This window comes from Lepisma saccharinum, chromosome 5 (assembly GCF_977018435.1).
Source record: "Lepisma saccharinum chromosome 5, izLepSacc3.1, whole genome shotgun sequence".
Taxonomy (NCBI): domain Eukaryota; kingdom Metazoa; phylum Arthropoda; class Insecta; order Zygentoma; family Lepismatidae; genus Lepisma; species Lepisma saccharinum.
Genome location: NC_139233.1, coordinates 43,565,709 through 43,637,797, shown reverse-complemented (window position 1 = coordinate 43,637,797; position 72,089 = coordinate 43,565,709).

Sequence of the window (72,089 nt, the reverse complement as noted above, 5' to 3'; positions counted from 1 at the left end):
CCCCTCGCCCCCTCTCTGTTTCTCTGCAGATTCGTTAATACGAATTACATTCCATCAATGTTATCAATAAATTGCTTCGTTTCTGAATAAATCCATTCATAACGGAAAACTGCACGACATTTGACCGAACCGAATATTTTTGTATTTCTGTACTTGTCTCATCTCCATTGCTTTTATGCCATTTTTCGCTAATAAGGAGGATAAACGACGATTAGATGAATTTGTTTGAATTGGTGTTTTTAAGTTCACTTTATGCACAGATAGCCTAATTGGGAGTGGACCTACAGCTTAAAGTGCGATCCGAACCACTCTTCAATATGCCTCCACTGGGTATCAAACCTGGGACTCCTTGATTCGATGCCGACGACGGTACCACTATGCCATCGGCGAGGTCTCAGATTAGATGAAACGAGGAATGGACAATCACAAACATGCATCGACAAGAGACAGAGTTAAACATATCATGTTTATTGTAACTTAATCAAAATTAGTGTTCATTCTAGGTGGTTTTTAGTAAAGAAAGACGCCCTACATAGTTCACACATGCAACATGCTCTATGAATTATACGTTATTTATAACAAAGTAACTGTAAAAATAATCTAGTTACTATTTTTACTATGACAACTGTAAGTACGAGGGGGTGCTGATAAGTTCCTGGTTTTGCTCTCTTCCAATAGTTTCCCATTCGCGATTCATATCTCATTTGAAATTGTGTAATATGAGTCTGTTATGGTGAAAAAATAATATTTCTCCCGTAATAGCTTCATTCTATTGTTCAGGTTTGAAGTAGTCTTGGCTGAGGCACAAGTCAGTTTCACGGAGGTTCGGGGTGTGATCAAGTTTCTGTTCCTCCAAGGAAAGTCTGCGAACGACATTGAAGGTGAAATGTCACAAACACTGGGAGATAAGTGTCCTTCATACAGCACCATAAAGACCTGGAGAGCTCGATTCACGCCTGGACATTTCAGCGTCGAAGACGAGGTCCACAGTGGGTGCCCTTCATCGGTGACGAATCCGGCAACATGTGATGCTGTGCATGACATGATTCTTATGGATCGGCGAATATCGGCCAAGAAGATTCCAGAGATAATGAACATCTCCCGGGAACGTGTAGGATTAATCATACATAATGTACTGGACATGAGGAAACTTTCTGCCAAATAGGTTCCAAAATGCTTGAACAGTGATCAGAAACGGCAGAGAGTGAAGTCATCGGAGTCCATTTTGGCTCGGTTTCGTGCTGGTAAAGAGGATTTTTAGGCAGATTAGCGACTGAGGATGAAACGTGGCTACATATATATGATCTCGAGACCAAGGATCAGTCCATGGAATCGCGCCACAAGGGGTCACTCCGTCCGTCGTGAAACTGACTTGTGCCTCCACCATGACTACTTCAAACCTGAAAAATAGAAAGACGCTGTTACGGGAGGAATATTATTTTTGCACCATAAGATACTCATATTATACACTTTCAAATGAGATATGAATCGTGAATGGGAAACTATGGGAAAATAGCAAAGCCAGGAACTTATGAGCAACCCCTCGTATATATAAAATAGAATAAGTGTAACGAGTTATTTTTTTGAGTAAAGTAACTCCAAGTAAGTTATTTAAAAAAAATACCTTTCCGAAGGCTGACTTAATATGACATCTCAATTAAAATGTAACGATATTTATGAACTTAAGTGTATGTAATTGTACTTTAAGAAGTTGCAGTGACGTTGTAACACATGTCTGTTTTGTGGTTTGTAGATAATTTGTCTTGAAGAAAACTTAAAAGTTCCCTGAATTGCTAAACATCTGAAAGTTTCTAATGAACACACATTAGACTGACAACACGTTTTTAGACGAGGTTCGACAGCTAAATCTAAAGTTCTCTCCGTAACTTTTTTTCGAAAAGGAAATGACTTGTTTAACTGGATACCAAAAGCAATTACAATTTCCTGAGAGTTTAAGAAAAGAGAAGCAGAAAAAAAATCCCTGATTAACAATTACGAAACGTGTTAAATGAGAAATACGGTAAGGAAGAGAGGGAGTGCAGAAAGAGATTTTTTCTGGAAACTTTTCTCATAGAGATTCGACGTTATCTTCGTTATCCGTTTTTCTCTCTGCCTAACAGCTAATCCAATTCGACGTTCGATCCCATGCTATTCCCTGGTGTAAAGGATTCACGGTGACAAGAAAAAAGTTATCCCATTTTCTCCCTCTCTCTCTCACACACCCACCAGCTCGCTTTCTGTGATATAACTAGGTAGCTTCAAAAGACAATGTACGCCTTTCTGATTTAGTTCAGGGAAAAGATTAGCCGTGGAGAGGCCATTACTCTTTCACAATATAATAGCGCGTACGGATGTATCAATGTTTCGAATGAGCTGGAAATTTATATTCTATATCGCCATTGTTTCAAAGTTCTTCTTTCAGCGTTTATTCCATGGCAAGTTTGTTCCTCTCATGCACATTTCCGAGCTCAGATGTGTTATTCTTCCTCTATCTTAGCTTCTTTCTCTGTGTCCATACCTCTTTCTTTTCTACTATCTCTTTTTGCCTCAGTTCTTCGTTTGTTCTATCACTTTTCGTCTGCTGTATTTTTATTCTATTCTTTATCTTTGTCTTGATATGTTTTTCATTATGTTTATTTCATTCCTTATATCTTCCTCTGATTCTCCATGTCTCTTACTTTCGCTGTCCATGTTCATCTATCTCCTTCTCTCATCTGCTGTATCTCTTTCTATTTACCTCTCTCTTTTATTTTGACTTTTCCACGCTGTACTTCTATTTTTGTTGCTTTCTCTCTTTCTTGCTTTGGTTAATATTTTCGTTTTTCCTCTTTGTATCTCCTTCTGCTTCTATATTTCTCTTTATTTCCCTGTCCGTGTTCATATATCTTCTTCTATCACCTACTCTCTTTCACTATTTCACTCTCTCTCTCTCTTTATGTTTGCTTCTGCTCTTCTTTTCCCCTCATTTTCCTGTCACAATATTTGTATTTCTGTCTTTCTTTCTCTGCTTATCATTTTCTTTCTTTCCTTCTTTATACCTTCCTCTGCTTTTCTATTACTTTTCCTGTCCGTGTTTATCTATATCCTTCTATTACCTGCTCTCTCTTAATATTTTTCTCTCTGTTCCTTCTTGACTCTGTTCTAGTTCCTGCCTCTGCATTTCTTTTTTTTTATTTTGTCTATTCTTATCATTTTCTTTCTTTCCCTTTTTATATTTCTCTTTCACCCCAAGCCTATGTTAATCTAGTCCTTATATCATCTGCTCTCTCTCTCCTTACATCTATCCATCATTTATTCTATTTCTCTCTCTATGTACTTATTATCTCACTGTATGTGACTTATGCCCTAAATGATGCTCTAAACTTCTTATTTCTTCTTCTTATCTAAACTTTTTTATTTCCTTTCTCTGTTTGTTTCTCCTGTTCGGTGACCGGGTACGTCAAATGTTCGACTTTCGATCTCGCCATGGGCATGGGTGTTTTTCGTGAATGTCTCCATCGATTTAATCTAATCTTTACTCATCCTCATCGTCGCTATTATCTAAAAGTGTCAGAAAGGATTCATAAAGTACAAAGAACTACAACACAATTTTATATTTCTTTGTTTTTCTATTTTCAATTTTCGTTTTCTCAATACACTTTCTGTCTGTGTTCTCTCTCTTTCTCTCTGTTTTTCCTTTCTTTATCTTTCTCTAACTTTCTCGCCAACTCTCTCTTTACTATAAATTGCTCTCGTGCTAAAATGATTATGGTGCTTATTTGAATATTTTTCATATCTATTTTGTTTGGATGGTCTAAGGGTGGCTAAGGCAATGTCTTGGCTCCATTATAAGCACACCCTCGACCATCCGGTGGCGACATCTGGCCGTGATTACTTACTGCCAACGGAAAATGTGGCAACCAATACTTACCTATTCTACATACGTAGTGTTCTAGTACTTCTTATCGTATGAAACAGAACTCTGGTACTATTTATTCTTGTGAAAAGGAGCTTCAATACTGTTTATTCTCGTCGAACAAAGTTCCAGTACTATTTTTTCTGCAGATGAAATGCTCTAGTACTTTTTCATCATGGTGAAAGGGAACGTAGGTGCTATTTATTGTTATGAATAGAAGCTCCAGCACTAATTGTTCCACAGCCGAAGTGTTTTCGTACTTGTCACAGTGAAGGAAAGTAACTCTTGTACTTCTTAGTGTATTGAAAATTTCATCCAGTATTAGCTGCAGACGTAACACTCCAATACTTTCGACGTGGTGAAAAGGACTTGGATACTATTTATTCTTAGGGAAACGAACTTCAATTACTATTTATTTTGGAAAGATGCTCAAAGAAAGAATCGAAAAGTTTCGTTATAGACCATCGTAGCATAAACAAGCGTTACACAGGGGCAATTAATTTACTAATTGAGGCCACAGATGCAGTCATCGACAGAAAATTTATGCGAATGTATCTGCATAGTAATGGAGTTCGGCACTGATGGCGGAGAGCCGGAGTTGCAAATTGAAAATTGGCTTTATCAATTTACGCCTTTATATCACATGGGCGGGCCAGTATAAAACGGACATTTTTAATGGATTATTGCGCTTTCAGAACGCAACAATTAGCTGCGTTCATTAGTTCTGGTATATCACTTGACTTCTTGACGTGTTGCGGTGGTTTCGTTTGAGAGGGGTAATGGTTTTGCCTTGCTTCCTACCTTGTAGAACACGTATCGTCTCGCAAAATGAGGTGAATTGACTCAAAAAGATTATATCAGTTTGCAGCTCAGAGATCAGCGGCGTTACTATTGGACTTCTAGCCTACCGTAAAGCCCACCCGCATGAGAAATTTACACTTTCTTTTTATTTCAGACTCCATCACACAGACGCTGTGAAAGTAGAGACAAAGAGAGAGAAATAGATACAATTAAACAAGTAGAGTAACAGAGGAAGATAAAAATAACAGAAGGAAAGGGAGGAGGAAAAGGAAACAAAAAGGACGAATAAAAAGGTAAAAAGAGGCAATACAGAGAGACAAAGTAATGAAAGAGTTAAATGAATAAAGGAAGAAAGAAAGAAAGAAAACAAAGGAAAGAATGTGAGAAATAACCAAAGGGAGGTAGAGGAAAAGAGATGAAAAGGAAGATAGAAAGTAAGAGAACAGAAAGAGATGACGAAAGAAAGAGAGGACGAATGTAGAGAAACATGGAAGAAAGAATATAAAGAGACAAAACGGAAAACAGAGAGAGAGAGAGTTGAAGGAGAGAGAGGAACAACGGAAGAAAGAAATAGAGAAACAGAAGAGAAAAGAGAGAATGAAAAATAAGAGGGAGGTGTAGGAGCAGAGTAAGAAAGAAAGAGGGAGAGAACGAGAGAAAGCAAAAAATAAAGAAACAAAGAAGATAGAAACAGTGATAGGACTAGAGGAAGAACGATAGAAACAAATATATATAGGGAGGTAAAGAAAAAGTGAGAGAGAGGACATTAGAAGACATGACAGCCGAAGCAGAAGCCAGCTGAAAATATTTCGTCCACCTTTAAGTCAACCGAAATAAATTTTTATGGCGATGCCATTGATGGGGATTAGACGTGTTTGAAAGTTCATGCAATAGCATGTTGGGTTTTCTTTTCTCCCATCACCTTGTAGCATTGTACAGGTGTCAGAGTTGTATCTCTTCCAGTACGTGGTTCATACACCCTGTTCCATATACTGAACGTGTGCGTCACTCCGTAGCAGCGGCGGCGCCAGGATTAACCATCTAGGGCTGCTGAGGGGTGCGGAATGGAAAAATGAAACATGCATGTATGCTTTAGCCACTAAATCAAATACCAATCATTTTTTTGTAAGCTTTCATGAAAATGTGTCAGTGACTTGATTCATTTTTGCTTGCTTGGTTTAACCACAACATGTATACAAAGAAGTAACTTGCTTTCCTTTCAGATGTGTATCACTGTTTTGCCTGTAGTATACAATAATATGTTCTCCCTTCAATATTTAATATTATACCCTAATGACGACATGGTTTTCTTATAGCGTAAATGGCACAGAAAAGAACCAAAATTAACAAAACACGTTTATTGAAGCTATTTGGTAACTGTAAACAATGACCATAGGTCTAATACAATTTACTAAAGTTGATAATTTTGAACAAATTCTTTGATAACTGTACTAAGCGCATGTGCTTCATTACTAAAGATCATTTAGTACTGGTGAATAATTATTTGTATGTCGCATCTTTAAGTAAGTTGCCAGAAACAATTTTTGGATATTCCAAACTTTTTCCTCTGTGAAGAGTTAACGTTATTTTTGGTTAAAAATAGTTTTGAAAAGGGACTGGTTGCGCACCCCTCTCGCACCGTCCCTGCTGCGTAGCCATGTTCGTAAACCATTGGCTTGGGCCTCGTCTGCTGTTCACGCTACTCTGTGCTGCGTGAGGGTAGTCTGGTATCTACCGTTATGGTAGGCCAGAGCATTACGGGTCAATTTTTGTTTACAACCGTTTTATCTCGTATCGAATAATGCTAGCAATACAAAACTTTACGAAATAAATTATTGTAGTTTCTAGTACAACCTGTAAGATCAGGTTCTATTGTTTCCATGCTTGGTATGATGAATACTATACTTAACATTGGAATAAATGTTAAAGTTTGTACTGCTCTTGGCAATTTTTGTGGCGATAGACGATTTGGTCTTGAAAGCTATAAAAGATTTTTACAAATGTATGGAGCAACAGCATTATCCATACAAAGCGATTTTTTTTAACAAATTTACGAAAACCATAAGATTCAAGCCGATATTTATCGGAATAGTGATATTACACCGAAATTGCTAGAAACAATTATTGAAGACTTTAAAAAATTTCCCACCGGGCAAAATCATCAAAAATTAAAACCCTGTAATCTAAATTACATTAAAGTAAACAACTAAAATTTAGCCCTCAGACCACTTAAGCCCCAGAAGTTAGCGGAATAGTTTTACCTCTCTTTAATAAATACATGTAAAATTTAATTAAGGAGATTTAAGCTAGAATAAAACTTTTACATAAGATGAATTATAATTAGAAATTATATCACGAAAATTTCCTCCCCAATAATTTTTCTCATATTATATAGAACACTTTTTTTTTTCCTCTAAAGTTGTGTTCTTATATAATATATTCACTTCTTCTTTCTCTGCACTAAGTATTAGATTACAAATTATGTTAGGCAATTACTTAAGTTGGAGACAAGTACTTCCAAAATTAAATAAGATTAAAGATAATGTTGAAATATTTTATATTATTTAATAAATAGATTCTACTTATTAAACACAACACAAATATAATAAATATTTTTAGCCCACTGTTATAATTAACATATAAATAAGATGCCTGAAAAAGGATTACCATAATAGAGTAAAATGTTCATGAAACTTAACATGTTCTTATTATGTTATAGTTGAAAGAATTTAACTCTCCCCAATGATATCAAACCCCATAGTGCATCATACACCAAAATATAATAAAAAGTAAGCTATTAAAGCTAGAGGGCTCATATCCCACATATGAAGGTTTATAATTAATCCTTCCGTTTTGAATGCTCACAACCCTCCAAAAAATAATATTCCTATTGACCCTCACAATAGGAACTCTCCTTTCTATCTCTTCCACCTCATGATATGGAGCCTGAATGGGCCTAGAAATTAATCTAATATAATTTATTCCATTAATTTCCGCACCAAATAATCAACGAAATACAGAAGCATCACTTAAGTATTTCTTAATTGAAGTATTAGCATCATCAATAATTTTAACAGCAGCACTAATTATAATTAACCCAATAAATATTAACCTACAAATTCAACTTCTAATGATAGCACTATTAATAAAAATACGGGCTGCTCCATTTCACATTTTAATACCAGAAGTTATTGAATGAATAACATGTGTTAATTTGCTTAATAATGAGCCAGATGTTATTGACACAATTTATGAAAAAATATTTATTAGACATTGATGTTGATCCATTTTCTCCCAAAAACATGGGTAAAGAGATCACTTACGAGGCAATAGAGATCAGTGTAATTATAAGTATAATAACATAAAAATACTACAAAATATTACAATAAAACAAGTGCTGGATTAAAGTGGTGGAGCTTGACATATGCAACACACAAATTATTTTCTCGCAACAGCATTTACACAACGCTCGAGATACCATTTACTGCAGGACTGACACTGAATCCAGTCTCCAATATGTGTATTTCTATGGTGATCGTATGAAATGTGACAAAATCTGCAAGAATTGCTAGGAAATGTCTAGGCTAGATAATCAAATTTCTTCTTGTGTCCTGTCCTTTGAAACTTTCTGCTATATTCTTGGCTTTGGATTTATTAGATGCCATTGTTGCGTTTTGTTTTGCCTATATTACTGCAATGTGTTGTGGCGAAGTGACGTGTAATGTTGTTGACCACTTCGCTTTCTGAAGTGATGGCAATAATTGTTGTACTTGTTCTTGTGCGTCATCGCCGCTTTCTCTACTGCTACTTGGTGCAGGCTGTTCATTCGATGAGGTGTTTCTCTCTAAGATGTCAAGCTGTTCCTCAATTCCTACTATACCTACTATTCTATCTGTATTGTCATCACTATAGCTCTCGCCACGAAAACAGCCAGTCAAGGTCGGAGCTTCCCCTTGCCTCCTCCATACCCCTGGCCCTCCAGGGTTGCCACACTTCTTCGAAGCTGTTCAGCCAACACTTCGCGCGTTGTATGTGTATGGTTGATTCCTTCGGTTAAAATTGTAGGTTATTGGCAACACTGTAGGTGGGTGGCGTGACCTTGACTGGACTGTTTTCGTGACGAGAGATTTAGTAATTAAACTTAACGTATGTGCAGGAAATGCACGCCGGTTTACTGGGAAGATCCCAGTGATCTCAGTTAGAAGAGACACTGTTAAGTAACACTACGTTAAACGCTCTAAAAGAGGGAGATCCGGTTTTGGTAATCCCTAATGCTCCGATTTGCTTAGTTTTAAAATATGCCAAATTAAGTTGGAACAAGTTGAGTTAGCTCTACTAACACAACCGAATGACACATTCTACCTTTTGACATGTAAATAATTGAACAGTTACACCACTACATTCTAAATTGAAACGTTACCAAATGTCGCAGAACTCTTACAATTCCTCCTTTTTTCACATAGTCTTCATCAACATGCTTAGCAACAATCACTTCTCACAGACGCATGCCAACTGCCACAGCGAACATAGGCAGTTCACTGAAAAGAAGATAGATGACAGTATGATATGCAGTTTTTGCACGTTCATAACTGCAACAGTTTTAGAGTTACATCCCGATAACCTTAGATCGATCCGTAATGCACTGTGATCCGTAATATCGTGGTCTCCCCTACCAATTACCATTTACTTACAAATAATACACGCTTAAGCACGTTATATTATGCACATTTGCATATAAATTTTAATATGCTGTGAAGTCCAACATTAGAACAAACCTACATTATAACCAAGGACCAAGGACCATGCATGCTCCAAGCATCACTAAATATTAATTATGCGCAAACTATTTATGAAAATGATAAATACAATAGACGCGGTAATGTTGAAGTATAGATGGCGTATATCTGTGTAAATTAGAAGAAGCCCATGCTTTTAAAAAAAGGATATCAAATTTTCAACTAAACATTCAAGTATTAGACATTTATATTTATTTGGATCACTAAACTTGGATTGTAATTAGAACGTTAAGTAGTGCAATTAACTGGAAGCCTTTAAACAGTACTTGTCATTGATACAACGATATTTGAATCTTACTTAAGAGTTCTTAAAATTCTTGCAAGGAACAAAGAGAAGCCCATGAACTCTGGAAGCAGGAGAGGAAGAAAATAAGAAACAGAGAGAAGGAGGAAGCGAGAAGAAGAGAAACAACGTCAAGAGAAGGAACAGGCACAATCAACACCACGTCCTGGCCAGCCTACCAGAGGGAAGGAAGAAAACTTCACGTCACAGTCTAAGAAAGAACAGCTAAAACCAGAAACTCCAAGCGAGATGCAAACCAAGAAAAGGGAATACCCCTGCAATTCTTCCGACGACGAAGAAGACATGGACGAACCATTTATTCATCCTAAAAAGCCAGTACGTGCTAGAACACCACCGATAGTCAAGCCAATTGACACATCAAACACGTACCAAATGTTCTCAGATCATGACGAAGAGACAATTCATCGACTGACTGCCAAGTTACCAGCAGTCTACATCTACAACGCAGATAGAAGCCATCAATTTGTCACTTCGGTGACAAAGCTAATAGATACAAGCCAACACCAGACCAGCTTACAACAAGCTCATCAATTACTGCAAAGAGCACTCGCTCAGCTACGCCACCGACAAACCACGTCGAGAGAGGCCGGATAAAGTAGTACTCCGACATCTGACAATCGACCTATCAACGAAAGAAATACAGACAGAGCTAGCAGCGCAAAACTACAAAGTACAACAAGTTCAGCAGATGAAGAGACGAGACCCGAAGATCTTCATCAAGACACCGATGCCACTGTACCTAGTTTCATTGAGCAAAGGAGAGACAACACGAAACATCTACAGTCAAGATCACATCCTGAATTATGAGATGAAAGTGTTGCCATACCGCTCTCCAGGAATACTGCAATGCCATAGATGCCTGAGGATAGGGCATTCCCAGAGCCAATGCATGGCCCAACCTACATGTGTGAAATGTGCAAATAATCATTTCACAGCAGAATGCCAAAAGAAAGACCGAAAACTCCCTGCAAAATTCTGCAATTGTGGAGGAAACCATCCGGCCAACTACAGGGGCTGTAAAATGTTCCAATCAGTACATCAGACGAAACCAAAATCAAAGTCAGATGATGGGAAGGAACAACAGAAACAACTACCATTCAGCTTACCACAAGAGAAGCCACCTGCGAAGACCACACCACCGACTACCATGAATTATAGCCAGACACTTCAGACTCCAACTGAAGAGAGAGAAGAGACAAATGTAATCATCAAATGGTTACTGGCAAAACTGCAAGACAAGAAAATAAGAACGCTCATCAAAACGGCGAAAGACAAGATAGAAAAGACAACGAACGAATCAGATAGAACCGTTGCAGTCCTACAGGCACTCGTCGAGTTCGTCACAGAAATGTTCTAAACAAACAACCAACAACAACTCAGATATAACACGAAATGTCATAGGAAAACGGCCCTTTTAGGACCAAAATTTAGTTCGGCCCTTCTTAGGACCAAAATTCTGTCGGCCCTTGTAAGGACCACAACACTCAGTTCGTAATGAACTGCCATCACAGACCGAACCTCGAGCGACAGTTGCAGAGGTAACAGAAGCCAATTCATCGCACTACGCCATTACCACAACTTTAAAACAGATGGGAGTCAAGGAAACGGTACTTCTACAAGAAAACTTCAAGAAAATTCAACCTTGTATTAAATCTTTAATTTAACAGTACCTTACTAAGGTTTTTCCATAGGTGAAAATAAAGCTAATGATCCTTCGTGTTAACGAAAGAGATACACATAGAACAATACAAGCGTAAGATTCTGTATGAATATACCGGAATATTTTTCAGCATATCTTATGACAACTTGTCTCACCACAGCAAACAGACTTATGAAGATTCCCGGAAAATTGTTTCCAGAACAAAAGAAGAGCACTGCTTCTAACTTTCTCGCTAGCCATAGAAAGCGACAAGTTACAATCCATGCTTTCATAATTTACTTTGCGGGAAAGTAAATTTTTTGTTCTCGAAAAAGCCGAAGGCAAACTGAAGCTTCTGTTTGAACACTGGACACCCACAATTAACCACAGAGAGAAGCAAGTTTAAATCCCGCCGCAATCTTTGTGACATTTGTGACACGTTTCTTTATATATGTATGCTTTCCAGCGCGGTGACTCATTCCTGCAATGCAACGGTGTGTGACGCATATCTCGGTCATCATGTGTATGTGTGTGTGTTAGAGGGAAATCAAAATTTCATAAGATCTTTTCATTTATTTCTTGCACATAAGCAGGAATGTACGGGATTCCGAATTTTAGGAAACGAGATCGAAAAACATTTCACTCTCGTACATATATTTCCATACACCCACAAACACATATGGTAACAACAATAATATATCAGCGCTTATCTCTCTCTCATATATATACAGGGTGTCTCAAAAGTAATAGCACAAACTAACACAGGTGAAAGTACACGATAATAGAAGCAAAAAAAGTCTCAGTAAACATGGGTCTGCAAACGAGCCGTTTTCGAGATAATCGCGAATGTGTGATTACAAGCCACCACTGACTTCATTGTTTGTAAACGTCGTGCTACTTGGTAAAATGCTAATAATGTGTGCGAATGTGTGGGTACAAGACGGTTGTAATGTTAGATTGCAACGCCACCTCTTGGAAATGTTCTGTTTTGTAAACAAAGAGCAAACCTCGGACCGGGCAATAAGTAAAGCACTTGGTGTTTACAAAATACAATCAATGACGGCTTGTAACCACACATTCGCACACATTATTAGCATTTTACCAACTAGTTGCGCTTATCTCGAAAACGGCTCGTTTGCACACCCACGTTTACTGAGACTTTTTTGCTTTTATTATCGTGTACTTTCACCTGTGTCAGTTTGAGCTATTACTTTTGAGACACCCAGTATATATATGAGAGAGCGATAAGCGCTGATATATTATTGTGTGTGTGTGTGTGTGTGTGTGTGTGTGTGTGTGTGTGTGTGTGTTGCATGGAAGCAGCATATGGGTGGTGTGGAGGTAGGGTCCTACACATATACGATCTCGGACAGGAGTAGAAAAGTACATGGCGCCTGAAAAGTTTCAGCTGGCTACTGAATTTTTAAGTCCAGTTCTAAATTATTATTTTTTTAATATTTAGTTTGATTACGGAAATCTCCCTTGCGTTTTTTTTAAAACGCGTACAGTAAGTGTTTTTCATGTTTGTATGTTTTCTGTATCACGTGTGTCATTAAATCAGAATAATAAACATTTCATTATTTTTTTTTTACACTGTTGCTAGTTGAATTTTAACATTTGTACCAATTGGGTGGATACGGCCATATATTAGAATGCATCGCATATTTTTTTTCATTCTGTTACCATTTTAGTAGGGAAGCCATTTTCTTCCAAGAATTAATTTCTTTTAATCCAATCTTGTGTTAATTAATAAATTAAATGTTGTAAGATCGCGCCTCCCCGATGGCGCAGTGATAGCGTCGTCGCCTTGTAATTAAGGGGTCCCGGGTTCGATACCCGGTGGAGGCACATAGTGGTTCGGATTCCACTTTAAACTGTGGGTCCAGTCCCGATTAGCCTTACTGTGAATAAAGTGGACTTAAAACACTAAATCAACAAACCAAATGTTGTAAGATCGCATTTCGTAAATTATCTTAGATTCATGACTTTCTTAGCCCCTATTTGTTGGGGGAAAAAGTGGCTTCTGAGAAAATGAAGCTGGCGCCTGTATTATTTTTAGATTTGTCTACCCCCTGATCCCGATTAGTGGAGGTAATGTGGTCAGCATCACGCTCTGATCGCACGGTCTGTCTGGTGATTCGTCATACGTAAAACGAGCATGTTGACCTGGGTTATCGCCTCAGACTGTGGACTGCGTTAGAGTAAGATTACGAAATTGACTTCTGTCAAGTCACCTATACTCCGTCCCATTTAACTGGGGAGCAGGCACACTAAAACAAGTTTCTGCGTAAGTAGTGACGGCTTCACCAATGAAGATGTGAGAGGAAGTGAATTGCGTGGAGTGCGGGGAAAGCGACTGAAGTTACCCCAGCCTTCCCTCAGCGTGCACTGCTTCTCTCTGGCCAATAGATTCCCCTCGCTTCTCTGACGCTATTCGCGGCTTTGATCCACAGTTAGCTGGGACAGGGTATAGGGAGTACATATTGAACATTTGTAAGGTGGGTTAAAAACTTAGATAATTACTCTTCTCACTGACCTGCTCTCATCCCCGTGTGTGAGTTAGCCTTTAAGAACCGACTTCCGAAATCCTGGAGGGAATTATGAAACACCCTGTATTTTTCACACAGGAATAAAGTTTGGTACATCATTTTGAACCTGAAAGTAAAAGGTACGAGTGTTGCTCAGAATGTATTACCCACATTTATTTTCTCGGAATCTATTCATTCAAACTGTCTGAAAATCACTCACAGTATAACTGAATGTTTCCTTTACAAATTATTTTTTTCTACAAAATCTCCATGCACGTCTACTGCCGTACGCCAGTGCAAAACAAGGGCATGAATTTCTTCCCTGTACCAGCTCGTGTGACCCTAGCCAAACATGCAGCTCCATTCCTTCACTTCCTGAAGCCTTAACTCTCTGCACCCAGCGTCCAACGGTGCTCCTATCGACCGCAGAACTTCCATACACGGCCACAACAGTTTGTGAATGTTTCCATCAGTTTCTTTCTGCGCCACTAAGAATTCAATTACAGCTCGTTGTTTGTAATGTGTGTCACTCACAGACGCCATTTTCACGTACCACTACCACGACGCTATCTGTCAGACGGCCACGTACTTACACACATGTGGGCATTAAACTTCAATGTTGCTACCCTCCCATTTTCACACTGCTATCTTCATTCAGGAATGAGAAAAAAATGTGGAACATTACTTTCTGAGCAACCCTCGCAGTTGAAGGATGGCAACATCTGAGGTCTCCATCCTCCAGGAAGGCGAAGTTAGCTATTTCGGAAGGTGAATATGATTTTGTGCTGGGCTAGAGTCCACACACGGCCCCCCTGACAACCACACCGATATAATTGAGTCAAATGGAAGGTTTGAACTAGAAGAACACTCCCTCTCTTTAACATTCATCTAATTCATTGAGTGTTTCCAAGTAGATTTTGGAAATTACGCCTAATGGATATACACATGTAATATGGAGCATGAAATACCGAGATACGAAATGAACCTGAAAAAAGAGAGCTCGTAAAAAATCGCAATAATAAAATATTGGAAATTATTCTCTGATCACGACCGTACGTCGCTTCCTCAGACCTCCGAGGTTATAAAAATTAATCTACCCGGAAGTTCCTACATCTGCGTTAGTCTTTATTGTTTTCCGTCATGGCCGTAGGACCTGACGTGGCATAGGATGCCGGCGGCCGTAAACTTTGAGTTATGACCAACCTTTATGCACCGTAATGAAACGCAAACAAGGGAATGTTTAATTGCTCTCTCTGGTCGGCCGAATGCATTGGAGATGACTTGTTTCGGTGTCCAAGGGGTGAGGTACATCAAGGCAGGGTGTGCGGCTGAATATTCAGGGATTGGGATGTTACTGTGTCGGTGCTATAAGTTTGGAGGGTGACTTATGCGCTGAAGAAATTCTTTGTCGCAAAAGGAGGAGGGAGAGAATGGCACGTACTAGGAGAAAGAAGAGAAAGAGAGAGAAAGAGAGAGAGAGAGAGAGAGAGAGAGAGAGAGAGAGAGAGAGAGAGGGAGAGAAGGATGGACAGTGCGGGGAAGGAGAGACTCAGACAGAAGGAGTAGAAAGTGTGGAACGAAAAAGAAAGACAGAGTAAGGTGAGGGAGGGACAGATAAGAGACAGAGAGATGAGGCAAAAATAGACGAAAGAGGGAGAGAGTGGTAGTGAGAGTGAGGAGAGGAGACAGACACTCAGAAAGAACAGGTAGAGAGAGAGAGAAGGATACGGAGTGAGGAGAGGAAGGAAGAGATACTCAGAAAGATAGGTAGGAGGAAACGAGAGCGGGAGAGAGATAGTGAGGAGAGTGAGCGACGGATACTCAGAAAACAGAAGAAACATGAGTGAAGAGAAACTCACACAAAAGATGGAAAGACAAAGACAGAAGAGATGGATAGACATACAATGGACTAAAAGTAAGACGAAAGAATGTGTAGAGACATGCAGGAAGATGGAGAGTGAATGGGAGAGAGAGAGAGATAGATATATGGAGGGGGAGAGAGATAAAAGAGGAAGAGTCAAAACACACACCAAGCGACAGATGGAGATACAGATAGAAACAAAGAAAGAATCGAGAGATGCAGAGGTATGGTAAGAAGACGTAACAAATAGGGATAATGGAAAGAGGAGAAACAGGCAGAAATAAAGAAAGAAGAGAAGAGAGAGAGAAAGAGAAATGTAGAGGTAGAGTAATAAGGCGTAACAAATATAATTCAAAGAGGGAGAGACGGACAGAGAGGCAGGGGTAGCAGAGATGGAAGAGACTCAAAGATAGAGGAAGAAAATTATCTACGATCTCAATAGAACATGACGAAAAGAGACAACCTTTATAAAATATGAATACTGATTATGTTCTTTGATGTTTTTTTGGACTGTTGATCGTTTGAGAAGTAATTCGCCTACAAGCATCTATATTTGCTGATGTTAATGCTTCCACGTCTTTTTTCGAAAATATCTGTGGTTGTGGTTCGAAATAAGCCGGTTTATTTATGCTGTGGTGAACGAGGTGAAGCGCACTGAACTCTGTGTAGGAGCTTGTAGAGATTTCATTCACAGCGAGACAAACGAGATTTTTTGTGCGTGAAGCAGAGAGAAAAAAAATTACGCGATATTGGACAACGAGAGAGAGAGAGAGAGAGAGAGAGAGAGAGAGAGAGAGAGAGAGAGAGAGAGAGAGATATTAGAAGAAATATAGTCAAGGGAGGAGGAGGAAGTATGATGGTGCACAATACAACTACACCCACTTACAGAGTGGGGGAGAGAGGAGAGGAGAGAAGGAAAGATAGTCAATGCCAGAGAATGAGACAGCCAAAACACTCACATGGATACACATAATTAAACATATACAGAGACAGAAAGAGGTAATATATATAGTCAAAGAGAAAGGCAGAGTATCAAAGAGGAGAGGCCAAAGAGCGAGAGAGAGAGAGAAAGATAGAGAGAGTTAATGAAAGAGAAATAAAGAGAGAAGGGAGGATGAGAGGGAAACGGAGAGAGAATGGAATATAGCTAGTTACATATGGAGAGAGGGTAGTAGAGAGAGATATGATTTTGATGGGCAAGCCAGAAAAAAATAATTTTAGAGAGAGAGAGAGAGGGAGAGAGAGAGAGAGAGAGAGAGAGAGATGATCATGATGAGAAAGCTAGTAAACAGGAATTGAATAGAGAGAGAGAATTAAAGGTTTTTCAAGAGAAATAGAGGATTAGAGAAGCATTCAAAACAAGAAATTGGGTCACACACACACACACAGAAACAAACACGCACGCACACATGCACGCACGCACGCACAAACACCGAGCAGGGGATGAAAAAGGTAAAAACAGGAGGTGGGAAGAGAGCAAGTTAGAGAGAGGGATAGTATAAAAATCGCTGTGCGGTTGGCGGATGCCAGATCGCATCAGAGTACGAGCAAGAACATAAATCTCCACCCTCTACCTGCATTTGCTATTCGGGGTCGGCCCAGGTTGCCTCTTTTCTCCTCGAAACTCCATCAGAGCTGTTCTGCCCTTTGAAACTCCAGCTCGCGGGCTTCCGGTATTGTTCCCACATCTGGCCCTTCGAGCGAAGGTTTAAAACGTGAATTTAGTGTTTAATAACACGCACACATGCATATATTAAATCCTCCAAATTCCAGAATTGCTGGCCTCGCGCTTGCGGCGTAATGCTGGAATGAATGGAAGTTCGAATAATGCTGGAAGTTCTGCTGGTAGCTTTACGATTTGAATGTGAAATTGAATGTTGCTGTCCTTGGATTACATAGGGTCACTGAAGTCTCTACACTGACTCTGTAATCTTAGTAATCCCCGCCTTTAGTCTCGATTTTTATCCTATTTTTTCATCCTTTCCTCTTCTCTTCCTTTTTCTCTTTGCTGTTCTAAATTCCTTCCTTCCATCCTTTTCCCTCTCTTTATCTCTACAATTTTGTTCTCCATTTTCACCCAGTCTTCTTTTCGTATCCTCCGTTCCATATCTTATCCCTTCTTCTTATCTTATCGTTCAATGTCTCCTTCATCTCTCAGTACATTTGCTTTCTTTTTAATTATCTCTGTTTCATAATCCATTCTCCCTTTCCCTCATTAGTTTTATTTCATTGCCTTTCCCTTTTCTCATTTCTCTTCATTTCCTTGTTTTTCTCTATCAATTTTTAATCTCTTTCCTCTATCTTTTATTTTTAATTTCCTTCTTACATTATTCTATTTTTACCCCTCTCACTCTTGCTCCTTCATCCTTATTTATCTTTTATCTGTATTTCTGTAATTTGGTCTTTCATCCTACTTTTCCCCCTCTTTCTCTTTACTTCTTCGTTTATTCCTCCATCCTTCTTTTTCGCTTCCCTATTTTCATGTATTTCTTTCTTTTGCTCTTTCATCCTTCTTTCTGTGTCTCTGTATTGGTTTTTCCCCTATATTGCATCCTTAGTGAAAGATTGCTTGCGTCTATTAATCTCATTACCCCTTATTCTCAATTTCCAGATGGCATAACGTCGTCGCCTTGTAATCAAAGGGTTCCGGGTTCGATAGGCGGTGGAGGCACATGGCACAGAGCTTCGTATCGCACTTCAAACTGTAGGTCCAGTCCCGATTAGCCTTTCTGTGCAGCGTCTTCATTGCTGTTCTTGAGAAAGTTTGGTTGTGTTTTCCTAAGTAACCAAGGACGTACCTTTGCACTGACGCAAAGGCCGAGTATCTATGCTTCGTAACATGGACTATATGTTTTATCAAATTTATGGTGAAATTTTGGAGCTCGCTAAATTGTCGCGATTTTCAACTATTATGAATTTCTGCAGGCAAAACTATTGAGAGAGTTTCCAATACATGGGGGTACCCCAGATAGGTGGGAACATCCTGTAGAAGCTCATTTATTTTGGTCACATCACCCCCAGCTCGGCCAAGATCAAGAAAGTGTGGGGCCCTAACCCCACACCCCGTATACTCCTTCATGGCGTGGTGCAAAGCACAGGGGAACACTTTAATTTACTTTTTACTGTAGCAAAAAGTATACATAATTATAGTGCCGACACATTTTTCATTCTCCATGGGTCCCTGGTTCGAATCCCTGATTGGAAATGGGTGTTCTTTGTGAGCGTCCCTTCATCAATTTCATCATATCGTCACTCATCCTCATCTTCGCGATTATCCAAAAGTGGCAGGAAAGCGAGGTAAAATAAAGTAAATCAAATCAAAACATTTTGGTTCTGATTAAATGGTTAGCATAGCAAGCTACGACACTAGGGATAACGGGTTCGAATCCGGGCATGGACATGGGTGTTCTATTTCGTCGTATCATCACGTATCCTCATCTTATTTATTTATTTATATATTTATTCATTCTTGTTTTGGATGGCTAAGTTAAGGCACAAGCCTTTCCTTCCACTCGCCATCTCTACTTTACATTTTATAAATTTATTTTTATAGCTAACTGTTTGTGAAATATATAAAAACTAAGAACATTAAGATACCAAAAAGAAGAAAAACACAAGAAAAATAAAATAAAAACACGCAAAGAAACCACATAAAAAATAAAAACAGAAAAATGCATACGCACTAAGAAAAATTAAAAAATACACGTAAAACATAAACACACACACAACAAACATACTCAAATTACATAAAAAATCGGTGGGTGTTGGTCCTACATGTTTACACGAAGGTTTAATTTTGTTTCCCTGTTCTCAGTACTCGTAAGTTGACTCCAGAAGATGATTAACCAAAATTAGCAGAAATTCGAAATAAAATAAACCAAATAATATCAAACCAAACCAAATATTTTGGATTCTTTGCGTAATTCTTCTTCTTCTGAAGCGCTACAGTTCTTTATGGGCTTTGGCCTGCTCAATTACATTCTTCCATTCTTCTCTATTCAACACATTTTTTTTCCAGTTCTGGATCTTCATGCATCTTGTGTCGTTTCTAACGTCGTCTACCCATCTGGTCTTGGTCCTTCCTAGGGATTTTGTAGCAATAGGTCTCCAGTTGTAGATTTGCTTTACAATTCTTTCTTCAGCCATTCTTTCAATGTGACCCAACCAGCTCAGTCTTTGAGCTTTGATGTATCTTCTTATATTCTTATATTGTATTAATATATCAAGCTGTTCATTTGTTTTTATTCGCCATATGTCATTAGACTGTCTTGTTGGGCCATATATATTTTCCTTCATATTTTTCTTTCAAATATCATCAGTTTCTGAATTATATCCTCTTTGAGCACCCAGGTTTCACAGCCATATGTAACAACAGGTCTTATTATGGATTGGTACAGTTTTAATTTTGGTTTCCTGGAAACTAGTTTAGATGGGAATATATTTTTATTGGAATAGTATGCTCTGTTTCCAGCTGCAATCCTTTCTTTAATTTTGTGAGACCAGGGTGCCGGCCTAGTACTCAACCCCCATTTCTATGGAGGACCAGGATTTTCTGTTGGGGTTTACTCCCTTAGCTGGTATCACCCAGTTTAGGCGCTGGATACTTGCCCTCACCCTCCTCCGTTTGCTACAGCTTTCGCTGGATTGCCCACGGGTCACGCGGCTAAACAGCCTTCGAGGACGTGCAGCTAGGATTTGTATTGGCAGATGTTATAACAAACAGTGTTTCTCAGTATTTACAGTGTGCCCATATCACTATTTGAACTCTCCCTGAGACCATACCAACCTTTGACCCTCTGTAAATCGCATCATAGCCCAAGATTTACAACTTGTGCGGAAGCACAAGGCTCAAGTTCATAAGTTACGTGCCTCACATGTCCAAGAGAGGAAGACCAACAGTCGGAAGCTCTACGAACGCCATCTGGCTGGGGACCCCTGGAAGTATGTGGTGTCCCTGGATGAAGCATTGGTGTATCTGTCGGGATGTGGTAAAAAAAAAGGACCATCTACTATCGTCCACGTGAGCAAGAGGTCGATCTGAGTGGGTACGTGAATGTGCTGAAAGTTTTCCACGCGGGTTCATGGTTGTTGATGGTTACTGCCATAACGGCAAACTTCCACTGCGCAGAGTGGAAAAAAAGGCTAAAATAAATGCAGCCTATTACCAGGCGAATATTTTGGAGCCACTTTACAGATATGATATTCCTTCTCTCTATGGCAGCGACACATCTCGTGTTGTCATCCACCAGGACAAGGCTTCCAGTCATACGGCAAAGTCCACGCAGGCATACATGAATCGGATGGCACGTGAAACGGGCATTCATGCAATCCCCTTTACAGACATCCCTGTGAAATCCCCCGATGCCTCTTCCATGGATTTTTGTGGGTTTCTGTTGTTGAAACGAGTCTTGGGAAGAAGACGGTCCCGTACAATTGAGGGTCTTTGGAAAGCTTGTCAGGAGGAATATGATCGTTTGGACCAATGTGTTCTTCAACGCAGTCTCCTCCAATGGAAACTCCGCTGCAGGGCTATTGCTGCAAGACAGGGGTATCACGTGGAGCACCACCGCTCGTGGCGTCATGGTTTTTCTTAAGGTGAGGTGGGTTCTAACTTTGTTACCATGAACATGAAACGACCTTCTGTATAATATCTATGGATATACAATATGACGTAAACTGTTTGGGTTGAAGAAAGGTTTGCTGATTTTTTCAGTGTTAATGGACACAGAACTCGGGAATACACCAAATAAAAGCTGATTCAATTGTGGTGCATCCGTTGACAAAGTCAATCGTGTAATTTTGGATTATGTAAAATGATCGTGTTTGATCTGATGAATTGATGCATATCGCACTGACAAGTTGACGTCGTTGATTAATTATGCGTGTACTGTTATTAACTGAATAATATCTTTCAGAATTCGTAAAGGCGAAGCCAAACTTCTATGGGCTGATTACGACCGAAATTACCTGAATATTTGCGTGAATCAAAACGCAGCAAATCACTTTTCGATAGAAACTTTTATCACAAAATTTCAAAACTCTTATCTCTGTTACCATAGCAACGACTATGTTGCCAAGCACATTACGCAATACAACTTATCATAAAGATAAAATAAACGTTATTAAACATCAACCTTATCATTAACATCTGAAGTTAAAAATAAATAAAATCATAATTGTACATTAAAAAAAATACAAGAACAAAATGAACTCGTGCTGTCAGATAGAGAGCATTCACAACAGCAGCTGATAAAATATACCCTTTGATACATTTCTCTGTAACGCACGAAAAGTGCATGATTAGCATTTTAATGTGGGAAAAACACAGGATGCACTAAAGGGGTCGACTTCCTATCCACCTGGGTGAAAAGTGCACAAAAAAGCGCCATCTGTAGCCTCCAGGGCGCCATTTTGGAAAACTCAAAAAAAGAAGATGGCGGTCAATTTTTTTGAGGTAACGGTGTCGAGTTTGGATTCGTTTTCAAGGGCACGTCGATCCGCTCCAAGCGCACGCGGTCCGATGTCCAGGCCCCGCATAGGGTGTCCTCGAGGTCGCCACCTTGGTTTCCAGGAGCCATTTGCAGAGGTATGTTCGTGGCGTACCGGAGCGGACCGGAGGCCGCGGAGGCAAATTCCGGTCAGTGTGCGCTTTTGGGAAAGGTACCCCACTCGAGGTCGCCATAGTTGTCGCGCACATCGCGTGCACCACGTGACGTCACGGTGGGGGGGGGCAATATGTCCATATCGTATATGGCGATTTTTCATGTGGGAGCCCGGGCCCCAATATGTGATTTCTGGGAAAGTAACATATTGAGTCGATAGGGTTCCGGGAGGAGTGTCGGAGGATGCCAGTTTGGCGATTTCAGTTTTGCCAGATTTCCCACCATTGAGGACTTTCGTTTGTAGAAAAAACTAAATATCGATTTGTCTGTTCTTGTTTCCGCCAATCAGGCGCAATTTAAGGAAATGTCGTTGTCGGCGATGAGTTACCAAGGTCTTTCGATTGTTCCATTGGATATTTATATTTCGAGATTTCGACGATTTTCGCTATTGAAGAAGTAGCACTTTTGGACCTTATGGGGGGGGGGGGGTCAGCGTCTTCATTGCTGTTCTTGAGAAAGTTTGGTTGTGTTTTCCTAAGTAACCAAGGACGTACCTTTGCACTGACGGAAAGGCCGAGTATCTATGCTTCTTAACATGGACTCCATGTTTTATCAAATTTATGGTGAAATTTTGGAGCTCGCTAAATTGTCGCGATTTTCAACTTTTATGAATTTCTGCAGGCAAAACTATTGAGAGACTTTCCAATACATGGGGGTACCCCAGATAGGTGGGAGCATCCTCTAGAAGCTCATTTATTTTGGTCACATCACCCCCAGCTCGGCCAAGATCAAGAAAGTGTGCGACCCTAACCCCACACCCCCTATACTCCTTCATGGCCTGGTGCAAAGCACAGGGGAGCACTTTAATTTACTTTTTACTGTAGCAAAAAGTATACATAATTATTGTGCCGACACATTTTTCATTCTCCATGGGTCCCTGGTTCGAATCCCTGATTGGGAATGGGTGTTCTTTGTGAGCGTCCCTTCATCAATTTCATCATATCATCACTCATCCTCATCTTCGCGATTATCCAAAAGTGGCAGGAAAGCGAGGTAAAATAAAGTAAATCAAATCAAAACATTTTGGTTCTGATTAAATGGTTAGCATAGCAAGCTACGACACTAGGGATAACGGGTTCGAATCCGGGCATGGACATGGGTGTTCTATTTCGTCGTATCATCACGTATCCTCATCTTATTTATTTATTTATATATTTATTCATTCTTGTTTTGGATGGCTAAGTTAAGGCACAAGCCTTTCCTTCCACTCGCCATCTCTACTTTACATTTTATAAATTTATTTTTATAGCTAACTGTTTGTGAAATATATAAAAACTAAGAACATTAAGATACCAAAAAGAAGAAAAACACAAGAAAAATAAAATAAAAACACGCAAAGAAACCACATAAAAAATAAAAACAGAAAAATGCATACGCACTAAGAAAAATTAAAAAATACACGTAAAACATAAACACACACACAACAAACATACTCAAATTACATAAAAAATCGGTGGGTGTTGGTCCTACATGTTTACACGAAGGTTTAATTTTGTTTCCCTGTTCTCAGTACTCGTAAGTTGACTCCAGAAGATGATTAACCAAAATTAGCAGAAATTCGAAATAAAATAAACCAAATAATATCAAACCAAACCAAACATTTTGGATTCTTTGCGTAATTCTTCTTCTTCTGAAGCGCTACAGTTCTTTATGGGCTTTGGCCTGCTCAATTACATTCTTCCATTCTTCTCTATTCAACACAAATTTTTTTGCAGTTCTGGATCTTCATGCATCTTGTGTCGTTTCTAACGTTTCTGGTCTTGGGTCTTCCTTGGGATCTTGTAGCAATAGGTCTCCAGTTGTAAATTTGCTTTACAATTCTTTCTTCAGCCATTCTTTCAATGTGACCCAACCAGCTCAGTCTTTGAGCTTTGATGTATCTTCTTATATTCTTATATTGTATTAATATATCAAGCTGTTCATTTGTTTTTATTCGCCATATGTCATTAGACTGTCTTGTTGGGCCATATATTTTCCTTCATATCTTTCTTTTAAATATCATCAGTTTCTGAATTATATCCTCTATGAGCACCCAGGTTTCACAGCCATATGTAACAACAGGTCTTATTATGGATTGGTACAGTTTTAATTTTGGTTTCCTGGAAACTAGTTTAGATGGGAATATATTTTTATTGGAATAGTATGCTCTGTTTCCAGCTGCAATCCTTTTTTAATTTTGTGAGACCAGAGTGCCGGCCTAGAACTCAACCCCCATTTCTATGGAGGACCAGGATTTTCTGTTGGGGTTTACTCCCTTAGCTGGTATCACCCAGTTTAGGCGCTGGATACTTGCCCTCACCCTCCTCCGTTTGCTACAGCTTTCGCTGGATTGCCCACGGGTCACGCGGCTAGAAAGCCTTCGAGGACGTGCAACTAGGATTTGTATTAGCAGATGTTATACCATATAGTGTTTCTCAGTATTTACAGTGTGCCCATATCAGCATTTGAACTCTCCCTGAGACCATACCAATCTTTGACCCTCTCTGTGCGTAATTAGTATACCAAAAAGACACGAGAGGGAATTTGGACAATAATCATATTCCTGAAGTAACGGCTTCTGTTGGAAATGTCTTACGGATTATGAAATGAAGTGCAAGCATTGATTCTTCAAGCCTGTATTATTATACTATTAAACGTATTATTATATTTATTAATAACTTAATAATACTCAGCGGTGACTCCCCTCAGGTACAGGGATAGAGTTAGGCAAAGACAATATTCACAGCACAGAGAAATAAAACCACATTACTGCAGTATGTATAAACTGAAAGGATTTATTCTTTATTTATTGAAATTATAATGCAAATACACTTGAGACGAAGGCGAGGATTTCGCTTTGTCGATGAATTGACTCAACTAAAACGCATAAACTCAATGCGTGGCTATCGGCATGCCTATGATCACATAGGCCTAGCTTGCGCCCCGAACTACCATACCAAGATGTATGCACAACACCGATGAGTTATTTTTAAGTTTAAAAGCTTCGTCGATCCTTGGCGAAAGTGTGTTACCAAGGTACCTTTATTAGGTATGCCATTCCCGAGGTTCCGAGATTTATTCCCATGATTCTGTGCGCGCTATGATGTCATTAAGAGGACAGATTCGAACTTACTTCGTTAGCGTTTACGGAAGCTTGCCATAAATGGATCGATTTTTATGTGTTCGTACCTTTTCTTCAAGTGCCCGTATAATGAGTACAAATCACCTTGTCTGTTCTGTTGCCACGTGCAAAAATAATGGAAGGAAATCGTCTGGAATAAAATACCATTGCTTCCCAAAAACTAAGTTGCTGCAGCAGGAATGAGTGAATCGTTGCAAACGAAGAGAAAAGTTTAATGTTAACAATTCACGTATGTTCGGTTCACTTTTTACCTAAAGATTACAAAAGAGACCTGAAAAATGAATTATTAGGATTGCCTTTGAAAAAAGAACTTCGAGCCGAAGCAGTTCCAAGTCAGTACGTTCCTAATTGGCACGGAACGTCAAGCACATCACAAGAATCGGTAAGTAATGCATTTCTGTAAATCAACTCAATGTAAAGTTAAGTTTAGATTGTGTAATGGTTCTTTGCCCTTACCCTTGTGAGATAGGTCAAGAATGGTGCTCGTGTCATTACAGCCCGACCCTGTGGCCGAGTGGAGTCGACCTCCGTGGCGGAGTGGTTAGCAGAGCGCGTTACAACGCCAGGGGTTCTGGGTTCGAGTCCCGGGTAAGGCATGGGTATTTGTGTTTGTCCTGATGAAAAGAAACTGTAAGAATTGAAAAATGTAAAAAGTGAAATAAGTGTGAATGGTGGGGGATACCTCCGTGTAGGGGGTATTTCCTTTTTCTGTATAAGACGAAAAAAAAAAGAAAAAAAGTGGTAAGCACATCGCGCTGCGACGCCAAGAGTCCCGGGTTCGAATCCCGGTCGGGTTTGGTTGTTTGTGAATGTCCATTCAACAATTTCATCATTTCATCACTCATCCCTATCTTCGCAAATTAGCCAAGAGGCACAAAACGTGAAGTAAAATAAACTAAATCAATCAATCAATCAATCGTGTCATTACAATTTTATTGTTAATATACTTAGTGTTGGTCTTAATACTGGGTTGGAAATGTTACGTTTAACAGCCTCATTATTATCCACGCTTTTAAAATGCCTTAGACAGCAGCAACTTACGAGTTGCACAACTAACTTTTCATGACATAATTTTTCATAAATTATTGAAATTAAAGAGGTTCAATTTGTTTCTCCAAACTTCAGACTTACTTACACATTACTCTAAACGCCCTCCACATCATCACATGTGTAACTTTTAAAAACCACTACACGATCAAAAATCAGTTTCTAGTTATTTCTTTACTAAATATTGAGAGTAATATAGACCCTTTCAGCTTTGAAGCTCAAACATCACCGAGAAATAAATACTTTGAATATCACGTGGATAGCCAACACTAATTTTAATTTACACTTGTATTCACTTTGTGTTCGTTTGTAGACAAATTTGTATTAGACAAATAGTTGAGAAAATGTAATATACGACTTATGGAACAGACGTTTTTCCCTTGCACATCCTTTAAACATTCTCATCAAACATTGAGGTTGCGTAGATAATAGCTAAAGAAGCGAATCATTGTAATGCATACGTATCAAAAAGAATAAAATTCTGTCAATGATATTTTTATTATAATATTATAACACAATTTATTGTCATGGGAAGGCGAACAAGCACCAAAAGCTTAAAGAGTCAGTCATATTACAATATATATTTATCATAGCATAAATAAATATCTAATTTAAAGACACCATACAAAATCTAATACTTTGTGTTGCTGGATTTAATTTAATTTGTTTTATATGAACTCAAATGAGCCACGGTGGTCCAGTCGGTTAGGTATCTGACTGCCACGATGAAGACCTGATTTTTTCATCTTTCTACCGAAGTTCAAGTTTCAACGTGGGCATGGGTGTTCTTCGTGAGTGTCCCTTCTTCAATTTAATGTAATCACCACTTATCCTCATCCTTAGCCAAAATGGAATAAAAGAGATGCTAAATAACAAAAACACAAATACATCCTAATCGCAATCAACTTGGAGAATCTGAAGTAACGTAAAATACCTAACATACAAATACCATCTGTAAATTTGAACGTTTTAATAAACTACAGAGTGGGTGAAAAATATCTCGCTATTAGAGATATTTAATAACCTTAATATTAATTGATCGATGTTAATGGAACTAGTTATACATCGCACAGTAGAATGGTACAACTTTACAAGTGCTAGAAGTTCACATAGGCACGATTGTTAAAATTCCACATGTGCCAGAACATGCCGAATGCAATTCTCCAACTTATCCAAAGTCTTTGGCTTTGTTCTATAAACATCTTCCTTCGCCCACTTCAACACGTAAAAGTCACGTAGGGTGAGGTCAGGGCTTCTTGCTTGCCGTTCAAGTGGACCGCGACAACCCAGCCAACGTCCCGGTAATTTGATGTCGCGTCAGTCACGAACAGTGCATGCAAAATACAAAAGGGCACCACCTTGCATGAATATGAGGTCATTAAAGTTTTAATAGAGAGTTATTTCTCACCCACCATGAACTTAGTAATTATTGTGATACTTACAATATTGTCTTTTTTTAGGTTGAAGCAAGAAGACAGCGCCTTCAATCAAGAGAGATAAGAAGCAGGGCAATGTCGAAGCTAAAGGGACTCTCACCAATGAAACTACAATGCAGTCAAATGACTAATACTCAACCTATCATCAAGTTACACGAAGTTATTGAAGCTCGTGAGGAAATTAACAAATTAAAATCTGAAATCTAACGTTTAAAGAAGATTAATGCAGCGAAGGACACGGCGTTAAAGAAACACGATGCAGCTTTAAAGAAAGCAAAATATGTAGGTTCTGTGAAGAATGCACGGAACGTGCTATTGACAAAGACTTATAAAAACAAGGTAGTGAATAAGGAAGTATACAAAATATTGTCCAGGTGTTTTACGAAAGATCAAGTTAAGTGCTTGTTAAGTGAAGGGAAACGAGTGAGGTGGAATTCAGAAGACATTGCAAATGCATTAGCTTTGAGGACTCTCTCAACAAAATCATATGCATTTTTGAGAAAACGTAACGTTCCACTTCCTGGACGTTCAACACTTCAAAAGTGGACCAAATCATTTAAATGCAGCCCTGGAGTTTAAAATGAAGTATTATGTTTATTGAAAGCTAAAACAAGTTATTTTAGCGATATGGACGCCTTACTGTTCTTTCGTTTGACGAAATGAATATTGACAGTCACATCTTCTACGATTCGTGTGGTGATAAAATATTTGGACCACATAATAATGTCCAAGCAGCCATGCTTAGAGGTTTGTGCGTTCAGTGGAAGCAACCTGTGTATTATGTTTTTGATGTAACCATGACAAGTAAATTGCTTCAAAATATTATCGAAGAATGTGAGAAATCAGGATTGAAAATTGTAGCAGTCACGTGTGGTATGCGGGGGAAAGAATGCCAAGGTGGTGAAGGAATTGTGTATTGATATATCGAAGTCAAAGCATTGAACGTACCATATATTCTTACCTCCCATCTGAACCAGGACTGTTTGGAAAATTTGTTTTCACGAATCCGAGGCCTTGGTATTTTTCATAATTGCCCATCACCTTTCGAGGTGCACAATAGAATTCGGTTGATCATTATGACAGGAAATGCTTACGACATTCCCCTCTCTACAAGTGCTCCAGTTTCTCTTCTGAACAACGCCAGGAATGTGCAGAAACTACTGAAGATCAAGAAGGAAACTTAAAAGATTTTATAACTAATAAACTTTTCCTAGGAATTATTGATGAGAAAAATGTAACACCTTTTCAGAACACGTCACAGATTACAGTAGATCTAGACTTACTTTCACATGAGACCTTACATGCAGACTTGACAACTTTACAATGTGATCAAGACGTTAATTTGGATGCATTGCGTTATCTTGGTGGATATATCGCATACAAGTGTCGCCATATCAACAAACATTTGGGAAAGTCAGGCACAACACTTCCAGTTCCTGACGAAAGTTGCAGTGATTGGATAGCCATTATATCTCGTGGATGGCTTACAGTTCAATCAGATCAAAGGATGGACACCATAAAACAATTTGAGATTGCATTTTCACTTTTCCACGGAGAAAGATATGCAAATGCTTCCAGCGTTATGACTTCGTTGTTCAAGATATAAAAAAAAATCCAGGATAGTCACGAAAAAGTTATATCAGAATATGTCCGGAGAAGAACTTTCATTAGAATTAGACATTTAAATAAGTCTCTCCAAACAGATGCAATAAATAGGTCAGCAGCAAAGAAAGGTCGGCAGTGGACCACATCGACAAGAAATCACGCAAAATAATGTCTGATCAAATAAAAACTATGCATTGTTTTGGAATAAATGTATTCTCCTATCGCGTATTTCATCTCTTGTTATTAAATTAAATAAACAGTTTTGGTCAGGCACGTATTTAGAAATTTATTTCGGGGGTCCGAACCAAGTGTCTCAGAAATAATAATAATAATAATATAAACGTTCAAATTAAAATAGATATATTATTATTATATTAAATTAAAATAAAATTAATTAATAAATATTAAATTTATATAGAGTAAGGTGGGGTAAGACTGCGCGACGGGTAAGACTGCGCACCGGTTTTTCGAGGTGAAAATCACACACCGTTGGCACCACTGCCCCACCGTTACTTCGTCCAAGATGGTAGCTAGCTGTGGACAGTGGTGAAGATACGTTTGAAATTCGTTGTGCTGAGAGAGGTAAGTGAAAAGATTTTGAGGGTGTTTGCTATTTATTTTGGTACTATGTGTTTTGAGTACTACGTCACTGTGAATGTATACAAAATTACGATGTTGATGGGTAGAAGAAGTGTGTTAATGCCGAGTCCACCTGTGTATTAGTTTCCATTGCTTTGTGCAATGGCTGGGCAGCATCACGTGATTTGTTCAGGAATGCAGCACGGGGCACGACTGCGCACGTTCATTCAGATTTCCAGACATCTTCACTGAGAAAGAGTTTCATCCCTATATTGTGATAAATGTATCAGCTCCAACTCCAGGTGAGCAGTCTTTAACAAGTGGGGTTAACAATACTGGACCATCCACCAATGACGTGCCACAGCAGGCAAATGCTGCTCATGCATTGGCTGAAACTCCAGGTGAGCAGCCTTCAACAAGTGGAGTTAACAATACTGGATCATACGGGCACATTTACGTTAACGAGATATCACCACTTCCATATTCAGCATAGCCGACGAAAGGGAAGGCAGTCTTAGGTGTTAACTCGATCTCCATTCAAAGTCAACTTGGAAGTCTCGTTGGCTGAGAAGAGTAAGAAGAATGTTCAGGAGAAACAGAAACGGAACATCGTTGTTCAAGATGTAGCAAGCAGAAAACGCCAGAAGAAAGAGTACAATTGCCCAGGTTGTAATGAGAAGTACAGCGATCCACCAGTAGAGGATTGGATCCAGTGTTCTACATGTGACGAGTGGTGGCATGAAAATTGCACCTCGTATGAAACAGGAACCTTTATTTGTGATTTGTGTTAGCGATTCCTAACCCAAGTGCAGAACGGGATTCACTGTGCCTACTGTGAGAATGCCACGAGAAATGTATCCCATATGATAGAAGAACTTTTTAAGGTGATTTGTGTTTCTTTTTATACAAATGTGACTCTGTGTAGAAAGTGCGCATTCTTACCCGAACTTGATCGCAGTCTTACCCCGCGGTGCGGGTAAGACTACGCATTTGCATGATCACGGTTTTGTTATTGTTTCATGCAGAAATATTGTTCATTCAGCTTTCGGAAATTTACTGTGAGCTAGCAAAGGATAGTGCAATGTGTATTGCTTTTTTCATATGTGTCTGTAGTTTCATAGATTGAATATAAAATTACGAACTCAAACTGCGCAGTCTTGCCCCACCTTACTCTAGTAGGTAAAAATCGGTGTAAGAATAGAGATATAAAAGCATGTATTAATTATCTAGCCTACGTGTAATTAAGATCGCTAAAATTTGTATAAAAGCAAATGCCCTGGCAAGGAAATCAGTGCCAAATAGATAAAGAATTGAATATTTATTAAATAACAAGATAGAATGTTAGATCAAGTTGACGAAAATTAAAGTTTCACATTAATATATTTGGTACTGCCATTCAAAGTTCAGCGGAAATATCCCTCGATTATACAGCAAATGCTAAGTAAAGTATGTATATTTTAATTGTTTAGTGTTAGTACTTGGTAAGTCTTGCGGCGGGGGCTTCGCCCCTAAATATGTCATTGTCAGTGCGGTAGGATAGTTTAGTGTCAAGCGTCTCCCAGCAAAATAATTATGTTGTTGTTATGCAACAAAAGAGTCATTGTACTGCGTTAGCTGTTGTTTAGATACACACACACATCAAATTAATGTTAAATAAAGGAATTGTAAAAACTAAATATTTACTGCCTTCAAATAAATTGAAACAAATAACCCTCGATTATACAAGAAATGTTAAACAACGCATATTTTCATTATTTAATTTTTGTACTTGGTAAGTCTTTTGGGGGGTCCGGCCCCCCTGGACCCCCCTAAATACGTCCTTGGTTTTGGTGTATAATATCAAAAGATGTATGAAAACACAGAGTTTCATGGGCCATCTACTACATTCTACGCACAGCTTTCTTCCGCTCGTGTCCTCTTGGTGACGTCACAAGCTGTAGCCAATAACGTGCAAGTCGCGGAGTGGCCCCCTCTGGTGTGTTACTTCTTACGCTACATCCTCGCTTTTATACTATTTCGAGAACACACATTCAAGTACAGATGAATCACTCACTATTTACTAAAAGATGCTACCAACAAAACTGACATCTATACATGTTTAGAAATACAAATTCGTATAGTGCACTCTCGCAAAATGAAGATACATTAAACTACTCATAATAGAGCATAAAATACAATAAACAATAAACAAAAGATATACATTACAAACAAGGTGCATTATTACATATAATAACAAGGAAATTACGCTCTCTTTCACAAAAATAAATATATTAGTGACATATTTTCTACTGGTGATGTCACATAAAAATATGAATCATATCAGGATCATGAAAGTAATACTCTTAAAGTGAACTGGAAAATAAGAAATATTCTGCAATATAACCAGAATCAAATTGTAAAAAAGAATACATAAAGAAGCCCAGAAATTCATAGAGATACGACGGTAATAAAACATTTGAATGTGCCATTAAAGGAATAAGTTTTTGCAGCTGACGCTACCAAGAGGCACTAGTCATTCAAGTTAATGTATTGTGCAGTTTTACTACGATTTGTTGGGGTGCGGATTTATTTCTTCCTGACCTCTGTCTTTAGGGAGTTTTCGGGAGCGGCCATGGGTGGAATAAAGCAGTAATATTGAACATTGGGACAGATGGGACAACAGAAAACGCGGCAATAAATTCAGATGCATGGCAGAAATAGAAGGATGGGGATAAGAATGAGAGCGTTTGGACAATGGCTAATTATAAAACGTTTCGTTGAATTTATTAAAAAAATGTGGTAATGTCTTTTTGTTTCGTTATTGTTTTGGTTTGTTCGAAACTTTTCGTAATAATTTCTCAGTTGTGGGTTTTGTGCTAATGAAAGTTATTACAAATATACTGAAAAATAGGGTGTAATGGCATTACAGACAGTGTTCCAAGGATGTTTACATCACATTCTGGTCAACATTTAATCTCAGTGACGTTAAAATAACACATATATTAAAAAGTTGTAATCAGTGTTGCAGTCCTAACATTCTGAAGGGTATACGCTAAGTAGAGACCATTCTCACATTACCTTTGAGTAGTAAATTATATACTATTACTGGGACATAAAAAGTATGACCCCCCCTCAGACTCGTTTTGGCTACACTTAAAACTATGTCAAGATGCTTATATAAGCTTATTGCCTACAGTGTGCTACTCTGTCGAATCCAAGAATTTAGTAAAAAAGCCCTCGGGGATTTCTCGTAAAAAGTATGACCCCCTTCCTCAGATTGATTTGGCTACACGTACAAAAGCTGCATCTGTCAGATTGTTGTCCATAGGATCGTAAAAAATATGGTCCTCTCGGTGTTGTTTTGGCTACACTTAAAACTAAGCCAAGATGCTCATATGAGCTTATTGCCTTTAGTGTAATACTCTGTAAAGTGTAATCTTATTAGCTACATACACACACACACACATACACAAGTAGTTACAAGTAGTTACAAGTATTTTTGCCAAACTGCCATGTTAATATGCCGACCCAAAATATGCTGAATATTTTAATTGGGCACCAGGCTCAACTTGTATATCTAGTACTAAGACAATGCATTGTGCAGAGGTCTTCTAAAATTGCTCTGTCACTCTTTCGTTTCATATATCATAAACATATGTTTTCTGACCTATAAGAATAACACTACATATGGTGTTGGCAGGTGGTGTATCATGGAATTCACAGATTATTTTAATGTTTGTCCTGTCATTAACTACAACCTGCTTGCGTTTTGAGGTGTTGATGACAAACATTGGTCTCTGTGCTTTGAATTCATCGGGTGAGTAATACATGTCGGTATTGCCAGTAGCGACTCTTTTGTATGCTGTATAATTTAAGAAAATCATCCTTGGACATGTCTAAATTATAATTTTCTCGAGGAAACACCTCGTTTCTGCCATTTTTAAGATATATGTTCTTGATATTGCAGTTATCGAACTTACTTGAATTTTGTTGCTGGTCGTTGTCTCGACCAGTCTGAAACAGCACCACCACAAAATCTGGCATGTCATATTGTATACTAGAAAATGAATTCGTAGCATCAAATTCGTAATAGCTACCAGTGGCAGGTTTCTGAACACATTGAATATAAATACAATTGTAAAGGCACCTGTGGATTTTTTAGTATATCTGCTTTGTATTTAAGAGCATAACTGGCTTCGTATTCAACAACCGGGATTCTTAGCTCCATAGTCTGAATAACACATCTACCTTCGTCAGGTAGGGTATTAGGCAGAGCCGCCCCAGTAGAGTTTAATGTACTGTACCTCATCAAAGCATTATTATCATTGGCGGCTCTTCGAAATGTGATTCTTAAACCACCCTTCCACATAATGTCTTTGTAATCTGAGAAGAATTCTGGCAACAGGCGCATTCTGAACAGTACAGTGTGGCTCTTGGTAAATATTTTTTCGCCAGCCTCAAATCCACCGATTTTGTAGTACGAGGCCTCGGTCTTGGATAAATTCAGTGTGACCAAAGCTGTAGATGTAACACCAGGATAGTCTACTCTGTTTATAACAACACCATGCTTTCGGATCTCGATTTGAGAAAACAGATGCGGTACAAAATTGTCTACTAGTCTTATATTTGATTTAACATAATAATCTGTGCCGTCGACCTTGACAACATCAAACTTGATATATAGGTCTGCTCTGTGAGGGTGTCTAAAGCCATCCCCTACGTCAAGGTCAACCTCAATCTCTGTGTTGGGCTGATTCAAATTGGCAAAGGTTCGACGGATCGGAGGGAACAACTGTAGCTCGTAGCTTTCGATATGCTCCATTTTTTAGTATGTATTTTATTTATATATTAATCACTATGATGGCGGTTGTTGTGGCTCCGGAAACATCAACTAATTCTTCTTTTTCGTTAGTGACCACCAACTCAATGTAGTCGATTCTATTATGGCACACTGGAAAATATAATGTTGGTGATGGAGTGTAGATGATTGGCTCCATGAATTCAGAGTTAGGTTTGAATGTTGCGATGATGCCTGTTTGTTTGTGAGTGCCTATGCCATCTGATTTGATGATCATACCCTCGGCCATATTACAATGAATATTCAGAGTCTCTATGGCCAAGAATTTAGGTATATTAACAGCAGTGTGTTTGATGGCTGGTTCAAGTTTTGTGTTGTTCTGGAAGCCTAAAAGCTCTGCTATAGTACCCAGATCCACTATCTCTGTAGCAGACACAATCTCTACTCTGTGAGTGACAGAATTTTGAGTTAAGACAACACCACTAGGTAACTGAGCATTTAAAGTAGATATATTATACTGCCCTGGAATGATGACAATTTTTTGATCCGCGACTGTGATTGTGTTGTTATAGTGTGTAATATTAGGGATCAAGTACATGCCGTAGAATGCTGTAAGCGCTATTGATTTGGGATACATAATATCATCATGTAGTTTGAGTTTTAAGATTGAATTCTGGCTGGTCAGATCGAATATGCCCATGATGTTTTAGATACCACAGGGCCTTTGGAAAATCTTCAATTGATGGTTTATTTATTTGAGACAGATATCTCAGAACAGATAAACACAGATGTCCACAATTAATATCTTCAAAATTTTGAATACGATCGTCATTGTAATACAGATAATGAGATTTTAGATATTTTACTACATTATTAGGTGGAATCCCCCCAAAACGAATCGAACACAAACGCCTTGTTGTTTGAAAATTTAAGATAGCAGATCCAGTGTGTGCCCTGATTTTTGTAGCTATCCAAATTGACTATGCCACACTCTTTTTTGAGCGGTTGTTCTGGTAAAGAATCAGACATATACACACCTCTAAAATTTTTGATGTACATAGTTCGATTAAAGCTTCAATATCTTGGTTGGTAAGCGGCGCTTGTTTTTTTAAAACTTATTCATGACTGTTTTAAGACCTTTGCCTTGTTTTTCTATGGCCAGATTATGGCGCCTTTGTTCAGCTAATTCGGCCTTATTCTTCTTGGCATCTATTACTGTTTTTGCTATGGCAGCTGATCCTCCTGCTAAGCTACCAACTGCACCAAGTGCTGCTAAGATAGCCGGGATACTAAATATAAAGCCACATGCATGTGATTTTTTTCTGAATTGCTGTTATTTTTTTTAATTGGGGGGACTAAGTAAGAACTTCATACCATGGCCTTTGGAAAGACAAGAGCTTTTCTTTTTGCGCTGTTTTTTTGTTAAAAAACTATCGATAGTACCAAGAGATTTAAGACCTGCATAAGGTATGTGATACATAACACCCTTGGCCTTCATCGTAGATTTATTATATACATATTCCGGGATTACATAGCTTAATTAAGTGGTTTAAATTTAAGTCGTAACACTTATTGCTGGTCCACTTTATTTAGTCTGTTACAACCCCCACCCTAGTTTTTGTTTAGTGTTCATAGCTATGGTGGTCCCCAACGCTGCTATTTTTTTCTCCCAAAGAAGCATCTCTGCTTACTAATCTACCGAATGCAGCCTCTTCTAATTTTTTTGTCTGCCACATGTCGCTTGTTAAGATCGGTATGTGTGTTGTATGCTATGTAATGGTCTCTACAAGCAGAGTCTAGGGGATTAACACCAGGGTCCCCTCTGTTTAGTCTATGGTCTAGTTTGGTACCGGGACCACAATACTGATAGCCTGGTATGTGTAGCTCAAATGGCAGCTTGTTTATGATGTCATTAACCAGCCCCCGACCCTCAAAGATATTCTAAAATTTAGGTGGTAGAGTATTAATAATTTTTATAAGATATCCAATCCCCTTAGTGTCGTTGACTATAAAATTAGACAATTTGGTGGCTATCATATCCATAATTCCCACTTTTTCGTTGTAAACGTTGTGGTTACCGACATTTTCTTGGCCGGCTATGACGAGCAGCCTATCTATTAGTTTTCTTACATCGTCAACCCAGACAAATTCTTTAGGCAGGGTGTTGTAATGTTTGATTCCGCTACCTGTCTTAATTTGTGTCCATATGGGCTTGATTAAGTTGTTGTATTTTGCTCCACTGCTAGACTTGACTCTTTTTTGTGTAGGGTCGTTGTTTTGGTACAGGGCATCTGATTTTAATAGTATTTCTTTGTGGTGCTCATAGTCTTGATCTGTATATTCGTCAGGCCGTTTATGAGTCATCAGTTCCCACAATCCAGGTGTTCCAGGATACTTAACAAAACCGCCTCTTTCTCCAAGATGAGATTCTGAATATACAATCAGATCATTGCCCATAAACTTAAATCTAAAATTGCCAATTTTATGTATGATGCCACCGTCACGCTCTGTGTCAGCATATAAACCGAAGACCTCGTCTTTGTTGTCTTTAGGTGTGCTTAAATATTTTTGAGCAAGAAGGCCCAATTCAATAGGATCCTGACTAGAATTCGATTCTTCGAGGACGAACAGGACTAGGTGTATGAATAGTAGAAAAGGGGGGGATTGAATAATCTAATATGTTCCGAGCAGCTACCGGCACAAGCTCTGTGATAAAATTTTGGTTCTGCTCTGTAACAGTTTTGATATTTTTACCCAGTTCACTAATAGCATCAATAATAGGCTGTTCTGTGCGCTTGTGTTGTTCATGAAAACATCGGTTCTCTGATTTCCATCCCTTGAATCGTTTTACAAGATAGTCTCTTAATTTAAGATCGTCAACGATTGGTCGTTTCATAGTTGTTTATATACATCTCTACGTCTAGAAAATCGTTGATTTTACTCCTATATTTACCACTATTGGGCTTTCTTGTCATATCGATTGTGACAAACTCGTAGCTGTCCTGGTTCCAGCACCTACCACAAAATTTAGAAAAATCGTTGTAGCTTAAGTCTGCACCTACATACTCGTCATGTATGTGTTTGAGGTTAGTATGATCTTGACGAAACGCACGTATGAAATTGCTGTTGTCTCGTAGCAGCTGTTTTGGTGTTTTGGAAAAGGTCTGCGCCAGGTAGAAGCAATCTATATTTTTTTGTGTCGCCCCTATGTAAAAAAATTTCGAACCTCGTTTTGATTATCTAGTATAATGTCATCAAACACAACAACAGAGTTATCGAGACAGTCATCGAGTGGCTTAACATCTGATTCAAAAGTGGCTTTATCCAGTCCATTGTATAGCTTCATCGGCTGCTGATGGCCCAACAATAAGACAACAAATATTATCAGGTAGCAGATTGCCATTTTTCTTAGTCTGCTGTTCGGGCTCTGGTAGTCGCTTTATAACATCCCAGGTGTTCATAGTATCAGTTTGTCTGCTTTGATCCAGCTGTTTTCTGGATGACCTAGCCATTTGACCAGTAGCTTGTTGCCTTTTTTGCGGATGACTTTTTCTATGAGATATGTGTCAGGCTGTTTAGTTTTGCTAAGTTCTTCTTCATAGAATCGGCCTTTGAGGATTTCGTTGTGATGGTCTTTTATTATAAAGGGAGTCCATAAAGTCCTGCAAAAAACTAAAACTCTATAACTTGAAAACTATTAAGTTTATTAACAAAATATTTTGTGTGTACTTACAGCAAGGTTCAAAGTTTATTTCCTGCTTGTTAGGTTCATCGCCAAACCTCCAATTGTGCACCATTCACGTCCAAACACTGTTCCAGTTTTTTTGTGAAACCGAGAATTGCGTGCTGACGGTGCTCTCCTGGGATATTCAGAATCACATCTCTTATTTTTTCTGTTAGGTCATCCAGATTAGCTGGTTTCTGTGAATACACCTCGGTCTTTACATGTCCCCAGAACCAATAATCGCAAGGTGTCAAGTCTAGTGATCTTGCAGGCCAAGGTGTGGGCCCTCTTCGGCCAATCCATCTACCTTGAAATTGTTCGTTAAGAAACTGCCGAACTTGTAGGGCCGGGCCTTCACCTTCTTGCATACGATCATGTGTAATGTTGACTTCAGTATTCCCAGTTCCAGTGATCTTCGTTTCAGCGATTTCATTGGATTCCGATGCACGCTGTCCTGCACTGACTGAATCACATCATCACTCGATCCTGTCCTTCCACTGCGTGGCAAATCTGACACACTTCCCGTTGCCTTGAACTTTTCATACCATCTCTTGATACTTGAATTTGCTGGGGGTGGTTTCCCATATGTTGTCTGGAACTTTCTCTGCACTGAAACACAAGATTTTAACTCTGCAAACCACAGAACACACTGTGCCTTTTCCTGGATGGACGCCATCTTAAGTCACATGATCACGTCATTACCAGTGCAAGCATCACTAAGCAGTGTGGCCAGAACAAAACTTTAAACTTCCACCCTTCTCACCCAAAAAATGTGTATTGTTAAACGCAACAGCTAAAAAGTTATAGAGTTTTAGTTTTTTGCAGGACTTTATGGACTCCCATGTGTTACGGGTCCCAGGTATAACTTGAACCACTAAATAATTCAGTGCTCCAGTTTCTAGTAAAGCCTCTTTCGAATAAGTGTTTATATTTACTAATCCTTACTTGATCACCTACCTTGTATTTAGGTCTTCTGGTTGTTGGCTGATATCTCGGATAGTAAACAGTGTTGATCAATTGCTGCTCGTCAGATTTGCTTACGTCAGATGGCTTCTTATTAATTGTGGTGTGGACCGAGTTGTTATACTGATGTAGAAGTTCTGGTATCATAGCAACCCATTTATAATTACCTTGAAGCGTAAATTACTTATACATATGACTTTTTAGGGTCCTGTTGAATCTTTCTACAATAGAGGCTTTGAGATCGCTGTAACTTGAGTAATGTCGTATTGACTGGCTCTTAACAAATTGTTGAAACACCAAATTATAGAATTCTTTACCGTTATCTGTTTGTAGATAGCGCGGTAATCTGCCACTCTGGTTAATGATTGTCCTAAAAGCTTGTGTAATACATGCTCCAGTATTGGATTTGAGTGGCACAGCCCAGGCGTATTTTGAAAATGTATATATGACAGTAAGTTGATACTTGTAGCCCTTGTTGATCTTGTCTAAGTTTTTCAGCTGTCCACTTGCCATCTCAACCAAGTCAGCCTGCCACAGATCGTCTATGCCTTTTGTGACCACTTGCAGTCGCTTATAGTTACGTCTGGCTGGTCTGTGTAGCTCGTCAACTATGGTTTGTCTAGACATAGTACGTAAACAAGAATATTGCAACTATGGGGTGTTCAGCAGCTGATACTACAGGATTTTCTAAATACAGCTTATCCCCTATTTGTATGTCACACTCCAAAGAACCATCATCTTCAGCATAGGCTGTTTGTAGTGTATCGGGGTCTGTAAAACCCTCCAACTCCTCACTGGTGATTTTTGGTATGTTGTCAGCATTGGCTATTGACAAGGTAGGGTAGTGGTGAGCCTGCGGTTGTAACCAGTATTTGATCTTGACCGGTTTGAGTGTGCCCCTTGCGAAGAACTGGTAATAAAATTTTGCAGGGGACAACATATACAGTTTGCCACCTGGTGTAAACGGTGAATCGTATTCTTTGTTGGGGACACTGTACAATTCGATGATTACTGTGTGCTTAGGATTCTCGATTAGGCCAGTTATTTCTTTTTCTGCTTTAAGCAATCTAATTATTACAGATTCAAGATGCTCGTTGATAGTCCTAACAATCTCGTTGTGGCCTGGTTTGATTCTTATGTCCACAGCATGTTTCTTGTATTGTTGCACAATCTCTTGAAGTTGCGTGGCAAAAACAGACAGAGCATTTGCTTGGTTGGATTTCATGGTCCCTAGCTGTTGCTTGATGTTGGCTACAATTTGCTGTAGATTTTCAACAACAACCAATTTTGAATTTTGGACTGTAAGATCATGGACTTGGGTTCTGATATCCTCAAACAGAGCATGCAGTTCGTTAATATGCTGATTGGTTGGAAGAGTAGCAACTGTCTGAGTAAGCTGTTTGATCTCTGTCTGAATATTCTTGATGTCTTCAGATTCCAATATGCGATGTATGACTCTTTTAATATTTTTACGTTCCTGTGATGTAGGCAGATTGGCCACCGTATTCTGCAGAGACTCAAGGGCCAATTTTACAGCATTTAATTCACAAGCATCAGCTACACTACGCATAGCATCTTGGAGCAGGGCTATGTCTGCCTGAGTAGGTGTTGATTGTTGTAAAATTTCAAGCTTTGTTTGAATATCATCGATCAAGTGATGAAAATGTGATAGCTCACATTCGGTATTAAGATTTTCAAGTTTGGTAATCTGTTGCAGGACACTGGCAAGGGTGTCTACGATACCAGGTAAACGGGACTCCAGAGTTTCTTGTACATTTGTCAGATCGTTGCGTACTGTTGTATGGTACCCTCAAGATGGGTTATGATACTCTGAATTTTGCCAAAATCCTCGTATGTCTCTAGTTGTAGCTTGATGTTGGCAACACTACGAGTAATAGCACTCAGAGCATCCGAAGATGGTAGGTTGTTCATAAAGTTTTCGAGTGTCTCGATTTTTTCTTTGACCTCGGCTATGGCATTGTTTAAGGGATCCAGATTAGGTATCTGTAGTGATTGAATATCTTCTTTTAAAGTAGAAATCACTAGATCAAAATCATCTTGGGACTTTATGCTTTGAACAATTGTTTGGAGCTGTGTCTGGACACTACCAATCTGCTCTTCTAGTCGCTGTTTCAGTTGCTCAGAGTTAGTAGTCTGAGCCTTAAATTTGACTTGAAGAGCTGCTACAGCCTCTTCAAGACTCTGTAGATTATCTTGTGTAGCCAAGTCAGTGTATTTCTGAAGCAGCAATTTAAGTTTTGAGTCTATTTTAAGAAGACGGTCCATGCATTGTGATTGTAAATTAGTAATCTCGAGTTGAAGACTGGCATTAAGTGTGGTTTGTAGAGCTTGTAAATCGCTTCTTAATTTTTTTACTCTGACGTCCAGCATCAGAATCTCGTCGCAGTGATCTTCATGCCTTGTACGTCCAAATTTATCGTTAGGCATTGTGCTTTTTTAGCGGTTATTTATTATAGAGTATCTGATTCTTAATTCTATAAAAAGAGGTATAGGCTTGTCATAGTGTCCCAGAACCTCAATATATAAAAAGTCACCGGCAGAGACAGTATATACAGTGCCAGAAACCATGTTTGAGTGCTTAATTCTGTAAATATTTCTGCCTACTGAAACTTCGACATTGCCCCCGGGGGTTGTAATAAATTGTAATTCACCACCTACAGGTAACTGGTAGTGGTTTAAGTTATTGTTAAATATGTACAATGTTTTACCTGTATTAACATTAACATCTGTAAGTATGCTATTCAGATGAATAATTAGGAAACCACATAGTTTAGATATCATAGACTGTATATTAGGAGAGGGTGCTGGTGTTGGCAGGTCCATAATAGCCTGTTTTTTGAACCCAAATAAGTTCATTGGCATGTTTATTTATTGCAAGGCATGCTCTGTGATTGGGCATTGATTGCCACTTATCAAATCGCAATGACCCCATGGTAGAGTATGTATGCCACATGATAAAACGTATCTCTTATCGTCATGTGGGTCCAGAGCCACTTTTCTTACAATATTTGTAGTCAACACTCTGGATTTTCCATTCTGATGTTCTATTTGTACTACATGATTTGAGACAATCTTCGTAATCTTCAAATTTGAGCTCTTTGTGTACAGTTACTCTACCAATACCCTTGGCTTTTTTAGTAACAGCACCACTGGATGTTTCAAAGCTGTACATCTTGGCTCTTAACCCAGCAAATCCTACAATAACATCGCCAAGTGTCTCGTCTTTTAACTTACCAAGCACTTTTTTGTTGTGGGGTTGAATATTCAGATGGCCAGGCAATTCGCTAGTATCGAAATAGTCAAGCAATGCAGGCTGTGCTATATCTTTATAAACATCATCTGTCTGAATATCAAGAATAAAGCTATCTGTGTCCATATACATCAGTTTTACACGATCACCTTAAAAAGGCTTAAGCACATTGTAATAAAGCGCCAGCATACGTAATTTGGCCAATTCTAATATTACAGCCCCTACATAAATAGGCTTATCAACCTTGATCTTAGTTTTTTTTTTCATGTTGAAGAGTGCCAGATTGTCATCATAAATTCTTCTGTAGTTGAAATTAGGCTTTGCTACCAATTTTCTGCTCTGGCTGGAGTCAGTAACCAACTTGGCATCAGTATGTTTTCTGATATTTTCTATGGTCTTACCATACACCGAATTGACCATCAATTTGAACAAGGTCTTATCAAATTGTGTTACTGCAAGTGTTCGAAGCTCGGTGTTTGTATCAATATATGGCTTCAACCATCTTGGGTGCCTGAACCTTAAGACTTTGCCAACCTTGGTTACTTTAACACCGTGACGCATCAGGAACTGGAGGTTCTTTTAGTATATGCTATAACCCTGTTTTGGCTCCAGAGTCATCATCAGCTTCTTCTGTTTAGAGTCAGGTGGACACTTGACCTCAGGTATTGGCGGCAGATCCGAAAACTGGCTGTGTAAATTATCAGGAATTGCCAGATCCACCACTAAGAACAGGCCATAGTCACTGTCATCAAAGTCTTGAAGATCCTCAATATTAAAATCTTCAACCCACTCAAGCCCTGCATCTGGCAGTTTATCCATCATGGCATAACCATACAGGCTGTTGGCATCCACATAAAATATATAGTTTGATGGTCGTGCAGGATCATAATCAGGAACATACTTGTTGTTGACTTTGGTATATCTTTGAGAACATTGTACTATGCCCCCTCGTATACATTGTTCGATGAACAGATACATATCCTGGTCCTGGATCAGATCCAATTTTATTTTAGTGTTCAGAAACATCGCAGACCATGCTTGGCCTGGAGCACTGTAAAAATAGACCGGGTCAAGGTATTAATTTTGTATTGAGGATGCTCTAAATGCCTCAATGACATCGGCCAAGAGCGTCATATCAAGTGCCAAATAGTATTTATGATAATCACCAAGATTCTGGAAATTTAAGTTGGTCCACATCAACTGGGCATGGCGATAATCGTCATCGGTGATTCCTGATGCTCTGAGTTTGCTGTAGAACGCTTCTTGCGGTGGCAAAGCACACTCGTCAAATTTAGAAAAATCGGTAACATAATCGTATGGATATACACCCTTACGCCTAAGCAATTTCAGGTCCAAATTTGGAAACGTGTCAGACGTAATTTTGAATTGGGCATCAGATAATTGACTGGCCAAAGTGGCAAGGCTAGCCGACAGAAATCTATATGAATCTAGAAATCTTAGGTATATGGGCCTGCCATTAACACTGATTATTTTGCTAATAGCTATATATTTTTCGTCATTTTCTGCTAAAATATTTAAATCCTGCTTCTTAAACCGTTCGTACCTGATCAGATGATGAAAATCATAATTAGATGCACCGTGGCAAAATATCGGGACAAATTTCGGTCTCTGGATCTTAATATTACAGCTACTACACAAAGCCTGTTTGTATCGACCGTCCGTATGGCAATGATGACGCACCTTGATATTTGTATCCGAAAATTCAGAATTACATACCGGGCATTTTTCTGTACTGCTGAAATCTTCGATTTGATCCTCTGTTAAAGGTAGCATAGGTTCTGATTTTAATAAAACATTGAGGGCTATGCTATTGCACATATTTTCTATTTTATGCACAAATTTTTTAACAGCATCTGATCCCCTGTATAAGTATGATTTACTAACAACACCATCCTGTACAACTACATAACAAAAACTAGAAGGTTCGTGTAGCTGATACGATGTGCTTGAAGACTCATCGGGATCTGGGCTGCAGAACGCAAGCGGTTTGAGATTTGATTCAAAATCACAGACTATATATGCTGGGTGCCGCAAAAAGGCTTCGAATTTTTTGAATTTGGCATTTTCGTTTGGTTTAGGCATAGCCATATGAACAGGTTTATGGTTGCCACAGTATTTTAAATGTTCAGCCAACTTGTTTTTAGCAATTTCGGTATTCTTTTCATAAACACCATTTACTATTTTTTGACCATGAAATACAGTCAAACATCTTCGACACACCTTGTATATTGTATTGGATTTGCCTAGTTGTTTTCTGACTAAAGCCTGAAGATTGCGTGTCAGAGTGTAATGGTATGTACCGTCTCTATCAATTAAGAGCAGATCGATCGGGACAGCAGAGTCATCATCAAGGTTGCTGATTCTAAGAGGTTCTATCAAGCAATCGCCACGACTAGAAGAACAAATAAACTTATTAATAGATAATGGCATACCATTGCTATTTTTGGCACTTTTTTTCGAATTTATTGATATTCTTGACAGACATCGGATATTCTAAGCCCTCCATAGCATCATCAAAATCATGTTCGTTCTGTTTATAATAAGATACTCGCTCTGGATGATCTAAAACTGGAAACAAAGCAGCCAAAATACACCACAAAAAGCATTCCTGGTCGTTATTTTCTACGTTAACCACGCCGTTTTGTTTTTGATATTGTCAGGTAAAAGCAGATATGTAGAACCTTGTAGAGGTGTGAATTCAGAAATATTAACATAGAGCCTGTATGGAGATCCATAAAGACTCCATCCTGATTTTTTAGCAGCAAACTCAGAATGTTTGATAACTGCTTAGTATTTCGTCTAAGTTAGTATTTGAGTATACAGGTACAGTTTTTGTTATGTGGGGCTGTGTAAATTTTGTGCCGTTTGGTTTCTTATATTGTATATAAAATTTAGAATAGCCTGCACATCAGAATTTACACTATTCAAAAGATTCTTAATATCACATTTTGGCTCTGATACGAAACGGTAATCCCTTAGTTGACCATTAAAACTACTATAAATGGGTGCTTTGTATGGCTGATTTGCTGGTCTAGTATTATCAGATGTAACAAGCTTTCTTTTTAGACCAGAAGAAGATGTAGATGGCTGTAGGGACGATGTAGATAGTTGTGCAGAACAAGCGCCTATATGCCTATTGAAGTATGCCGTGCTAAATTTTCTATGGCATTTTGGGCATATTTTAGTGGGCATTTTGCGATTCTCAGGATCACTATTACGTTGGTGCTTAGCCCAATTGGGGCTAGATATATTCTTATCGCATTGATTACAATATTTTTGATTTGGCATTTTTCGTCGTATAAGCAATTTCTTGGGGTTCAAATCAAAACTATATGCTTAATAAAAATATCAGTTGGGTTCAGGAGTGTACTTTGTATACTTAGTGTGTATACTGTGTATGTATACTTAGTGTGTTACTATTTTTGGTTTTGGTATTTATATATAATTTTTTGGGGCTCAAATCAAAAACTATACACTTAATAAAACTATACAGGGTGTCATTTTAATGGCGCCCACGGACCACGGAAACGTATAGAGGATATCAAAACAAACAGCTTTTCTCAGTGACATTTTTCTCGTTGGTGCATCGTTTCGGCGCTACAGTCGTTCAAAAAAGAACGTTTTGCCGCCTGAATGCTGGCAACCACACACAACATTTGATTGCATTTGTGACGTCATATCCCGTCGTGAAGCAATGCGTTCCATGGTTGCCAGGAACACACATAGTCTGTGAAAAATGACATAGCTACAATCAGCCACATTATGTACCGTAAAACAAAACGAGAAAACACGTTCTGTAACCTAACAGGAAGTAAACAAACGATACGAAAAATGGTAGAAAGAAAATAGAATTCAAGTGGAAGTAGTCATATCAAAGTTTCTGTTAGCTTACATATCAAATATTTGCAAATTTAGTTACCAAGTTGGTATCTACAATTTAGTCTATCCACTTCGTCCTTCTGATACTAGTTGTCTGTGACACACTGAACAGATGACAAAATATAAATGAATGAACTCAATTCCAAAGGTAAGCAACACATAACATAATGTATATTCAGGGCATTATGTAATAGTTTGCAACTCTGAACAGGGAAGTATACTCGCTACTGATTCATCATTAGATTGTTACTTTGGTTGTACGTGTTTTAGTCGTAATGTAACAACTTGAACCTCAGATACTCCGTTATCACCACAAAAGTACCACAAGGCATCTGGACACAAACCTGTAGATATCAACCTTGCAACGAGATAAGCAAATATAATTGACATGTAGCTGGGCGTAAACAGCCAAATGTAAGTTGTAAGTAGAATAAAATTTATTGTTGTTGATATTTGACATGTAGGCTGAGTTAAAATCCGATAATGACACTTCATTTTGAATACGTTTTTTACCATTTCTCATATCGTTGGTTCACTTCCCCCTTCCCCTGAGATGATTGCTGATCTTCTGGCTGATAGGCTGCCATGTTCGGTTTACTGGACGCGTTTCTCGCTTCGTTTTACAGCTAATAATGTGGGTGGTAGTTTGTAATTTTTCACAAAATTTGTGTGTTCCTTGCAACCCTACCGTGCGCTGTTTCGCCGCAGGAAATGACGTCACAGATACGATCAAATGTTGTGTTGGGTTGCCAGCATCCAGGCGGCAAAACGGTCTTTTTTGAATGGCTGTAGCCTCGAATTGACGCACCAACGAGAAAAATGTTACTAGAAAAAGTTGTTTGTTTTGATGTGCTCTACACGAATCTGTGTTCCGTGGGCGCCATTAAAATGACACCCTGTATATTTAAGAAACAATGACAGGTCGTAAAGATAATGATCTACTACCACAAAGGTATGTCATGTAGAATAAGCATTGATCTACAGAAGCAATGACCTAATGCCGCAAATGCGTGTCGGCACAGGCATGTCGTGTACCTAGAGGAGCAATGACCGCAAATGCATGTCATGTAGCATAGATCTTGTATAACAAACTGGGACAGATATAAATTAGTGTATCTGCCTGACTCTAAATATGAGTGGCTTATAACAGACAAGCTGGATGTGTCAAATATCAGACTACTTTATACAAAATATAAGCCTTTCGTTCAGTATACCAGAAATACATTTAATATGAATAATAAGAATTTTTGTATATCAAACCGAACAGACCTGTAGTCCAGTCTATACGAGTCTGATCTAAATCAACTCAGAGGGGGTTCAAGAATGTGGTCATAAGCATGTGGGCCAAGATAGTTAACAACACGTCCATACTCTTCAACCACTCTCACAATACTTAATGATCTGTAATGCAAAAACTCTTTAAGTAGCCTAAGCATGGACTGCGTTGAAAACATCCGAAACAGTGAGCCAATCAGAAGACACTACATCATCGTATTACGTCATAACCAACCAATCAGAAAACAACACGTTAGATACAGGTCATCATAATATTGCCTAATAATTTGTTGCACAATATTGCATAATAATTTGTTGCGCAACATGATGCAATACAAGTAGACCAGAAGTAAACTTGTGTGTATGTGTATGTATGTGTGTGTGTGTGTGTGTGTGTGTGTGTGTGTGTGTGTGTGTGTGTGTGTGTGTGTGTGTGTGTGTGTGTATGTGTGTCTGTGTATGTAATAAGATTACACTTTACAGAGTATTACACTAAAGGCAATAAGCTCATATGAGCATCTTGGCTTAGTTTTAAGTGTAGCCAAAACAATGCCAAGAGGGCCATATTTTTTACGATCCTATGGACAACAATCTGACAGATGCAGCTTTTGTACGTGTGGCCAAATCAATCTGAGGGGGGTCATACTTTTTACGAGAAATCCCCGAGGGCTTTTTTACTAAATTCTTGGATTCGACAGAGTAGCACACTGTAGGCAATAAGCTTATATAAGCATCTTGACATAGTTTTAAGTGTAGCCAAAACCAGTCTGAGGGGGGTCATACTTTTTATGTCCCAGTAATAGTATATATTTTACTACTCCTTTGTATTATGCTTCCATTAAATATAAGGATGATGACAATTTGCTGCTATAAAAAAAAATAATTGATGGTAGACAGTGTAGGCGATTAGAGGGGCTGTTGCCCCCACTTTTTACCAACTTTGCCCCCACTATGATAAACCTTATCTACCAAGGGAAAGTAAACTGCGCTTGTCACTCCCTTCTTCTAGTTTTGGCACCTTGCCCCCAATTTTTTGAACCCAATTGCCATCAGTGATGACAGAATACTGATGACGATTATATACTCATAATTGGCATATAAGAGACATATCGCAATACAGAAGAAATTGTAAAAATAAATAAATATGAACGTGTAATTTAATGATTGCACTTAAACATAAAGGCTGCGGTAGTATCTTATTGCATTTTGTTTTCTTGTTGAATTTGCCTTTGTGCTATATCAGTTTGTATACTACTTTAATAATGCTGATAATTACACTAAAAGTGAAAATATTGAAAAAATACTTACCAACACTTGAGAAAAAACACAAATCAACAATTCTCTTTTCCTTCCCTGTCTGAGTGCTTGAAAACAAAATATAAGACTAAATTTGACGCGTTTAATGATAAGAGCCTTTATGCCGTAAATTGTTTCTGGGGAAAGGAAGAACATTATTTTGTGGCATTTACACCGAGGCGACACCTGTCGCTTGAGTATCATAAGCTCACTGGATTAATGCTTAAAGTACATAAATATGTATAAACGAGACTAAAAATAGAAGGTATATGCTGTAGGACAAGGTATACACTAGCGAGTAGGGTTACCCAGAAAGTGTACGACGTACATCGATGTATAGCTACCCTCCACTAAAGCCCTGGTTGTAATTAATATCATTTTTGCACCACTGAGGTTAGAAATTGAAACTGCCTTGTGAACCTTCTGAGAGTACACTCTGTGTTGGTTTAGTACCAAATGAAAGGTAGGATTTCGATATAATAACTAGTCCTCGGATATTTACATCCTAAAAAGTGTGCTTTTCCTAAAATAGGTTCTAAAAATCCCTAAATAGGTTCTAAAAATCCTAAAGTAGGTTCTAAAAATTTTAAATTAGGGTCGAAAAATCCTGAAGTAGCTTCCCAAAAAAAAAAAAAAAAAAAACTTGAAACGGTTCAAAATTCCTGAAAAATACTGATTAGGTATATTTATAACCAATTATACATTTTCTAACAAAATTTTAATTTGCATACATCATTTTCAAAATTATCCACAAATTAATGTAATACTATACTTGTGTTGTTAGCAAAAGTTACTTTGTTGATGTGAAGAATCAATTACACATGAATAATTTGCTGCACAATACCTGGGTGGCAACTCTATTAATTCAGATCCCATTGAATTTATACATATTTATTAATGCCCTGAGGCAATTTTTTCACATTTGTCACTTGTGTTTATAAAGGTTTATAAAGTGCTCGCATGTGCTTAGAACCACACCATGAAGGCGTATAGGAGTGTGGGGTAACGCCCCACACTTTCTTGATCCGGTCTTGAGTGGGAGTGATGTGATCAGCATTACGCCCCTGACCGCCTTTACCCCCATGGTTTTCCCCAGGTACCCATGTCATTCGACGCTGGGTGGGCGCCGGGGCTGCTTCCAACGTTAAAAACTTCCCGGATTTGAACCGGCCGGGGATCGAACCCGGGACCTTTAACATGGTAGTCAAACGCGTTACCGACTTTTTTTTTTTAAAGGAAATACCCCGTACACGGAGGTATCTCCCACCATTCACACTTTTTCTCACTTTCACACTTTTCAATTCTTACAGTTTCTCAGTTGCTTATCATCTGGACAAACACAAATACCCATGCCTTACCCGGGACTCGAACCCGGAACCCCTGGCGTTGTAGAGCGCTCTGCTAACCACTCCGCCACGGAGGTCGACATTTTTAAGGTGTCATATTCTTGGCTACCGACTGAGCCACCGCGGGCTTGTGTCTTTTTTTGTGAAATTTTAGTCTGAGTATGTGAAATGTCTAATGTATTCTCCGCACCTTAAATTAAATATTTTAAAAATGTATACCTACCGTATAATTGAATTAGAATTTTTGAATACATAGGAATCCCACAGACCCTTTACATTGTTAATGTATTTGTTTTTGCTTGTGTGTGGTTGGTGAGGCGGTTATACGTGAGGCTGAAAAACATCTGCTTGTACTCTTGCATTTTTTTGAGAGTTCGCCTTCAAAACTGGGAATTATAGTTGAATTTTATGCTAGAGTGGCCACCTGAATACATAAAAATGTTTTCCACATTATCCACAGTTAAACTCTGCCTTTGTCTGTGTGAATCACCTTAAATGCTGAAAATGATGTTTCAACAAAAACATAGTCAGTGGTGAAAATTTGAATGCTAAAACGTTACTTCGCAAGGCGTGAATGTACTTCGAACTGTGCAGGTAACAATGGCGCCAGACATTTTGCTCTGTTTAGACCGTTGAAAAATCATTATGGATTTAGGATGGAGAGACATCGACAGAAAATATATTCTTCCAAACACGTTAGTCAATTAATTGTATCGGTACCAAACCGAGCAAATACCTCTGTGTGATATAAAAATCCTGAAAGACCTGAAAAAAATCTAAAAAATCCTAAATAAAAGGTTTGATTTTGGCACATATACGTAAAATAGGTTCTAACAAGCAAAATAATAGGTTAAGAACCTAAAATTCCAGGTCTAATACTAACATATTTTGTGCTTTGTATGGAACCAAGCAAAATTGAGAAATTTCCGCGGATTACCATGTTGGAAACGATATGCATGCATTTCCTGGAACGTATTTTGAGGTATATTACATATTTTCCATTTTGAGTGTATATTTATATAATTATAAAAATGCTGTATTTGCGCCAGTACCTGTATTTGTGATCGAGTAATGCAGATAAATGTTCTGAAGAAACATTTAAAATATGATTTCCCCAATAAAACTCGGTAATTTTTTATCCGATTGTGATAAGCCCTTTACTTACTTTCAGTAAATTTTGCTTAAAGCCAAGAATATTACACCTTAAAAATCAAAATTTCTTATGTAGTCTGTTCTTCACTACTGCCATATTTCGTAAATGATCCTTGCTGATTCCGGAAATACTGGCTTTAGGTCAGCAGGGGAAATATTCAGAAACTGATTTAGTATAATTACATTTTTACTATCAGTAATGTAAGATTGAGTGAAGTGGCATTACCAAAGACAATATAAATGTTATTTACCTATTAATATATTTACATACTCCACTCATTTCTTTATTTATACATATGTATCGCATATGGCTAGGCACAAATCAGGACTCCAATAATACAAAGTACAGGAGAGACAGTTTATTTTATTGTATTAATGCTTTGATTGATTGAATTCGTGCTTGAAGTCCACTTTATGCACAGTAAGGCTAATCGGGACTGGACCTACAGTTTAAAGTTGGATCCGAACCACTATGTGCCTCCACCGGGTATCGAACCCGAGACCCCTTGATTACAAGGCGACGACGCTTCCACTGTTCCATCGGGGAGACCCTATTAATGCTTTGAAGTATGTTTTGTTTCAAGTAATATGTCTCACTAATTAGTTAATATGTTATAAGAATATTTCTTATTATTGATTATGTACATATTATTATTAGGTAATCAATTCTATATTAATTACCTGTCCCCCTACAAAATGCTTGGCCATATCCATTTATATTTCACATTTTGTTCTGTATGAAACCTTATTGTTGATTTTGTTTCTTGAACAATCATGGACGCTTCTGGTTTGTAATGACTTCATTGAACGTCAATGGGTGTGTTACAACTCAGAAGTTTCCGTGGTTGTACTTTTTTGTTTTCAATTTGTCCACCCAGCGTCGAATAACATGGGTACCTGGGGCAAATCCTGGGGGGGGGGGGGTAAAGGCTGATCACATCACCCCCACTCAGGACCGGATCAAGAAAGTGTGGGGCGTTACCCCCACCCCCCCTATACGCCATCATGGCATGCTGCTATGCACAGGGGAGAGCTTTACCTTTTTTTACCTTTTACCTCCTTAAAAACTACATAGTATCTATCGTTTGTAATCTTTTGTTTGTTTTTCATTAGTTCCAGAAGGTAGAGATTGTAAGTAGGTGATACGCAGACAACGATTTCTGTTTTTTGCTTATTTAGGTTTTGCCTTTAAGAAAATGTGCCTTCCCGATGGCCCAGTGGTAACGTCATCGCCTTGTTATGAAGGGTTTGTACCCGGTGGAAGCACTGTAGGTCCAGTCCCGATTAGTCTTTCTGTGCATAAAGTGGACTTAAAACAAAATCAAACTCAAAGACATAAAGAACTCTACTTATTGTATAAAAAAATTGTTGGTATTCTACATTGTAACACTTCGGACTTCATCCTTTTTTTTTATTTTTATTTACAGTTACAGCTAATTAATTTTAAACCTCTCATTTCAAGGTTTTCTCATTTCTTTCTATCATTAATGAAGGATAGTGAAATCAGTGTAGTTAATTGTACGTTTCTCTATTCAGTCACCAATAGAAATAGAGCTTTCAGCAAATATACACGAACAGCCGTCAACCAAGCTCCAACATGTTACTGAAACTGGTTTTCAATTCAAACAACCAATTTAGATGTGTATATAAGGATTCAGTAATGGTGAACATTGCTTCACCAGCTTTTGTTTTTATTTCTGTACTCCGTTCTGGGGAAACTTCCACCCTAGCATGAACAGAATCTCTCTCTCTCTCTCCCTCCCTCCATCCCTCTCCCCCTCTCTCTCTCTCTCGCGCACACACACACACACACACACATACGCGCATATGCTACCTTGTGGGGACTCTGTTAGTGCACATACACTGTGGGGACCGGGGGAAATCACAGTCGTAGTCTGATGTGTTTGTTGAAATTATGTGACAAATAACACAGTAAAACTATAAACTCCAGAAAATTAAAAGTAACCTACATTGTGAGCAAATTATACAAGAAAAACGTTTCCTATCCTTGTGGGGACACCAGTACCCACAAGGCCTGTGAAATCAGGTGGCCTCGGGTCCCCACAAGGTCCATTAGATTCATGAAAATTTGCACATACACTCCATACACACCATTGATTCTGTACAGACGCTGTGGGGACCGATGTGTAAATAAGTTTGAAAATGCTACCCTGTTGGTACTTGAGAATAAAAAAGAGGAAATACTTTTAGTCTGTCGATTTTTGCAGTTTTTGTCGTTTATGATATTTTTCATTAACAAAATCGTAAATACTTGTCCTGCAGAGAATAAATCACTGGAAAAGAGAAACAGATGTTACATGAAGTAGGAGAGATCTGACGGTGGATGTAATTAAATGACTGACAAATGAAGTTAGCAAAATATTTATACTAACGAGTGTTGTGCTGTTTTGGGTAGAAATGCAAACTTCTGTGTTTTAACATGAAGACAAAAAGTAAAAAGCTACATAGCACGCGGGTTACAAATAATAATAATAATAATAATAATAATAATAATAATACCATGTGATATGATGTGGAAATCATGCAGAGGGATATAGGACTTGAAATTGATTCAATAAAGTTCTAAATTCGATTATTTTCTTCCAGTGTCCCTTCGTCAATTTTATCTAATCGTCACGATTAGCCAAAAAAGCCAGAAAGAAACATTGCAAAATGTGATATATGCAAAGTATCTTTCATTGCTCTCACAAACTATTTGTGTTTAATTTATATACATTTCGAATCATGCTTTGCTTTAAGTTAAATGTTAATTTGTATCTAAATTCAATTAAACATTACAATGCTGACCAAGGCATGAAACAAGGCTCAACAGTGTTACTAAATTAAATTAGTTAATAATTTAAAAAGTACTTTTACAAGGTATATAACTTCTGATGGAAAATCGAATAGTGTCCCTACAACGTTGTCATCTTCCATTGAAGAAATATATAGTGCGCTCAAGGGTAGAAATGTTCCAAGCGGAAGCGGGAGGGGTGTATCATGGACAAAGTCAATATATTTTTCAAGGAAGCTAAAATGTAACTTTACACGCTATGAAAATACTAACAGTAACTGTTATTATTATTATTGATTTATGTACATTTCTAATTTATGATAATATATTATTCTTTTATGCATTATTTACATATCACAAATTCAATCAATTTACTTTATGTGCTTTGAAAGAAGGAAGTCATGGCTTCAATTCGCGATAGAAATTCGGTATACGTTTAAGAAACTTTTCGCTCCACAAGCTTACCTTTTTGTTGTAGAAGTGTATTATGTGCTCACGAGGTATATTACTGCCGATCCAAAGCGAGTAGTGTTCCCACAAGGATGATATTTTCGGTTGAAGAAGTGTTTGATGTTCTCACAAGGTTTATTACTTCTGATGCAAAGTGGGTAGTGTCCCCACAAGGTTGTTATCCTCTGTTGAAGAAGTGTATGATGTCCTCACAAGGCTTATTACTTCTGATACAAAGCGAGTAGCGTCCCCTCAAGGTTACTATCTTCTGTTGAAGAAATGTATGATGTCCCCACAAGGTTTATTACTTCTGACGCAAAGTGAGTAGTGTCCCCACAAGGTTACTATCTTCTGTTGAAGAAGTGTATGATGTCCCCACAAGGTTTATTACTTCTGATGCAAAGTGAGTAGTGTCCCCACAAGGTTACTACCTTCTGATGAAGAAGTGTATGATGTCCTCACAAGGTTTATTACTTATGATGCAAAGCGAGTAGCGTCCCCACAAGGTTACTATCTTCTGTTGAAGAAATGTATGATGTCCTCACAAGGTTTATTACTTCTGATGCAAAGTGAGTAGTGTCCCCACAATGTTACCATATTCTGTTGAAGAAGTGTATGATGTCCCCACAAGGTTTATTACTTCTGATGCAAAGTGAGTAGTGTCCCCACAAGGTTACTATATTCTGTTGATGAAGTGTATGATGTCCTCACAAGGCTTATTACTTCTGGTGCACAAGTGATTAGCGTCCTCACAATGTTGTTATCTTATGTTGAGGAAGTGTATGATGTCCTCAAAAAGTACAGGGGGGCTTAAAATTTTCGAAGGAAGGAGGGGCGACATAACGCATGGGTAAAATCAATATTTCAGTCAAGGAAGCTACAAGTTAGATAAAACTAAATTAATGCTTACTGGAAGAAAGCAATGTTTCGTTTCTTTTCCTTATGCCTCAGGCCTTGTCGATGGCGCAGTGGTAGCGTCGTCGCCTTGTATTCAAGGGGTGCTGGGTTCGATACCCGGTGGAGGCACATAGTGGTTCGGATCCTACTTTAAACTGTAGGTCCAGTCCAAATTTGCTTTACTATTCATAAAGTGGTCTTAAAACACCAACTCAATCAATCAACACTATGTCAGTGTTATATCTAAGGAGAAGGCAACTGTGAATTCATTATGGCGGGGAAACAAATGTTTTTTTGTTTTTTTCGCTTTGGAAGATTCCTTCCACTGCAACTGCTTACTCATGATATCCGATTAACTGTAAACATGTTGAAAGGAAAGAACGGCGACACATATCATGGAGGAAGAACAAGGAAGTGCAGGCACAGTGAATGATCCAGTGGGTAAAGCAGGCAGGGCATAATGATTTTTTTTATTTTAATGCAAGTGTCATTTTTCTCTTCGGTGGTTCCTTTTGGCGGTACGAACGGTTTGGCGGTTGCTCTCTGTGGTAAAACCACCCGTGCTAGGGGTGCAAGGAACACATATTGAGACCAAAGTAACGTCATCAAAACACGAAGCCTTCGGTTGGCAGAACCGACATTTCAACTGATTCAAGTACTGATCAGCGATATATCGTCCAGACGATATATCGCGATATTGAGGAACTATCGTCCAGGCGATATTAACTAGACGATAGGCCTATATCGTCACGATATTTTTGCGATATATATTGTAGAGAGGGAGACGATATATCACCCATATCACTATACGGAAATAATATCGTATCGTCTGCGACGATATTTTCTTGACGATATATCTCGATATCAAAATTCCGATATTGTACATCCCTAGATTCAAGTCCAATTTATGCACAGATGTTAATCAGCCCGCCTCTGCATCGGATACGACATTTGTTTATTAAAGTTTACGTATTCTGTTTTTTTCACGTCAGGAACATGGTGATTGAACAAACACAATGACGAGGATTCTAACCTGGGACCTCTTGACATACTACCAGTCGCAACGGAAAGCAGACTTCAGTTTGCGGGATCCAGAAGTCCTGTCCCGGGAAACTTCGGGAAATGATTTCCTTACTTTCGGGATTTCCGATAGGTCAGGAATTTAAAATGATCGCGAAATAAGAATTCTGGATATACTTCATTATCGGAAGGGAAATCTAGAAATGGCATCAAAATACGGAAAATAATTTCTTTGTAGACAAAATGTGCGTGGAACTCAATAATTTCAGGAGTGTTTGGAAATTCTGAACATTACCCATCCATAAAATTTTCTGAACTAGTCGGGAAATACGTGAAATTTTCTGTCCTGAAGATCGGGATAGTTTTATAAACCGTATCGATCCCGTCCCGGACCCATAAACTCCGATCACTCACACCCATAAAGTCAAAGAAACAGTTTTTTAAGTCCACTTTATGCACAGTATGGCTAATCGGGACTGGACCTACAGTTTAAAGTAGGATCCGAATTACTATATGCCTCCACCGGGTATCGAACCCAGCACCCCTTGAATACAAGGCGACGACGCTACCACTGCGCCATCGGGGAGGTCTGAGGCATTAGGAAAAGAAAGGAAACATTGCTTTCTTCCAGTAAGCATTAATTTAGATTTATCTAACTTGTAGACCTATTTCATTTGATGATTTTTGGTCTTTCCATTAATTTACAGTGAACGAAAATATTCTCTAAATAATTTGAAAAATGTAAATAGTTTGGTCGTCTTCTGTGGCAGAGAAGTAAGTGTAGCGCCAGAATTCCTGGATTCGAATCTTTGTCAAGGCATAATGTGTTTTTGTCTTTCCATCTATTTCACAATTTTATCCTTGTCGTCGCGATTAGCTAAATTGGCAGAAAAGCGACGTAAAAATACAGATGGAATTAGTTTGATATTTTCTCAAACAGCTCATTTGCAAGGGTCATTCAGGGTTAACCGACCAAAACTACAAGTCCTACAAGGACAAAACTACGTGAATTTTTTAAAGGAATCTCCCTGAGCATAGAGGCAATACTGCTATCAATGTGTCAGTTCCGTGAGTTATTTGGCGTTGAAGAAAAAAGACTGCTGTCATAGCCACCGCAGGATATCTTGATTTTTTTTGTCAGTGCTTCATCTGTCTAAAATTTCTTCTCTCCATATTATTTTTAAGTAGCTCAAATAAATCTGATATGCACTAAGAGCTAAGCCCGGAGTGTAAGCAAGACCCTTTCGGAGAGTTATTGCTGTCAAATTGACCATGTAGGGAAATTATGGTGAAGGATAACATTTGCAGACAACATCAACGTCTTATTTATACAAATGTCATTATACGGCACCCTTCATCAACGTGCAGGAAAACTTGGCATGCATCATGATCCTTTCCCAAAAAATTTACATAAAGAGCACCTTGCATGTCCCAGTCGGACAAATGTGTCCACGCTGTTTATTCGTGAGCAACTAGCGTTCTTCGCCAAGCTGTTGAGATCATTCGTACACTCTTGCCCATTCTCCGGCAGTTTTATCGTTCTCCTATTTATCATTGCACATTACACTATACCGAAAGTCACTGGTAGATGAATTTGCTTAGTTTGATTGATTGATTTGTTTTAAGTCCACTTTATGAACAGAAAGGCTAATCGGGACTGGAGCTATAGTTTAATGTAGGATCCGAACCACTGTGCCATGTGCCTTCACCGGATATCGAACCCGGGACTTGATTACGAGGCGACAACGTTACCACCGGAGAGGCCCTGAATTTGCTTAGTGTCTCGTACAGTCGCTAACTAGTCAACCGACCGTCCCTCACAAAAACGCGGCGCAGAAAATGGAAAAAAAACTGTAGCAGAGGGAAGTTTATAATCGCATAACGTTGATTCCCGTAACTAGCAACAGTCACCTGAAAAAAGAATCGTCTGAAGCGTCGCCACGAGTACTGTTGGCTAAATGTAAGATGTTAGGGAGGAGAGCATTCGTTTTATGACAACTGTAGAGGAAATTGCAATTTAGTCGCATACGTCCTTCGATATTTTCTTCTTATGCCACAGTAATGATATACCCCAGTTAAGAAAATTCTAACAAAGCATCCACGATAAGGATAATTTGCATAGGCATTCCTTCACCTACCGCATTTTCTCAAAATTGATCCATACAACTACAGGCATCCCCATATCTTTTTCCCAAACTGGGCAAGGAGTTTCGCTTCGAGCACTTGGTGGCAGGGTAATATTTCACATCATAAAAAATTACCTTGACATTTTATTATTATCATTATTGTTGTCGTTGTTTTACAAATCATAAAATTTAAATTGAATTGAAAATACCGTGGCGTTGTTGCTAAGTTCAGACTTGAGTCTGAAACTGGATTCGATTTGCTTCCTTTCCATAAACTTTAACATTTATTTTAGGAACAGTTCAATGTCTTTTTGTATTTTTTCACGATGTGTATATCAGAGACGTAGTGGTAATGGCGTGGCCTTGTAATGAAGGGGTTCCGAGTTCGGTAGTCGGCGGAGGCAACCAAAACTTCGGATCCCACTTAAAAATGTCGGTCAAGTCCCGATTAGCCTATCTGTGCATAAAGTGGACTTAAAAACAAAAACTCAAATATCAGAGACCACTAAGTGTGATATCTTTCAAGACACACCTTGTCCATGTTTTCACGCAACAATTAAACTATTCAAATGATATTAGGTGTCCCAGACATCTCAGGTAGGTCAAGTGCTTCACTGCCCCCCCCCCCCTTTCCCAATATGAGCGCGAATGCTAACATTCTACAAATTTTGGAGTAAGGAAAGAAATAAAAGCTGATTAAAAATAATATGGGTTATATTTAAAGATTCGTATTTTGCATTTCTGATTTTAACAAAAGTTTTAGCATATTTAAGAATATTTCAGTCAGAGGCGCAACCATGAATTTTTGTTTGGGGTGGAAAGTGCCAGGATAAATATGCCATATTAATAATAGTAATAATGCTAATAATTTTCAATTCAATTTAAATTTTATGATTTGTAAAACAACGACAACAATAATGATAATAATAAAATGGAAGGGAATGCTCAGTGTATGGTTTATCAGATCGTGCAAGTCTAAAAATTGGTAGCAGCTGAGCTGGAATGAATAGATTTCCAGTTGATTTTAGTGCCTTCATTCTGTCCGTGGTACGATTCAAAGAAATTTAAATTGATGACACTGATATGCTGAGCCATAGTAACAGTGTAGAGCATCATGGCTGCAACTATTGAGTTTTTATTTTTCCCTGTACAACCTTCAGCGAACAATTAAATTTCTTCAACCTGTTTTACATCCAATTGATGAAGAAAATTGTTTAGGCAAGTGAAGATTTTCGCATGCACCTCTGTGGGTCGTGGGTCACTCATTCGTGCCAAACAAAACAATAGCCTTCCCTTGTCTTCAGATCATAGAGTGTAAAATTGTATATTCATAATCGTCTTTTATAAAATAACTTTATTTCATTTGAAATGGGAAAATAAATGACTTGCTGCAACTGAAACACTGCAGCAACAGTCTTGCATTGAAAGTCCGATGTGTCTTTAGCTTCCATTTTCTTCTTTCTTACAGTATCTATCTCGGCGATATGTTTTTGATACTTATCACCTAGTTCGCTCTTCTTCGACTCATCTCCTTCCAGAAAGTACACAGACCGCACGTATCCTTTTCGGTCAATGAAAAGAAAGGTTCATGCTTTTGAATATCTTTCTGTATGTCTGATAAGTTGGTAAAGGGGTGATGTTCTCTTTATGATCCTAAATAAACATTCTATACATTTTGCTTTTAGGCAGATCCGAATGAAGACATTGCCTTTTTGTATCTTCCCTGCAGTAGAGAGATTCGACTCTTGGGGCAGGACCCTGTGGTCGAGTGGTCGGCCCCCGTGGCGGAGTGTTTAGCACATCGCACTACGACGCCGGGGTCTCCCTGGTTCGAATCCTGGCTCGGACATGAATGTTTGTGATTGTCTGTCCTGAAAAGTCCTGAAATTGAAATATGAATGAAATAATATGAGTGAATGAAGTGTGATGGGGTAAGCTTCCGCATAGGGGTTTTCCTTTAAAAAAAAAAAAAAAAAAAAGTGGTTAGCACATCGCGCTGCGGCGCCAAGGGTACCGGGTTCGAATTCCGCTCGGGCTTGGTTGTTTGTGAATGTCCATTCATCAATTTCATCCCTCATCCCCATCTTCGCAAATTAGCCAAGAGGCACAAAACGCGAAGTAAAATAAACTAAATCAATCAATCAATCGACTCTTGGGAATCTCTTTATGAGTTTTACATCATATTCTCTATTATTTTGTCCCTTTCCAGTAGGCTCTGAAGTTTTCCTCCTGTTCTCTCTTTCTCAATGACATCTTCTTTTGGCTAGAGCAGTTCGCATTGTTTTCTCTGATATTAAAAGTGTGTTTAGAAACATGGTTTTACACACTGATACTACTTCTCTTTCCTTCTATGGTAAAAAGTAATTATTTGTTTTTAATCTTCGGGATTCTTCATTTTGCGTAGTTTTGTGTTTACCGTTTGAAACCTTTACATATGTGTTGACGAATTCTCGTTGAAGCTGAAGGTTGTCACTTGCATAAAAGTCCTTAAAAAATTCATGTCTTTCCGCATCTGTGATTTTAAAGCATTCTTTACCAAACTTTTCACATTTTCCATCACATTTTTCTTTCAGATTTCTCCCTGGAACTAACTTTTTTGTGCATGCACTAACGTGTGATTCACCTTTGTTTCATAAATCTTATATAAATTTATATAATATTTCGTAAATCGTATATCTTGTTTCTCGATATAAGCTTACGCCAGTACGCGCCTTCATTTCTTAGCAGCCACTGAAGAAACTTCGCAGATATCTTCATGCAGAAAATTTCAAGATACACCAATTGCAGGGTGCTTAAATCTCCGGAACCAGTGGGAATTCAGCCACGAAATTTTGACAGGTAACAGAGGAGGTAGTCATAAATCAAAAACGCAATTTTTCGAGTTACGCCACTTCGCCCCTTCACCGACGATATATGCAACATGGAGCGATGTGGACACTAAATTGTGTGCATATTCAAAGTTTATTTAATACCCAATCAAATTCAATAAATATATACTCTTGGGAGAATGCGAAAGGTCTAATAAATAAGTTTATTATGGTGTTCACTTCATGTATATTTTACTTGTGAATATTATATATATTACAGACAAGTTCACATATTATCATTCAATAAAAAGCTTTGCCGAAACACTGATTTCGTGAATAGGTTTACAAAAGTCAGAGTAAATAATAAGTTGAATGGGATTAATTGAAGATTTTCTTTCAACTTCCTTAATTTTATCATTGGAAAGCGAAAGGAATTTCCAAATCTTTTCAAACAAAAAATGTGATCTAATGCCCACTTGTATGCTTAAGCAGCCAGTAGGCTTAGGAGGCTTTATGAGAGAGGCTTTTTGTGCAGAATATGATCAAGATTAGAACAAGATTATGGGCCTGAGGGCTGCAGCTTCTGACCTTCACAGGGATGATGTATCAAATTGCTTTGAAAATGTGCCACATAATGAAAAGAAATAGATACTTGAAATGTGGCAAGAATATAGAAATATAATTAACTGTCTGCCATATAACTTGGCCAAAAAGTTGTAACTGAAACTGAGTGTAGAAGGGGGGTGGAGTGGAGTTGCTTGATGTTGTCAACTCCGGGCTTCCGGCCTGGGTATGATTAAGGTGATCTGTTAAACAAATAAAAACCTCTTCTTCTCATTGCTTCCTCCTGAAACACACAAAGTTGTTTAGTTAGGTCTATATTGAAATACTAACACAGAGGTAATTTGATACGTCCCTTTCATCATCACGATTTTATATACCTGTAATTTCTAATTTCGATATCGTATCCAAAATAGATAATAATAATTTTATATTCATTCTACTAATAAGAAGCAATCACAAAAATAGATTTTGATAAAACAGCTCTGTAGGTTTCAAAAATAGCTGCAGAATTAGTAATGACTTGATGAGTTAGCAACCGTATTAAGAATCTTCTTAAATGAGTTGTTGTTTTAAGTCCACTTTATGCACAGATAGGCTAATCGGGACTGGACCTACAGTTTAAAGTGGGGTCCGAATCACTTTCTGCCGCCACCGGTTATTGAACCCGAGACCGCTTGATCACAAGGCGACGACTTTACCACTATGCCATCAGGGAGGCAAAAAATCTTCTTACAGATACATTTTCCCTATCAGTTACGTAATCATGTGATTTTTCTTGTGGTTAACTAACATAGAATAGGGACACAATTTTAGAACTTTGTGCTTCATAACATAATACATACAATTCTATTAATTTTTTTATTTATTTATTTATTTATTTATTACATTTCGGTGATATTTTGCCAAAATGTCCTTCTTTAGCTTAGGTAAATATTATGCAGAATGAACTAATAATTTGATTTATACCCGGGTTCTTGCTTTTTTTAAATTTTGCTAATAAGACATTATTCATACTTATGTCAAACGCTGAGCTGTATTGGACGCTCGGAATGCACACGTCAAGTAGTGACACCCTTATACAAATCGGATTGATTTCGGTTATTATGTATTAGTTTTAATCTGCGAATTAATTAATGTTTAAACGATATTTTTCATTTTATTGCAAGAGATTTTACCATTCATTATTTTTAGTAAGGGGTTTGCAGTCTGCGTGTGAAACAAAACAAGGTGGCGAACACACTATGTTTGCATTTCTCAGTTCGTCGATTTCATCAACATGTCGTAAGTGTATCTCGCGATTCACGATTATTGGTACTGCACGACACTCGAAACACGATGGGGGCATTTTAGAATGAAGCGTCTTGAATTTCAGTCCGTATCTGTTGGTAATTCTATGTCTTGGCCAGTTTGTAAATGCTATAGATACTTCTTACAGGCAGGTGTGCACACGGAGGTGCCAAAGGTACCTGGCTACCCCAAACGTCTTCTAAAAAATAAAGAAAATATGTTGAACTACCATTAAAATAATGAAAATAATATCAGTGGTAAAAAATAAGGAATTTCGTTTCATTTGAGATGAGCATCTCTCTCTCTCTCTCTCTCTCTCTCTCTCTCTTTCTCTGAGTCTCTCCCTCTCCACAAAACAATGTGATATTCCTTTACTATAGTAATCAGTAATCACGTAGTAAATAAATTATTTTTTTCTTGATAAATCGCAGAGCCCCTACACATATCGGACCGTAAATATTATTTTCCCGAGGACCGACTTGTCTGTTAATACAACCTTCTCATATTTTAAATAAGACTTTCATGTTCGACGATTCTCACTTCTCATTCAATGACAAGTGTATCAATTTTCAGATTTTTGCTTACATCTGAATTCTACGGTTTAAAATGACATGTAACACATGGCATTAAGTATCGAGTGACCAGGTACAGCAATATATTTTATGAAGTAGGCTAATGTGCATTAGAAAACATGGTAAAACTGAACCTACAGATGTACTTCGTGAGAGTGATTCAGCTGAGAGATATAGCCTTGTATTTATCATTTTCAATTGTTTACTTTCATTACTTAAAGTATCGACACGGTGATAGTAAAACCTGTGCTAAAGTGATAACAAATGCTCATTCTATATTGTTAAAATTTCATGTTCATATACTTAATACTTTCTGTGAAAATAACATGAAGTTACGACTATAGGCTAGCCATGTCCAGGTAGGTAACTGAAACTTCTCTTAAGGGACCCCAAATAAATTATTCTGCGCGCACCTATGCTTACAACATGGCAAGTATAATTATTCTTTTGGATTTTGCCAGATAAGACTCCCAAGTTTGTTGTTTTCAATTCAAGTGGCAATCTTGTTACGCGTCCCTGGAAGTTACGTCGGAGCGATCGGTTGGTGAGTTGGGTTGTATACGTCCAGTCATGGACACTTCTGGGTTGTAATGATTGCATTGAAAGTTAATGGGATTGTTATAACCCAGACGTGTCCGTGACTGTACATACAGGTTAGATTTTCAGCGCTCATAGATCAGAAACTAAGCACTTTCGAGGTTATGAGTATGAGGAAAAGTTTCTTTTTATATATATATATCTATCTATCAGCATCCAACCGTTGTTGAAGTTGTTTTAGGACACCCTGAATATGTTGGATGGGGGGGGGGGGACGAGCATGAGTGCATGAAAAACTCATATAAGGTCTTAGATTTATACAGCCCACCCTAATTTATGAATATACAGCTTCTGCCCACCCGGTCGAAAATTTTTGGCGCCGCCCCTGCTCCTCGATGGTATAATGATAACATCGTTGCCATGTGATCAGGGGGTCCCAAGTTCGATACCCGCTGGAGGCACATGGCACAGTGGTTCGGATCCAACTTTAAACTGCAGGTTCAGTCCCGATTAGCATTTCTGTTCGTAAAATGGACGTAAAACCACAACCCAATCAATCAATTTTACAACTTATTTTCCTTCAAGTCGTTCGGCGCCCAGGGCAGACTCCCGCCGCCCCCCAGCTACGGTAGTGAAGACTAAGAAAATATAAGACTAAGAAAGCAGGTAATGCGAGCGAAGCTATCAAAAACATTTTACGAAAAGTATTTTTATTTGCATAAAATTTCAGGTTGTGGGCTGTAATTGCAGGTACACTTGGCCGTCAATGTTTGCCCCCCTTGTCCCCCCCCAAGAACTAATTTCCGACCAAGGTTGGGGGGCAATGCCTCCCCTGCCCCTCCCCCCTTGTGGTCGCGCCACTGCATCGGAATGAAAGTGGCGGCACGTGAGCTGCGTTCGCGCTAAATCTTTCGTTGCTGGGTCATTTGATGTCGACAAATAAACTCAAGGTCGACAGATTTAGGGTCGCGTGGGTCTTGCAGGGAAACGTGTAAACTGCTTATGTGCCGCCTATGATGTAAGCGTTCTCATTTTGATAGGAGTGTTTGGGATTGATTACGTCAGGTAAAATGATTTCCTTCCGCTAACCTGATGTGAGGGTAGGAAGTATCAACTAGGAATGAAGTTAATGGCAAGCACAAACACACCTGTTGTGTGTGTGTGTGTGTACAGTGTACATAGAGGTCGATTTGGTTGATTTGATGGTTTAAGTCCACTTTATGCACAGTAAGGCTAATCGGGATTAAACCTACAGTTCATAACTATGATCTGCACCAATGTATGCCTCCACCGGGTATCGAACCAGGGACTTCTTGATTACAAGGGAACAACCCTACCACTGAGCCATCGGGGAAGCAGAATTAAATATTATCATGAGGATTCGTAACATACCCAACTTACAGACCCTATTTCCAAGATGTCTCAACTAAAAGTTTACATTAAACAACTCTGGGAATAATTGAATGTCGATGCTAAATTAAGATGTAACACAATTCAAACAAGTTTCGCATGTAGCAGTTTGCTAGCTTCTTCCTTGCTCAATTTATTCAACTTAAATTCACAATTTGTACTAGGTGGTTAACCGTGGCGACAAAGTAAGAGATGACGGAAAATGTGCTAAACAAATAAGAGGAAATGAAATATTTCCGCAGGATTTGTCTCAAGTGACGGTGGAAACTTCAAGTTAAACACCCACTGAGACGCGGCAACAGAAAGCAACAGAACTTGACCCTGAATGAAAAAGAGGAGGTCAACTGAGCAACACATGAATATTTAAAAATCCTTGGTGAGAACAGTTGTTTGGCAAAATGCACGACAAATAACGTTTTCATTTGTTTCAACCGGAGACACTGGCACAGTTCCTATGTAAGACTTAATCCAACTCATTAATAATGGATCGGGACACTGAGGGACGAGGTCCTCCAGCCTCCTCTCGCCACTCACACTACCCAACCCTCTCTCTTGGTATACATTTGCGTAGATTGCTTATCATAGCTGTTACAAGAGCGGAAGTGTCCCGTTTAGGATTGGAATATGGAAGATGAGTCTAGTATTTGTAGGGAGAAGTTTCTGACCTTGGTGCCTATTAATAAAACCAAGGTGTGTGTGTATATGTTTATGTTTTCTAAGATTATTGTACTTGAGGAATAAATATAATAAAAGAAAAGTATATACAGAATTTGAATATAAAATATAACAAACAAAATCGTATATATGTTTGACCAGTGTTTCCAAAATTTCTAAATAGACTTGTATATGTTAAGGATTTGGTTGGTGCTGATTTTCAGCTTGAAAATCGTACGGAAATTTATAATGAAAAATATAATAAAATACTAACTTGGAATATATGATATTATCTAGTAAATTTATTGAGTAATATAAGTTCTTAGACCTTAAACCTCACAAAGGAACAGGAGTTGCAAGTATCTGGTCTTCCTTCTTTTAGTCCCTTTTTCCACCAGTAACAGATGCAGACTACTACTTTGTCGAACTTCAACAACAGCTATTATCAAAGTCTTGGATGTTGTACTAAACGCTCCGAGGATCCTTAACAGGACATTCCGTTGTACAGATCTGAGACTATCTCTGATTTGTTTTTGCGCTGTGAGATGCGCCCAGACTGACGCAGCATAGCATATCACTGACATATCATTACTACAGTATGAGCAAGTAATTTTAATGGTGCACAATAACGTTTTGTGTGAACAACAAATCACACATCATTTCACAGTGATAGTCGCTCCTGCGACATCCAAACATATTTTTTAGAAAATAATTTTAGGCATTATATGTTTCAGAATAGTGTCTCATATATTTACATTACATATATAGTATTTTACAGACTGAGCCTTACACTTAACTTTTGTAGTCAACAATCATAACTAATTGATATATTACCTACGTGTAAAACGCAGATTTTCAGTTCTGAGATGGATGTTCATTGTATGTTTTAAGTCCACTTTATCCTCATATTCGGCGTTTGTTGAAAGCTCTTTCTGTTTCAGTGTACATACTCTGCGTTTACAATAGACTTTCCCAGCTATATTTTCTGTTTCCTATCCTTTCGTTATTCTAACAGGCTTCTGTTTATGTTTTCTGATTCGTGTGTTTCGCTCTTGCTGCTTTCTGGTTTCCCATTAATTCCAGCCCCCCTTCCTCCCCCGTTGACAATTTTCTTCAAGACTCCTTGAACAAAATAAGCAAGGAAATCGTTAACTGGAATATCCTAATATAACAAAAGTCTGAATGGAATACATGTACGTACCCTACATATTTTTTAAATATTTAAACAAGTACACAATTCGAACAAGTGTTCTCGGGTTACCAGTCAGGTTAAATTGGAGTTGGCTTCCAACGTTTCGAGGGCATACATTGGATAGCAATGCTAAGTTTTAGATTGGCACAGAATTTCCATAGTAAGGAGGGAACGAACTTTGAAGTTCGGGGAGGGGGGCAATCAATATTTAGCGCTTTGGCATAAAATTCGTATGATGATCATTATTTAGACACCATACTATTTGATGATAGTATGGTATAAAGTGGATTTTACTCTGGATTATTCGCTAAGCGGCATTGCTGTGGGTGTCATAGCCATCCGCCTCTCTTCCTTCTCTCCTAAATAAAACATGTGATGCATGAAAATGCAGTGAAGTAAAATAGAGCACAGAGAAATCCACGGGTAACTATTCGTTATTTTAAGTTACTTTTCTGCCACTTTAGGATAATGAAGGTGAGAGAGATGGTTTGACACAGCATCAGGTACGGGGGCGCCACGAACTCAGAGACAACAAAGTGGGTGCTGAAGAAGCAAGAAGAGAACAATTTGGAAGGAGTAAAGGTCGCGGGACCGTGTGAAAATATTTACTCCTTATTAAATTAATATTATTGCCGGTTTCTTAATTAATGCCCTAATTATTTTCTTGCTCGATTCGCTTGCAGTGCATTGCACAGTGTACAACAGCGGATTGAAGGAAAGGGGCATAGAGCGCTGGAAGTAACCACTATAGAAAAAAATAAAAAAATAAAAAAAGGTACAATTTTTACGGTTCACATTATGTGATATTATATACGAAAAGATTATTGTAGTTCTTGTCTTACCATTTACATGATATTGAACCACTTTTCCACCACATTTCTTAGTGATGCACCCTTTTCGTTTTTGGCGCCCATGAGCAAGTGGAGAATAATTTGGGAAAGAGTAAATAGCACGGCATCCTTTGAAAGTATTGACGCAAAATTAAATTAATGTAATATTATTGTAAGTATGCAAATAAATAGATATAAAAATTTTCCCGCTCGCTTCGCTCGTAATTATCCCTATTTGGGTCTTGATAAGATGATTGTGAAGGATTATACTGTAGCTACATTACGGTTTGATTTCATTTTTGTTATTTAGCGTCGCTTTTCTTTCACTTTGAGCTGATCGCGATGATGAGAATAAATGATGATATGATAAAATTGATGAAGAAACACTCACAAATAACACTCATGCCAAGCCCGAAATTCAAACCCGTGGTCTTTGGCGTCGTAGCGCGCTGTGCTAATCACACCGCCACGAAGGTCGGCTACTACATTGCCAGACACGACCAATATTCTTGGTGTTGATTGAATATTTTAGTAAATTTAGGAGATGATGCCGTAGTTCATTAGGTGAATCACTTTCCAAAAAGCTCAAAAAGTGCTTTTGCAAAAGGAAAACGTGCCATCCCACAAATCGAGCGTTTCAAACCCAAAATTGCACTAATTTTGCTTCGAATTTATTCCCCATCCAGCCTATTCACAGGACTTGGCCCGTGCGATTTCTTCCTGCAGGTGCACCATTTTAACGAAGTAGTTCTATTAAAAATACTACTGTATTGTCTGTTCCGTGTGCTGTCATAATTGTACTAAATATACTACATACTAACGCATTGTAAAGAAGCCGATACAACAGGAAAATATGTAATGTAAGATGTGCATATCAAACTTGTCGCAGAAAGTGAATTTTACACGTGAGATATAATCCAGATTTTTTAACTTTGAAATACTCTAAGTCTAAGAGGAGAATTTGTTGCAGGAGGCAACAAATACTATTTTCACTATCTAAAACTCTGTGTATGAAACGATAATTGAATCAGTCATAGGAACAAACACGTTCGGGTTAAGACAACTGCAGCATGAATATTTGGTTTTCCCCACTGGTGTACGCAGGGTATGGGTTGGGGGAGATGATGGTTCTGCAGCTCCACAATTACCTAAGTATTTTTGAGAAAATTTGAAATTCTGAAATTCTGAGAAAATTATTTTTTTTTTCAAATGAAAGCACTAAAAACTCTGGAAAGGGCGAAATGATAAGAGCAAACTCCCCTTAAAACGACCCCCCGATATTTGTCTTTGAACAACTTTAAAAAGGAAGGCAAAAAATAATATTTATGAAATATTTTATATCCCGTCTTCTCCCAGAACACAGTGAAGCAGCTATGTAATATCTACCTTTACAATTCCGGCCGCCTCCGAAACGAAAAATCATGCGTATGCAAGTGGTGTGCCCAGTTAGATTTTTCTATCTTATCATTCAGTTGTGGGCTTTTTAACATCTATTCCCCGACCAAAAACACTGCATACACATAATTTATTTTCTGACATTTCAAATTATTTAAGAAATCAATGTACTAGCTTTCTGCGTGTCGAAAATATACATTTTAAGATATAACTATTGACCACTTGACAGGCTATTGCATCCAAATTAAAATCAGTTACTATATTTATCAAAATAATATTGGAGGGTTATGATGATCGAATTTAGTTATGAATTTTGGACTATTATCCTTATGCTTGGTGCCTTGAAATTCTTTATTTGGGAGACTGCGTTCAGGACCTTGAGGGGGATGGACATTCCTGGTGTAGGGAATCATAGTCCCTCTTTGGCCCAGTAAAAAGAATGTCTAAAGCAGGAAATGGTGGCAAAAAGATGGCTAACGAAAGTCCTTGGTATGTCACTGTTTGTAGAGTTCGGTAGAGTTTTATTTTTAAACCCACTTTATGCACATAAATGCTTTTCGGGACTGTGGTCTTGTAGCTTAAAGTGGAATCCGAACAACTTGTGCCTCCACCTTGCATTAAACCCGGAGCCCTTTGATTACAAAGAGGTCGCATTACCATTACGCTACTCATCAAAGAAAGAAAAACTGAGACTCTTCCACAACTTTTCAAGACAGGAACTGTTCCATTTGGAACATAGAAGGGTAGGAGAAAGGTCTGTTCCTCTTTCTGATAGCGAAGGAAGTGTGATAATTTACATTGACATTTCTTAACATGTTGATGTTTTCCCCTCAAAAATAGGACGAGACCCCAATGTTTTTTTTTATTTCCATGTGTTAGTACATACAGCGTAAGTCAAAATAATTTTTCCGATTTCAGTGTCTATTTATTTCATTGTAATGATACGTAAATGACTGATATTACACACACAGATTGAGAAACTCAAAATGTTTTTCCTGGCGTATTATAAATATTTTCTGTGTGATCCACGTGTTACACGACACACATCTAGTCTATAATCAAGTTCCTGCCACAACTTTTCCTAGCATGTCAGGGTCCACGTCGGCTATGGCTGCAGTTATGCGCTCACGCAATTCCACCAATGTTGTAGCATTTTCTAATTGACTTGCCAGAAGGCGGTTCAACCACAAATCTTGTTCGGAAATGCCGCTGAACGAAAATACAGAACGCTTTCTGCTGTCCAGCGGTAGCCATTTTCCTCACTGCTACTAAACTGCCTTCTGGTGGCCGACAGCGCAACTACGAGTCTTCAATAGGAAGAAGAAGAAAACTTTTTGAGATTTTATTCCATAAAAAAATTACATATGCAAGAAAAGCTCATTACCTTTCGTATAAGAAATGAACGAAATCGGGAACATCATTTTGACTTACGCTGTATATTCAGTTACAATAAGGTATACCAAGTTTTACTCTTCCCTTTTGCTGTTTTGAGAAAAGCCTAATTCTAAAGTTGCGGATTTCGCAATAATTTAATATTTAAAGGGTTATATCTACTAACAGCGTCAATATCCAAGTA